The following is a 72,089-nucleotide window of genomic DNA, read 5'->3' on the forward strand; positions in this document are numbered from 1 at the left end:
AGAATCTAGAGAACCTTCCTGCCTGGGTGGGCTTTTGTGAACATCTAGTGCGTTGGGGTCCCTGGGTAAGGGTAATGAAATCACCAGGACACTGGGGATGCAGAATGCAAACAGCAATTGCCACTGCATACTGTTCTTTATTGTTAGTGGTATTTAATGACAAGCAAGCATGATCTTTGCCAAGATTTGGTCAGAAGACATTGACACAAAAATTTCAACAGATACATTTTTACTTGACTTATGAGACAATGTCTTGGTATATTACCATCTAAACTATTTTAGTGCAAGCTCAAACCAATCAGGAAAATGCTTGACCAGCTGTTCATCTATGATTAAGCAAGAAGAAGAGCTACTTCCTCAGCTCCCAGTAGTCTGTGACATGTGTTTTGAGATAGGGAGAGAGAACATTTTCCCTCTCTAGTACGGCATGCCAAGAGCTTTCTTAATACTCAAACACAGTCTTCAGATTATCCTGAGGCCGGAGCCTGCATCATTCTGCCCTTCAACATAGACCCTGAGTCTTCACAATTTCCTTCTTTTCTTTTGTTTTAAAAGTAAAGCTTTCCACCGAGTTATCATAGATGCTTGCATTGGTTTCATAAAAATCAAATATAACAGTACAAGTGCAAACAAAATAATAACAATCATAATTTCCATACCACTAGCAGTATGTGAAATGCTTTGTAGTATTTCTTTCAGATCCAACCCTTCCAATTGTTTAATAAATGCATCAGCAATATTAGAAGCACCATCATTTGTGAATTGTTTACCAAAAATCTCATGTACATTAAATTGTAACAGAGCAATCAATTGAGCAGCAGTAGAATTTCCAGATAAATATTGCTGTATTACATTCTAATCATGTATAGATTTATTATATTTTACATTAGTAATGCAAAAGTTAATAAAATTCCAATTACATTTTAACAATAACTATTTATCCACAACCAATCACTTGTTTCCTAACCATCCCACTGTCTGTTTAAGAATATTAATCTGTGTTTGTAATAGAGCATCAATTTCTACCTGTGAGACCCACAATTCATGTGAATCCCGGTGCCATTCTTCCACAAAGTGCTAATTTGTAAGGAAGTGTGTAGGGGAATTCCAGACACCAAAGCGACAATGGGAATAGCAATTAAGCTTAAGATCACAGCTACAATGGCTCCAATTATATGCTTTGTACATTTTAATAGTTTGGTAAAAATTTCAATAACAACACTATCCAAAGGATTTTGGGACCATTCTCTTCCTAATTTAACAGGTAGCCAAATATGAGTTCTTTGTTGTAATATCATAGTACTACACTGTCATTAAAATTAAGAGAAGAATTAATGCAAGAACACAGGCGACAATTAAAACAAGAAATAGTAGGAGAAAATGTAAAATTTCCCACTAAAAATGCATAAGGCAGAGGTACACAAGCAGTTGCATCATAAGATTTGTACAAAGGAAAATTATAAGTGGATGCAGAGTTCGCCGTCCCTGAAAACGATCCATTTGATAGCATCACGGGTTTCAGCGCCGCTGCGACCTTCCAAAGATGAGTCTGAACAGCAGTGGGTGCAGCCATGAAAGCCTATAGAGCATCTGCAATGCCTCCATCTCCCCAGGCCATCAATCGAGCTCCAGTAAGGGATCCATTAATGGCTTCCGGCATCCTAGTAACATTTGATAAATCACACCTGGTAATATTCCATTCTGAACATGTGTTAATAAACTGTCCAAAGAGTCTTCAATTAATAAAATTATTGAACATTTTTCCAAATGTTTCTCTACACTCTTTCCACACAAAAGCCTGATATTTTAAATCAATATAGGTAAAATCAGGGCACACAGGTAAGGATAACTCGACATCAGTGACACTTTCCCAGCTACTATTAATGGCCAAGTAGTTAATCGCTGCAGCTGTGTTTTAGAATTGGAAGTGCGTTTCCCAGGTAAAACCCAATGTTGCCAATTCATTACTAAACATGGAGGAGGCCCCAGACAAACAGGCAAGGAAGGAGTATAGTAAGTAAAATTCAAAAAGCTACCATCATCCTTATTGAAAAATGTGAAATTATTCCAAGGAGGAGATAAAACAGCAGGAACAGTATAGACGGTTATATCCCCAAACAACAGGTTGCAATAAAGGAGGGTTAGGAACAAAGGCCCAATAACTTACATTAGCATTAGCATGGACAGAGTTTACAGTAAGCAGGGCACACATGGCCAGGAACAAGTTCTCAGCCGTGACAGGTTTACCATTGCATTGTAACATCTTTTGTCCTTCTCCAGTCAACTTTTTAACCTGCCCCCAGGTGGGCAATGGGGATTTCTTTTTCCTCAACTGGTGGCCGATTCCTTGAAGGATACAGGCCTTTCCTCACTGGGCCGCATCTGTATCCATCAGGCAGGAAGCTAGTATTGTTTGCCATCCTGTGTAGACACAAAACCCTATCCTTGCCCCTTATGTAATAATGATCCTAGTAGCCATTCTGCATCCAATGCAATCTTAATCCATACGGAAGCATTTAAATAAGGTTAGTCTGATATTTGTTCAAAATGGAGCTCAGCTCTAGTTAAAATATCTCCTTTTGGTAAGTTTAAAAAATTAAGAACATAAAGAGCTTGATGTAAAATTATTTTAGTATTTTGCATGGAAAACCACAAAATATCCATACCCTCATCCAACCTTTTCCTCCTTTTTAATTTTTTATTTATTGTTTTAGTATGCCATGAACTCATTCAATAATGGCTTGTCCTTGGGGGTTATATTCTATTCCTGTAATATGTACCACATCATAAAGTTCACAAAATCTTTTAAATCTGATACTATTATAGGCTGGTCCATTATCAGTCTTTATTTTGGCAGGCACTCCCATAATGGCAAAAGTTTCCAATAAGTGTTCTATTACATGGTTAATACTTTCTCCCATAAGGGCAGAAGCCCAAACAAATTTGGAATACGTATCTATTGTAACATGTACAAAGGAAAAATGGCCAAAGGCTTATACATGGATTATATCCATTTGCCAGAGCTCCTTAGGTTGTAATTCGCAAGGATTTACTCCAGCAGGTACAACTCTCAAATGCATTGGTCTGCAGATAGGACACCTTTTTATAATTTGTTTAGCTTGAGAATAAGGGATTTTATAATGTATATGTTATTGGCTAGCATTTGTATGTAAATGAGCATGATCCTGTTTAGCAGAAGCAAAACTAACTAATTTATCAACCTGATTATTGCCATATACAAGGTACCCAGGTAACGAAGAGTGAGCTCTAATGTGAGTTACAAACACTTTGGCATTACGTTGTTGCAGTAATGCTTGTAATTGTTTAAATAGTTGGTTTAGCTGGGGTTCAGATGAATGTGTAACTGCAGTGACTATATTAGTCACAACTCCTACAGCATAGGCAGAATCAGTAACAATATTAACATCTCCCACAAAATCTTGTAACATCTTAATAATAGCAAAAAGTTCATTTTGTTGAACTGATGCTTAAGTAGTTGTTTGTACACAATATTTATTTGTTGTCCAATAGCACTTTTTGTTTTGGAGCCATCTGTAAAACCGGTAAGAGCAGTGGAAATACGGGCCTTGGTAATTATACTATTAATGACAAGTTGTTATTTATGCAAGCAATCCCACAATATACCTTAGGGAAAATGATAGGAAAATTGCCCAGTAAAATTTACTAATGCTATTTCTAGCGTTTCAGACAGGTTTAACAAATATTTTATTTGGTCTTTTGGCAAAGGAAAGATAATTTCAAATAAATCATACCGTAATAGGGTAAATACCCGTTGCCTGGCCTGTTGAATAATAATTGCCAAGTGTTGTTCATAAGGCATAATATTTTTTTGTAAATCTATGCTGTGTATAAATCCATTCTAATGGTAGCTCATTTTGTCGTATAATTCCTGTTGGTATATCCTTGTATCTAAAATATATACATTTATGCTTTGATGTAGTGTTACTCGATGTAAAAAATATTTTTTTTAATTCTCTGTTCTACAAATTGTACTTCTATTTCAGCTTCCTTAGTTAAATTTCTTTTGCTATGTAAATCAGGCTCCCCTTGTAATAATGAAAACCAATTATTTAATTGATAAGAAGGAATTCCTAAGGCTGGTCACATGCAAATAATATCTCCTAGTAATTTTTGAAAATCATTTACTATATGTAATTGATCACGTCGTAAAGATATTTTTTGAGGTGACACTGTTTGTCTACAAACAACATATCCTGATGGAGGCATAGAACTCCATTGTGTATATATACCACATTTTCTTGATCCATTCATCTACTGAGGGGCATCTGGGTTGGTGCCAGATCTTAACTATGGTAAATAATGCTTCAATAAACATAGTTGTGCTGGTAGCTTTAGTGTGGTCTTTTTGTAAACATTTGGATAAATGCCCAAAAGTGGGATTGCTGGGTCATAAGGGAGCTCTATGTGGAGTCTTTTGAGGAACCTCCATATTACTTTCCAAAGTGGTTGAACAAGTTTACACTCCCACCAACAATGAAGTAATGTTCCCTTCTGTCCACATCCCCTCCAGCATCTGTTGTTATTAGAGTTCTTGATTTTAGCCATTCTAACTGGGGTGAGGTGGTATCTCAATGTTGTTTGGATTTGCATTTCTTTTATGGCTAGGGATGTTGAGCATTTCTTCATGTGTCTATTGGCCATCCTTCTTTCTTCTTCAGAGAAGTTTCTCTTTAAGTCATTAGCCCACTTATTTATTGGGCAGTTGTTTCTCTGAGGATTTGTTGTTGGGGGATTTAATTTTTTGAGTTCCAAGTATATTTTAGATATGAGACCCTTTTCCTTTGTATGGCTAGTGAAGATCTTCTCCCAATCCGTGGGCTTTCTATTGATCTTGCTAGCTATATCCGTTGCAATGCAGAAGCTCTGCAACTTCATGCAATCCCATTTGTCCAACCTTTCTTTGATTATTTTTGTGTTTCTGGGTCTCTATTAAGAAAATTTCGGCCTGCGCCAAGGAGACCTAGGTTTCTCCTATTCTATTCTGTAATGTATTCAGAGTGTCTGCTTTGACTCCGAGGTCTTTGATCCATTTGGAGTTGATTCTAGTGGAGGGTGGTATATAAGGATCTAGCTTTAGTTTTCGACAAGTAGTTAACCAATTTTGCCAGCACCATTTACTGAAGAGGCTGTCTTTCTTCCATTCTATTTTTTTAGCTCCCTTATCAAAGATTAGATGGCTGTAGGTCTGTAGGTTCATTTCTGGGTTTTCAATTCTATTCCATTGGTCCTGCGATCTGTTCTTGTGCCAGTACCAAGCTGTTTTGATTACTATCGCTTTATAGTAGAGTTTGAAATTTGGTATTGATATTCCTCCAGCAGTGTTCTTTCCATTGAAGAGCGTTTTTGCTATTCGGGGTCTTTTATTGTTCCATATGAATTTTTGGATTGCCTCTACTATTTCCTTGAAGAATGATGTTGGAATTTTGATAGGTATCGCATTGAATTTGTAGATAACCTTGGGAAGTATTGCCATTTTCACGATGTTAATCTTTCTAATCCAGGAGCACGGAGGATGACATTGCCCCATTTGTTAGGAAATGGAAAGACTTGGAAAAAAATTATATTAAGTGAAGTAAGCCAAGCCCAAAGAAACATAGGTCCCATGATTTCCCTTATTTGCAATATCTAGTATATGTATGAGTCAAGCAGAAAAGATCAGATAATGTGATGTTAGAAAAATGAACCCTAAGATATGTATTTAAATGTATTTTTTTCTTTCATGCATTTGTTTCTAACGCATTTATAAGATTATTTCTTTGTTGCTTTGTATGTCCCTCTCCAACAGTATAACCCCTGCTTTCACTGTATTTGATGTCCGTATATGCCACGCGTACTCCGGTGGAGTCTGCTTAGCATGGGAAACCTGCTTTCAGATCTGAGAATGGGGCTCAAAGAGGGCTACCCCCTGGAAAAGGCTGGCAAGTCCCAGGGAAAGATGTGGTGCTGTTTTTCTTTTCTTCGCTGTAGAAGAGAGCCTATTAATCTTTTACTATTCCTGCTGCTCATTGTACTTACTCATGCTCAATGTTCCCTTATTCAAGGCTCTTTCTTAAAAGTTTTGATGACTCCAACATCTGATGAGTGTCTTGAGAATATGACTAACTCACCAGAGTTAAGTGCTACCCTGAAAGCCCCTCTTATGGAGGCTAGTAAACAAGTCATAAGTAAATATAAAAGTATTGGGGGTTTCATGATGTCATTTCAGCAGAAAGAATTGTTTGTAAGAGATTTACAAGAAGCTGTAGGCACGGCTAGAGCAAAAAGAGTGTATGGCTATTGGAGACTTCCCTTTGATCCTAAAGCATATACAATAGATTCATACAGATATCTTGTAGATAAGAAAGATGTAGAGGGATATTTAGACCAAAAGCTAAATAAGATTCCTAAAAGGTTGGTAGATGAAAAGGTGGCAATGGCTTATCATAGGAAAACGGTGGGATCCTCCATTATCTAGAGGACCCCAAAGACTTCCCCCAGATCCATAGCCTTTAACAGGTGTGTATGATAAGGATGGCAATTGTTGGGAAAACTACTTGGGAGAAAGAACTTCCTATTACTCTCTTTCATTTCCTGAGAGACTTGCTAGATCTAGGTCTCTTTGGTGCTTACTATTAAAGAAGGAATAAGAAAGATTTTATGAGACACTTAAGGCCTCTATAGAAAAGAGTAAACGATTATGTGAAAAGGTTACAGAAAAGACACTATGAGCTTAAATATGACCAGATTTAACTAAGTATACTGAATATCATGATTTTTGGCCACAAATTGGGAACCCTCTAAGCACAATTGCTTAGAAAAGATTTAAAACGTATAAAGTACAAAACTAAACAAAAGTAACTATGAAGTACTAGAGTTCATGCCTTTCTGTTCAGCACCTTGCCCATATGCTCTGGTTAATGGTTAATTGGTGATAAACATCGAAACCCATTGTATTTCTTAAAAATAGAGGTAAAGCCGAAAACAAGTGTCTATCGTCATAGCTCGTCATCCAAAAAACAAGATCAGGCGACCAGCTGGTGACCACCCAAGAACAAAGCCTTACAACAAGATTGTGTAACCTTTTGCCCTTTCTCATGGAGACTTTTGCTATAAAAGCTTGTTGTCCTCTGCATTAAATCGCACTCAGCATCCACTCCTCTTGTGTGTGAGTTGTCTGTTTGCCATCTGCCCACCTATTCCAGTTCCTCCACTAGGTGTCCTCTGTTGTCCCGACAGAGCTGGTCCGTGCCAGGTATAATTTGTGGAGGGGAAGGGGAAAAATAAGTCATTTAAATAAGGATACATGTGGACCTGTTGCAACAATGAGAAGTACAAGTTGTCATGTCAAAAACGAACTTTACAACTTGGGGGGGGGGAATTTGGTGGGGGGGGAGGGAAGATAGGAAGGGATGGGAAGGATAAACAAAGGAGGAAGCTACAATGCTTGATAAGAAATGTACTAACTATCTTGCCCATGTAACTGTAACCCCTCTGTACAGTATTTTCACAATAAAAGAAAACAAAAAACAAAAAAAAATATCCTAAATATTTTACCACCATATCTTTTTGTATTTTTTCAAGTGCTATTATTATTCTAAAATTTTTAAATATAGAGGTTAAACACTGTAACACCATTTCTAATTCTGTCACATTTGGTTCTGCAAATAAAATATCATCCATATAATAAAAAATATAAATGTGAGGCCATTTTTGTCTAACAGGTTTTAAGGCCTTATCAACATATATCTGACACATGGAGAATGCATCATTCCTTGGGGCAACACCTTCCATTGGAAGTGCTGATGAGGGGTGTGATGATTTATTTGTGGTAAAGAAAAGGCAAATCTTTTATAATCTTTTACATGTACAGGGATGGTAAAAAATCAATCTTGAAAATCTACTACTACTATTGGCCAATTTTTAGGAAGCATGGCAGGCGACAGTATACCAGATTGAAAAGCCTCCATAGGGTACATGGATGCCTTACCTCCTTGTAAATCAGTCTGCAATCTTCATTTCCCTGACTTCTTTTTAATAACAAATATTGTAAATTTCCATGGTGACATAAACGGCTCAATATGTCCTTTGGTTAACTGTTCTTCAACTAATTGATGAGCTGCTTCTAATTTTTCTTTAGATAAAGGACTTTGTTGAATCCAAAGAAGTTCCTCAGATTTCCATAATATCTTTATGCGTTCCATCTAAAAATATTAAAATTGAATATGAGCTCCCCATTGTTCCAGTACATCTCTACCAATTATGTTAACTGGAACTTCCATAATATAAGGTTTAAAGACAGCTGTCTGTCTGTCTTCTGATGTTACGACACTGAGAGCTAGAAAAGAGCAGCGAGAGAGCGCCTCTGGGCCTGGGCTAGGCCTTATCTAGGGAATGGGCAGAGAAAGGTGTGGCCACATCAAATACAGATGTGACCTCAGGGGATGCAGATGTGACCTCTTCCAGGTGTCCCAGTTGCCTAGGTAACGCAGGTACTGGGTGGAGACTTTGTTGAGAGGAGGTTGGAGTCTGCTCACCATCCTGGAGCGGACCTTACATTCCAGCCTTTTAATAATCATAAAATAGGGTGTGGATTCTCTATGGCTACTTCCTGCTGACAAGGGGGTGTCGGCAATAGAGGTAAAAGGCTGGAATTTGGTCCCCTCCCAGAGAAGGCAGTGAGCAGCAGTGGTCCCTTGGTGGTGTGAGTCCTTAGATGAAGTCTGGAGAAGTCTCATGAGCATTGAGGGGCTGAAAAAAAAATACTAGAGAGCAAATAAATGGCAAGAGGAAGGACTTGGGGTTGAAAATGTTGTAGAAATGTCCCTAGCTACTTCTGATATCTGGTGACTAGGTAGAGAAGTCAGGTGACAAAGGCAAGAATATAAATTCCTGTTCAGTTAATAGGTAGACAGGTATAGACATTGGATGGGCAGGCTCCTTACTTCCCCTGACCTCCCGGCTCTGGTTAATTTTGAAAGGGCAGGCACAAAGTAGCTGATGTGTCAGCTCCTCTTACTCCTCTCCATGTTCCCTTGTTCCCCAGACTGGCTATGTCTAGGTGCTCATTGCTGGGATGGCTTGTCCCAGTTGGTATTCAAAGAGGTTTGAACTCAAGGCCTGGGCATGTTCCCTGAGCACTTCTGCTCAAGGCTAGTGCTCTACCATGTTGAGTTACAATAGCACTTCCAGTGTTTGGCTGCTTAGAGATAAGAGTCTTGAGCGATGCTTGCAGCTGGGCTCTTTGCAGGTTAGTTGGGAGATGGAGTCTTAGGGATTTTTCAGCCCGGGCTGGCTTTGAACTGCAATCATTGCCACCAAAGCCCTTTATTATTTCCAAATTAAAGCAACAAGGAGATCAAGTAGAATAAGTAGAGCTTACCTGGTTCTTATCAAGAATTGACTCACAACTATTCTGAAATGACAAAACTCATTAGATGTGATGAGAATTTCAGCACAGATATGCCCAGTATTTTAGAACCATGTAGTCAGTAGAATACACAACACAAAACAAAAAGGCTTATCAAGAATTGCCAACAAATATTCTGAAATGGCAAAACTCATTAGATGTGATTAGATGTGATGAGAATTTTAACATAGATATGCCCAGTATTTTAAAACCATGTAGTCAGTAGAATACACAACACAAAACCAAAAAGGCAAAACTCAAAACCTAAAATTTTGACAACAATGTTTAGACATCTTTGCTAACAAAACACATCACATGGTTGGGCCTCAGTTACCAGGGCCTGTGAAAAAAGCAAATTGTTAGCAAGGCACCTTAGAATAGCCGAATGGAGTAGTAAGTTTGGTGGAAGGTTAAGGGTCAGATGGGGCCAAATCCTTAAGCTACAATGTGGCCAAGATGGCGAACAAGATGGCGAATTTCTGAAAAAAACATGCAAAGACACCCTGAACAAATAGACCAAGACTACAATTGGCTAGCCTTTGAGAGAGAACCTAGAGGGGGTCCCTGGGACGCAGCTTGTGTTGCACTCTTAAGGGCACAAGCCAAAATGTAGAACAAAGAAAGGGAGAGATAGGGAAACTTGGACATGAATGGCAGAGAGAGAGCAAAGAGAGCCCAAAAATAAACAGAATTCTGACCATTTACCATTGCAGTAGCAAAAACTGTCTACATCTGAGAATGGCATAAAAATGAGGCACTCTGGCTTTCCAGGGAGCGCAGGAGACATTTCAAAGGGGTTTCACGGCTCAGGTGTGATTTGCAGCACCCCATTAAATGAGTAGGAGAGTCAGTCGGGTGAGTGAAGGAGAGACGACCAGGCATAAGCGGCGTCCCGACTTCCCCCACAGCCCTCTAGAGAGAGCAACAGAGAACCATAGAGTAGCTTCACTCACCAGAGTAGAGAAGTGGTGTGGATGTGGATGTGAAGGCCAGCAATGGTATCAATGCGCTGTGTCCGCAGCAGACAGATGGGTTCGCAAAAGGCCATCAGAACTGTGGGTATTCCTCAGAGCGAAAAGAGAAAAACAAACAGAAAAAGAAAAAAGAGGGGAAAAAAAACCAGAGAAATCCCAGCTATCCTGACTTTAAGCCCTTTATACTAGTCATGCCATCATTTATGTTAGGTTTTTTAAAAAAAGGTAGCCGAGTAAGAACAGCACCATGCACATGGTATTCAGGTAAGGGATAGGCTTATTCAGTAGACCTGCTGGGTCCAGGCAAGGTTGGCACTCCACGTGGCTGGGAAAGGCCTAGGAAAGAGAGAGCTGGGAAAGAGAGAGGAAAGAAAGAGAGGAAAGAGAGAGAAGAGAGAGCTAGAAAAGAGCAGTGAGAGAGCAGAGAGCTAGAAAAAAGCTGTGAGATAACAGAGAGCTAGAAAAGAGCAGCAAGAGAGCAGAGAGAGAGCAGAGAGAGCAAGAAAAGAACAGTGAGAGAGCTAGAAAAGAGCAGAGAGAGCTAGAAAAGAGCAGCGAGAGAGTGCCTCTGGGCATGGGCTAGGCCTTATCTAGGGTATGGGCAGAGAAAGGTGTGGCCACATCAAATTCAGATGTGACCTCAGGAGATGCAGATGTGACCTCTTCCATTTGTCCCAGTTACCTAGCTAATGCAGGTACTGGGTGTAGACTTTGCTGCAAGGAGGGTTGAGTCTGCTCGTCATCCTGGAGCGGACCTTACAAGGACCATACACCATCACTGCCTTCTTAAGTTTACCAATATCATCAACAGCAGCACCTTCATATCTGGCTGATTGAGATATACCATTCTTAGGGGGTGGTCGAATTACAGGATAAGAAAAAAATAGGCATTTCTTCATCAAACTCACGGTCTGAGCCCTCTGTTTTGTGAGGGAGTGATGCTGTAAATATTGCATCTGCCATTCATCTGCTGAGGGGCATCTGGGTTGGTTCCATATCTTAGCTATGGTAAATAAGGTTGCAATAAACATAGTTGTGCTGGTAGCTTACACAATGGAATTCTATGCCTCCATCAGAAAGAATGACATTGCCCCATTTGTTAGGAAATGGAAAAACTTGGAAAAAATTATATTAAGTGAAGTAAGCCAGGCCCAAAGGAACATAGGTCCCATGGTTTCCCTTATTTGCAATATCTAGTATATGTGTGAGTCAAGCAGAAAAGGTCAGATAATGTGATGTTAAGAGAATGAACCCTTAGATATGTATTTTAATGTTTTTTTTTCTTTCATGCGTGTGTTTCTAACGCATTTATAAGATTACTTCCTTGTTGCTTTGTATGTCCCTCCCCCACAGTATAACCCCTGCTTTCACTATATTTGATGTCAGTATAACTTGTGGAGGAGATGGGGAAAAACAAATCGTTTAAGGATACAGGTGGACCTCTAGCAACAATGAGAAGTACAAGTTGTCATGTCCAAAACGAGCTTTACAACGTCGGTGCGGGGGGATGGGGGGGAGGAGGGGGAGGGGAAGGATTGGGATTGGGATTGGGATTGGGAGGGGGGAAGCTGGGAAGGGATGTGAAGGGTAAACAAAAGAGGCTGCAATGCTTGGTAAGAAATGTATGCATTATCCTGCCCATGTAATTGTAATCCCTCTGTACAGTATGTTCACAAATAAAATTAAATTAAATTAAAAAAAAATTGCATCCGCCAGTGAAGGAGCTGAAGGCTGCTTTACTTTCACTTTCTCTGGTTCTCCTTTCACTCTGCTAATTTCCAACTCCATATGTTGTAATTTTGATAAAATCAATTCCATTTGATCAGAAATTTTATTTACACTTTCAGTTTGTTCCTTTTCAGTCTTTTTTACCTCTTGGTTTTTCTCTATTAATTGCAATGCATCCTTATCTATTGCGTCCTTAACCTCAGAGTCCAATTGTAAATCTACAATAGAAGGGGTGGCCTCTTTCTTTAAGTCTGCTATTAATCTTTCCTCATTCAAAGCTTTAAAAAGGGTATGTAAAATAGCCCAAATGGACCAAAATCTAATAGGAATCTTTTCCCCTTCTCGAACAGCTCTTTCTACGTTATTCTTTACTCGTTTCCAATTATAAACATCTAATGTTCCTTCATCAGGGAACCAAGGATTCCATTCCCTAACTACATTAATACACATTTCTATGTCAGAAGAAGAAATATTTAGACCATAAGCAATGTTTAAGCATATGTAAGTACGGAGTAGATTTAACTTGTCCCATCACCCTGTAATTAAAAGTACTTACCTGAATATCCTTTCCTGAATTCAACAATGAAGGGTCCCTGTTTGGGTGCCAGTTGTATCATCTAGTGCCTTGGTGTCCCTGGGTAACGGTAAAGAAATCACCAGGACACTGGGGATGCAGAGTGCATACAGCAATTGCCACTGCATACTATGATTTATTGTTAGTGGGTATTTAAAGACAAGCAAGCATGATCTTTGCCAAGATTTGGTCAGAAGACATTGACACAAAAATTTCAACAGATACATTTTTACTTGACCTATGAGACAATGCCTTGGTATATTATTATTTTTTGGGGGGTCGGATCGTGGGGCCTTAACTCTGGGCCTGGGCGCTGTCCCTCAGCTCTTCAGCTCAAGGCTAGAGCTCTACCACTTGAGGGACATTACCACTTCCGGCTTTTTTTCTTTTTGCTTATGTGGTGCTGAGGAATCGAACCCAGGGCCTCATGCATGCAAGGCAAGCGCTCTACCACTGAGCCACCTTCCCAGCCCTGTCTTGGTATATTATTATCTAAACTATTTTAGAGCAAGCTCACATCACTTCTCCAATCTCAGGAAAATGCTTGACCAGCTGTTCATCTATGATTAAGCAAGCAGAAGAGCTACTTCCTCAGCTCCCAGGAGTCTGTGACATGTGTTTTGAGATAGGGAGAGAGAACATTTTCCCTCTCTGGCCCGGCATACCAAGAGCTTTCCTAATACTCAAACACAGTCCTCAGATAATCCTGAGGCCAGAGCCTGCATAATTCTGCCCCTTCAACATAGACCCTGAGTCTTCCCAGGCTTTGAACTGTAATCTTACAATCTTATCATCCTGATTATCTATGATAGCTAAAAAAGTATAAATATAAATAATATTTCCAAGAATACCAGAGGAAGAAAAATGATGCAACCCAGTTTATAGTGGCATTCTTTTCAGATCATGGAGGGTTTCACATTAGCAGAGGTGCAGTGTATTTTCACAATGGAGATAAGCTATTTTGATGTGAATTAAGGGAATTTTGAGGTGCATCCTACAAGTTGGAAACTGGTGGGCGAGGATGACTTTATGGCATAAATCTTGTGATTGATGGTCATGAAACAATAGCTTAATCTGACAAACAACTGCTTACTCTTAAAGAATTAATTATAACATGCTTCATAGTTTTATCCTAGATCAGAATGTGGCTCTTTTTCTGTTCACTTATCAGTCTGTAACACCCCATTTGAAAATGCATCTATTGCAGAATTACCTAACATGCAAACAGGTATATTTTGAATCTCTCAGGTATGGAATGTTCAGAATTTGAAAATGAGTAGTTATTAGTCATAGGAATTTTGAAGAACACATACATTCTGTCCTTTTAATAACTTATTTACTTTTAAAAGTTATGGGTTTCCAAAGAAATAAACTGTTTTCTGTTTTAGTATAAGAAAATACTAAATTTATTCTATTTTCAAAATATTGGCAAGTATATTGTGAAAAAAATGTCTATTTGGATATCATTCAAGTTGATGACCCTCTGATAAAGAAGAGGTAATTAATTCAAATTAGATGCCAAATAATACTGATTTTTAAAAAGTTACTACATAAAGAATAATAGTTACTATACCAAAACAGTGAAATTTCATTTCATCAGCTTACTTTTTAAATTTAATTTTAATGTGAAAGTGATGTGCACTGGGGTTACAGCCATTGTAAGGTACTGAATACATAACTTTTCAAACTTGTTTTCCCCTCTCTCATTTTTCTCACAGTTTTCCCTTCACCCCAATACCCCTCAGACATTGTAATGTGTATTTCCAACTTACTGTCTTGTGAGAATTGCTATTGCATTGGTTTGCTCTTTTTCCTTTGCCACACCATTTTTTGTTCCTGTTCCCTTCCCTAATTAAGGTAAATGTATACAAAATACACAGGGTACCAAAATCAAACACAGCAGAGGATAAACCATAGGGGAAATTCCTAAAGAAAATAGAAATCACATATTACATCAAAAACAACACCGCAAATAAATATTTCTCTTTCCATATCTTGGAGTTCCTTTTGCTCAGCATCAGCATATATGGTCATATATACGCAAAACAAAGGCACTGGAAAATAGTAGTTTCATGGATACTATATCATGAAAACAACATGTTAACTCTTTTTGATGGTAAAGGCGGGATTATGATTGGTGAATTCACGATTCTGATAAAGGAATTTCAAAAGAGCTTTAAAATTTGTGACAGGTAAATTTTAATTGTTCAAACTTTTTAACAACATAGCCTATTAAGAAAATTTAAAATTGTCTGGGAAAATATGCTTTCATGCAAAGAAATCCGTGGAGACTTAGCTGAGAGGGAGCAATGTGGGTGAATATGGCTCATTTTCACAGTAAACAAACAATCCTCACAAACCTTGCCGTAAATCCTGGGTTGGCTTTAAACTGAGATAGTAAGAAAGCTAAGAGACATCAACTTTATTGACTTCTCTTTTGAACCAAGAAATATTAGATGAAGGTTATTATAATGGTAATATTTGACAATTTTTAAAAGAAGCGAATACATCCAGCAAAGAAGCCATAACTTAAATAATTCAGCAAAAGTAGGTGCACTGAATCATATTGGAAAAATTTTTCTGCTTGGGAAGATTACTATTCACTTCGTAGTTCCTTTTGGGGAAACTTAAAGTACATTTGACTTTTTTTGTTGGTCGTGGGTCTTGAACTCTGATCCTGGGCACTGTTCCTCATCTCTTGAGCTCAAATTGAGTGCTCTACCAGTTTAGATACAGCACCACTTCCTGGTTTCTGATGGCTAATTGAAGATAAGTGTCTCATGTACTTTCCTGACCAGGCTAGCTTTGAACCACAACCCTCTGGTCTCAACATCTTGAGTAGCTAAGATGACAGGTGTGAGCCACCAGCACCCGGCTCATATTTGTATTTATGTGCACTTAATGACATTTAGACAAATAATGGAAATTTGAATCAAATGATGACATTTCAGCTTTTCAGAAAATTTGCGGTAGCAATAAATATGTCCTCCTTTTCCATGTTGTTACATTAATGACTCATGAGCTATTGGACTCTTACTTTAGCATCTTCTGATGTCTGCGACGGTGGACTTAGTATAAATAATTGTCAGTAGAGAAATATAGAAAGACAGATTTTTAAAAAGCAATGGAGATCAGATAGGAAAGAACAACATAGAATGGCATTCAATTTATCACACAGAGATTAAGAATTAGCCTAAGTGATATAGAATGCTAAAGATAATGAGGAATAAGCTTGGTTCATAACTAGTTCTTCAATAATCAAATATGGTTCATTAGAAGAGTTTCTGATATAATTTAGTTATTATTATTGTAAGATCCGCTCCTGGATGGCTAGCAGACTCCACCCTCCTCTCAGCAATGTCTCCACCCAGTACCTGTGTTACCTAGGCAACTAGGACACCTGGAAGAGGTCACATCAGCATCCGCTGAGGTCAATCTGAATTTGATGTGGCCACATCTTTCTGCGCCCATACCCTAGATAAGGCCTAGCACAGCCACAGACACCCTGTCTCTTGCTCTTTTCTAGCTCTTTCTCAGCTCTTTCCTTCTCTTCTCTTTCCCAGCTCTCTTCTCTTTCCTAGCTCTCCCTTTCCCACCTCTTTCCCAGATGCTCTCTTTTCTAGCTCTTTTCTCTTTCCCAGCTCTCTCTTTCCCAGCTCTTTCTCTTTCCCAGATCTCCCAGCAATCTTTCCCAGGCCTTTCCCCACCACGTGGAGGACCAAGATGGCCTGGTGCCAGCCGGAACGAAGAATAAACCTACTCCTTACCTGAATACCACGTGCATGGTGCTGTTCTTACTCGGCTACCTCTTTTTTTAAAAAATAAAAAATAAAAAAACTAACAATTCTCATTTATTTCTTCCATCTGGATATATTCCTTCACTTCTATCACAACGATTAATTAGCAGGTGCCTTTTTGGTGCCATACTGACCAAAAAGATTTCCAATTCTCACTTAGACGACCCCTCTCATTGTGATTAGCAGTGACCAGTCAAAAGCCTGGCATGTTTGAATTTCCAGGATGAATCTTCACCTGATATCTAAACATATTCCTGACATTAATTGTCGTTACTTACTAACAAAATGTTTTTGTTTTCTCAACACAGCCTTCTAATATATGTAAAATACATGAATTAAGAACTATTGTTAAGTCATTATTGGAAGGACCAATTATATATTCAAATATAGGTTCTTTATTTGGCATTTACTAGCTAAAGAAGTTTTTGCCAGTCCTGGGGCTTGAACTCAGGGCTAGGGAACTCTTCCTGAGATTTTTTTTTTTTTAGCTTAAGGCTTGCACTCTACCACTTGAGGCACAGCACCACTTTCTTTTCTGTTTATGTGGTACTGAAAAATTGAACCAGGATTTCTTGCATTCTAAGCAATCACTGTACCATAAAGCCACATTCCCAGACCCCTAAATGACTTTCTAAATATGGCATTACTTTTTCATTCCATTACTATGTATTATAATTTAGGCTAGGTCGTAGAAAAGGAAGTGGAAAACAATACTAAGTCCAGTAAGGCTAACATTCCTATCACATCCCTAAAGAAGTACAGTGTTAAGACCTGCAGGACTTAAAGGGATGTTGCTTGTTACATTATTATATAAAAACATATAAAAAGTAATCCCCGGCATCCATAACATTCTATTTCCACTTTCAAGTTCAAGAGCCAAAAATCTAAGCTTTTTTATTGATTGGGTGTATTTCCTAGGAAGGAAGAAGGAGAATGTAAAAGGTGATGTTGGAAAAATATGTATATTGGCTCCCAGTCCACATTTTTTGCACTTTTAAAAAGTGCTACTGATGAACTCCACATCTACTTTAATATGCTGTCTGCACAAAATGCAGATAAACGAAGACATTTATTCTGGCGGATAGTCACATATATTAACAAAATCCAGTTCTGGAAAAAAAGTTACCAGTATAAATTATTGTCTATAAAATGGTTTCATGTCCAAGCAGAAGAAAATGTAGTATTGAAATGATTAGTCCAGCTTTCTTTGAGATTTTATGCTGTCTCAGTATTCAGATGTTCTCTAATTCCAGTAACATGGAAGCATAAAAGACATGATTTGAACATCTCAGCGTATAACCCAGCAACAAATAATGCTTCTAAATGTAAACAAGCATGATACTAAGTGTAACCAAGACTACTTGCATTGCTATAGCTGATAAAGTAGAATGATCTTGGGGAATAGTCAAACAATCTTGAACTTTTTCATACCTTTCCTCTTCTCCAACACAAGAAGTCCTAGTCTAGATATGTAAAATTTCAATAAAGGATTTTTATATATTTTTTATCGTTCACACTAAAGCAAATACACTTTTCCTCTTTGCAAGCCTGACTTTGAACGAGTCAGACCCTCACCATTATTTTATAGACAAACGTTTACTGCTTTGGCTTAGGTGTTTTCTTGCCTTTGGGTGTTGCTCTCTATTATTTTGGCAACTACATAGAAAAAAAGATAAATCCATTTTATTTATGTTGGATTGTTCAAAGTCAAGCTGTCTTCAGTTTTCTGTTCCCTTCTTCACTGTTAATTGAAGTTTAATTATTGCTCTTTAAATGATAACAAAAATGTGATACTTTAACGTATATTCTCATTGAAACCAGTGAATACAGGAGTGTCGGCGATTGTTTTATAATTGTTTCAAATATTTTCCTTGGCTATTTTGATTATTGCCTTTGTTCCTGTCTTCTAATCAGGAACACAATGTTACACAAAAGATCTTCCTAAGGAATAGGATGTTAGGCAGAAAAATAATAGATATATAATTAAAGATTTTCATCTCTTAAGAGACGGAAAAGCTCAGAAGACATTTTGTTATTACTTGTACAGTTAAGATGACTTGAATGTTTTGGTTCTTAAACTAAGTGAAATGCATGTAAAATGTTACAGTTTTTCCAAAAAATGATTATGGTTTATATTTTTCTGCTGCAATGAGATGAAACCTCTTCCAAGGTTGGAGAGACTATTTATTTTAGGGTAGAAGGATTAACGTTAGAAAGCCAAGGGAGATTCCTAAAACAACACTGGCTATCATATATCAGTTAATTATACTTATAGCATATAAGTATATATACATATAAGTATATAAACATACAAATATGAATTGAGTGAGAAATGTGTGATTTACACAATTGATTCAATGACATTTAAAACCAGAGTTCACTTCTCTACGTTTATATAAACTAGTATATCTAGTGAGGATTTAAAGGTTTTTATAATACATATTTTAACATTTATACCAAAATATTAGTTTATTTGTAACTGTTTATTTTTAATTTTTGTCGGTCATGGAGTTTGAAATCTTGACCTGGACGATGTCAGTCAGGTCTTCAGCTCAAGACTAGTGATCTACCACTTGAGCCACAGCCAGTTTTCTGGTGGGTCATTGGAAATAAGAGTCTCATGGTCTTCCCTGCCTAGGCTGGCTTTGAACCATGATTCTCATCTCTCAGTCTCCTTAGTAAATAGAGTTACAATTATGAGCCATTGGCGCCTAGCAACATAATTATTTTTTACACATTTATGAAGTATGGAGTGATACTCCCATTCATTTATATGTGGTTTAATGATCAAGCCACATCATATCCATTAATTTCTGCATGTAACATTTCTTTATGGGGAGAATGCTCAAAAACTTATCTTCTGGCTGTGATGAAATATCTATTCTTAAGTATAATCACTTTGCTTCTTATAGTATAAAATTAATATATTTACTTTTAGTCATGGAAGTTTGCTAATTAAATTTATATAAAACATGAATTGTAAAGTGAAAGAAATTCATAGTTCCTTTACTTGTTTAAAGAAAATAATTATGCATTTTTTTTCAATTATATTTCTTTGGGAATGTGTAGCATTCATAGATTTAACTGTTAAAATTGATAACAGTTACATTATATCAAGTAGATTCCAACTTGTATTTGAAAATTGCACACTTAACACAAATATACTTCACTTTCTTCCAAGATATAATTAAAATAATAGTATAGCAAAGCTTGGTGTTAGTTGTTCATGTGTAGAATCATAGAAACTCAGGAAGCTAACACCTGAATATTTTAGCTCAATATCAGTCCAAACAGAAAAAATGTGGAAACTTAACTTGAGGATGTGGCTCAAGGAATAGCGTGCATCAGCCATGAGCAAAAAATAAAAGGGAGACCATTAAACACTGAGTTCAAACACTAAAAATGGCATATACACAAAAGACAACAACAAAAAAGTAGTATGAGCATCAATAATGAAGACAAAATAGTAGAAAAGATCATGAGAAATGTTGTGAAAACATCTGGAAGACAGAAATTATTAGACAGAATTTTGATTCATGAGAGGTAAAAGTCACAGTATAATTGGACAATCTCATTGTAGTCATACGTGTTGAAACCTGGCTATTGGGTAACATGTGAAAGAGCAGACTGGATTACCTGACATATCAGACTTCGTCTGTAACTATGCATCATCTCACTCTGCAAAAATCTAAAATCGTGCTTGTTAATTTAAAAAGTACCTCATGTTAGATACTGTTTAGTCCACACAGAATGGGGTCCTTATTTTGAGGCTTTAGACCAGTGCTTTTTTTATATCCACTCCTGTTTTACCCCTCTTCCCCGGTGCAGCTATACATTACTAAGCTGGCACCAAGGCAAGGCTTTGAACTAGACCCCCATGCCTTTTTACATTTAGAAGCATTATTTGTTGCTGGGTTATAAGCTGCAAACCCTTGAGTATTAATAAAGTCATTTCCTAAGAGATGACAGTAGCTAGGTAAACAAAGCTAAAATGTCAAAGACTTAGCATAGTGAAAACTAATTTCTAGCTATATCACAATCTGTAGGTGTAGATTTTGTTTCCCATTGTTCCATGGGACACATTTTTGTTAACAGAGCGTATTCTGCTGTCTTTTCATAAGAAATCATAGAGGTGATTTTTTGCCTCTTATTCAATTATATCTAATATTTTAAAGTAGATTTGTCCTAATACAATATTAATTTAATCAATTATTTCATTAGGGCGATGTTGGTCTGATTTTTTTTTCCAGTAAATCTTATCGCTTACAATAAATGAGAACATGCTGTTTCAGTCTCCTATTAATATGACAAAATACATTATAAAATTAACTTAAAAGGAGGAAAGATAAATCTTGACTTCTGATTTTATACATTTCATTTTATGTTTCTTATCCTCACTGCTTTGGATTGCTGGTGGCACAGTACCCCATGTCAGGAACATGTGATGGATTATTTGTATTCATGGAAGCGAGGAAGTAAAGAAGAGGTGGAATAGGAGTGGGGGAAGGGAGAAAGAGGAGCAGGGGAAGAAGGAGAGGGAGAAGGAAAAGGAGAAAGAGAATTAAAAGAAGGAAGAGGAAGAAAGGACTTTGATGTTAACATCCTCTTTGATCACAAGTTCTCAGTGACCAAATCTTTATGACTATGCCCACTTGAAAGGGTTCACCTCTTTATGGCAACACAGTGAAAGCTAATTATTAATCCCAATCCTTTTTGATTTTAGATTTAATTTATTGCGTGGTGGATAGATACTTCTATATAATTGTGATAACTTTTGTTCCTAAATATTTACTTGACTTAATCAGAGAAGCTATTTGGCACAAAGGTGGTTTGGTTATACCAATGCTGGAAAAATGAACGAAATATTTAGAGGGCAAATGCTTTTTATTTAACAGATAAGGAAGCTTCAAGAGATTTCATTTTTGACCTTCAAAAATGACTATTTCATCTAACTCATAATGAATTGAATTTTTCATAATTTTATGGCATTTCCATTCAAGTATGTGTCATCTATAGTAAGGTTCTTTCTTTCTAGTTGAAGGAACAATAAATACTATCATGATCATCTATTTCTTAGTTACTCTATAGAGAGTAGCTATTCAAAAATAAGTTCTATTAAAGTCTGTTGGAATAATTGGATAACTGATGGAATATCGTGCTTTAGTTATCTCATATTGAGATTGATTCATTTCTAAAATCACTATTGATATAAAATAAATGAAATTCAGTGTTTCTCTGAAATGACTTGTTATTCAAACCTTAGAAATACATGACCAATAACTGAGATTTTTATATACCCCAAAATTTATGAATCTACTTTTTCTGTCAAATATAGTTTATGTTTAAAGGAAGAGAAAATTATGTGACCAAAGTATATAATATTTAATGTAATGTAAAATGGCTTCATTCAGCCTGACAGAGCCTGTTGCTTTTAGTTTACATGAGAAATTTGATTAATGATTCTTTTTCACTTTTGAATAATAGAATATTTCAATTTGTCCAAAGATTCTGTCATCTAAACCTTTGAGTGTATATTTTTTTCATAAAAATGAAAACTATTTTTCACACTGCACGTTCAAGTTTAATAACTAAATAAATATCTAAACGTTAATTTGTTAAATTGAGCCTCTAAAATTCAAATAATAGGAAATTTAATTTATTCTTAAACATATTAAATCTGTGCTAAGTATAGGTATCTCAAGCTTGTAATCCTCGCTACTCAGGAAGCTGCCGTTCAAAGCCCACACACATCACAACACACACACATATCACACACAAATCATAACACACAAACACACACACACACACACACACACACACACACACACACACAAAGCCATAAACGGAATTCTGGCTCAAATGATAGAGAAATATCTTTGAGGGAAAAAAGAAACTAAGTTTTAGGTCTTGAGTTAAAATCACAAGAACAACACACACATACACAATATTATGTCTAAATTCTTATTTTAGTTTGAAAAAATAAACTATATCATGAAAAGTAATATTTTTTACATATCTTGCAATGGTTGTGAAATTGTTTTTAGTATAATTTGTCAAAATATAACAGGATATTAAAATTAATATTAATCTAGTTATATTTATAATTACTCATAATACCTTGGAGTACAACAGTTGGTATATTTTCTATAGCCATAAGAAATATGGGGCTGGGAAGGTGGCTCAATGGTAGAGCGCTTGCCTTGCCTGCCTGAGGCCCTGGGTTTGATTCCTCAGCACCACATAAGAAAAAAGCCAGGAGTGGCTCTGTGGCTCAAGTGGTAGAGCCCTAGCCTTGAGCTGAAGAGCTGAGGGACAGTGCCCAGGCCCAGAGTTCAGGTCCCACAACCGGACCCAAAATAAAAAAAGAAAGAAATATTCTCAGTAAAAAAAAGAAAGAAAGAAAAAAAGAAAAAAGAAAGAAAGAAAGAAGGAAAGAAAGGGAGAAAGGCAGGACGGAAAGAAAGAAAAAGAGAGGGTAGGGATGGAGGGAAGGAGGGAGAAAGGAAAGAAGTAAAGAAGGAAGGAAGGAAAAAAGGAAGGAAGGTGGAAATGAAGGAACAAAGGAAGGAAAGGAAGGTGAAAGGAAGAGACAAAACCTATTTCTAAAATCTGCTATTAGTCCATCATAAACTCCATGTAATTAACCCTTTAGTAAATTCAAGTTTGCAATTTTCACTTCTTTGCATGTTCTCCATGCATGAATGAAACCAACGAATAGAGGATCATGAATAACCAGGTGAATCTGTTTGCATCTGTAGTAATATGCATGCAAATCTTTTTCTCATTTTCTATACATTGCAAACAATTTACACTTATAAATATTCTAAAAATTATAAATAATCTAAAAATTGATGTAACCAACGGATGTCAATGTATTATATAATATGAATATTAGTATTTTAGTGCTATTAACGTTACAGTCTTCATGTTATATTAATTACAAAAATTTATTATGCATTTTATCAGAGAAATTAATATCCTCTGATTTTGATGTCTGTGAAAGTCCTAATAGCAGAAAGTAATTAAAATCAAACGATATCTGTATTTGATGGCTCAAACGAATATTTCTCAAAGCAATTAACTCATCAGAGATTGTTCAAATACATCAGAAGGGCCTTAGAAAGGCTTGTACAATGTTTACATGGTTACCTATGATGTGATTCAAGAGCCATTAAACTATCATACTTCACTTTGCCATCACTATAATTATTCCCATTTTAAGAAGAATCATCCACATAAGTCAAATGATATAAGCTTGTCCTTAAGTTATTATCTTCTATGAAATAATATCCAAATGATATACTACCCTAAGTTAAAGCAAAATTTGCAAAGTGTATTGGACGATGTAAGTCCTTTCAGATACACATGTTGAAATTCTATTCCCCTGTCTGGTGACATACGAATCAACCTTTCAGAGATGACCCTGCAATAATGATCCTAATAAAGGAAGCCCAATATAATTACTCTGCCTTATGAATGTCCAGCAAATAATTATAATGAACCAGAAAGTGGACCTCCATGAGAAAAGGAATTGCTTGGAACAACCATTTTTATAATCAATGTTCAAGCTTCTAGAGTATGGGTAATATACTTCTTTTGATTTTATGCCACTTACTTTGAAGGATTCTCTTATAAAAGCCCAATGGCTAACAAAAAGCAAAGTAGTTTGGAGTTAAATATCACAAATTTTGATAAAAATATTTATTATATTTTATTATTTGAATTTTATTCTCCAAGTCTCCAGGTTAAAAGTATTTTTAAATTGGAATTGAATTGAGGTTCAAATCTATTCAACTATCAAAATTAAGTTTCAAAAAATTTTTATCTTTAAGTAGTTGTACAAAGGAGTTGCCATTCACTTAAACAGTATATGGGATACAGTGCATCTTGATCAATATCACCCCTTTCAACATTCTCATCCACCCCTCCCAATCAAGCCCAATCCTTACATATCTCAATATTATGTTATGGAATTACTTGCCATTTAACAAAGCAGTTTATGTGTACAATGCACCTGGAATTGTTTTACCACTTCAACATCTCTACCCCCATTTCACACTACCCCTTCCTTTGTATATTTCAATTCTGGGAATTATACAATGGATTGTTGTCTGTATTCTATCCTTTTCCCCTTAAATTTCCTACCCCTCTCACATTGCCCCCTACTGTCCTCTCTTGCAGTACACATTTACTATTATTTATTTTGCTGGGCTTTGACAGTCTTTTAAGAGAATTATAGTATTTTCACTCTCCATGGACTCTGACATTTCAGATAATTCATTTGTACCTCCTTGCATCCCGTAAATGGAATTGCTGGATAATAGGTAGCTCTCCATTCAGTTTTGTGAGCAACTTCCATAGTTTTTTCCAAAGTGATTGAACAAGATTACAGTCTCACCAACAATGAAATACAGTTTCCTTTGGGCCACAGCCATATCAGTATCTGTGATTGTTCATTTTTTCATAATGAAATTGTAAAAGGGTTGAGATGAGTCTCAGTGTTGTTTGGATTTGCATTTCTTTTATGGAGAGAGATGTGTCGATTTGTTATTCTTACTTCTTCTTAGAAGTAATCTTTAAGTATTTAACCATATATTAATTGGGTTCTTTTTTACTTGAGGGTTTATTGTTGTTGGGTTTAACTTTTTCATTTCTAAATATGGGTTAGTTATGAAAACCCTTGTCTGATGATTAGCTAGTAAAATTCTTCTTCCATTCTGTTCTCTTTCTATATATCCTGCTAACTTTTCCTTTGCCATGAAGAAACTCTTCAGTTTGATGCAATTCTATTGATCCAGATAGAATAATATTACGCCATTCATAAGGAAATGGAAAGACTTAGAACAAACATATTAAGTGAAGAAAGCCACACTCAAAGAAATATAGGTTGCCTGATTTCCCTCATTTGTTTTATTAGAATGTGCCTCTAATTCTACAAGTAAACACACTTGGATGGTAAAAGAGAAAACATTACATTTGGACATGATAAATTATATGGGATTTTTTAACATTTATACAGTGAGATCAAAGCAGAATGCCCTTTGGAGAGGATCACAAAAGCTCAATAGTTATATGAATATTATGATATAAAATAATGTTCTTCAAAATAATCTCCAATAAATGATAATGAAAGATTTTTTATTGGTTTGCTTTTTCCTTCTTTCTTCTGATGCTGTTTTTTTTTTCTGCACCTTTGGTCTTATATGTAAGTTTTCAAAGGGCAAGGGGGAGCAGAAATGGTGGGACAAAGAGTGAACAAATGCAGCAGTGCTACTCAATAGACACTGCATTAAAAATGAACTACACAACTTATGGGGGAAGGAGGTTGAAAGAAAAAACTGGGAGAACATTAAGGAAGAGGTGACACTTCAAAAAGAAATATGCTCATAATCTGACATGTAATTGTAACCCTTCGTTACATCATCTTTAAAAATTAAAAATGGACCTCATGAGCAGGTGAGAGTAGCTATACTAATATTATATAAAATAGGCTTTAAATTAAAAGTGGTATGAAGATAAAAAGTGACAAAGAAAGACATTACATATTGGTAAAGAAAACTATCCATTAGGAGGATATAACAATTCTAAATATCAATGCCCTGAATCCTAGAGCTCCCAAATTTATCAGACAAATACTACTTACCCTAAAAACATGTATACAACCAAACACATTGTTGGTTGCTTGAACACAACGTTCTTACCTCTGGACAGGCCAGCCAGGTAAAAACTTAGCAAAAAACTTCAATGCTAAATAACTGTATTGACAAACTATACCTAACAGATATCTACAGAATATTTCATCTAGCAGTGTCACAATATATATTCCTCTCAGCAGCCCACAGAACGTTCTCCAAAATAGATCATATCTCAGATCACAAGGACAATCTCTGAAAATTCAAAAATAAAAATGAAATTACTCCTTGTAATCTGTCAGCCCATGATGGGACCAAATTAGATCTCGACATCAAAAGGCATCACAGAAAATTCTGAAACACAGAGACTGAATAACACATTGCTAAATCATCAGTGAGTTACTGATGAGATATGGAGGGAAATTCCAACGTTTATAGAATTCAGTGGAAGTGAAACAGACAAAATGCTACCTCCTCTGGGATATAACAGCACAAGCAATACTCAAGGAAAATTTATATCTTTGAGTGTGTACATCAACAAATTAGAACAATCTTGAATCAGCACTAGGTACTTGAAAAACAGGAACAAGCCAAACCAAAAACCAGTAGACAGAAATAATACAAATTAGAATAAAAAAATAAATAAATGAATCAGAGTCTCAAAAAACCATACAGACAATCACAATTGACTTATCTACTAGTAGCTGACAACTTCTCCCAATGAGCTTACAACTTCTCCCAATGAATGTGAATGTATCTATTTTCAGAGATAGACTCAACCAGCCCAAACCAGTGAACAAAACAAACTATTAGGATTCTAAGAAACAACATTTTGTTTGCCTTTAAATAAATTTAGTCTGTTATTATTAAGGTGATTTATAGTGGGATTACAATTACATGAGTCAGGTAATGAGTACATTTCCTTTTATAAAATGTCTTCAGTTCCCTCACTTGTTCCCAGTCCTACCCTTCTGTCCCTACCCGTGTGTTAAATAGTTCACTTTTATCAATGTTCAATGAACTCCACTGCTGCAATTTTTCACTAAAGCTCAGTGCCCACCCCTCACCTTCCTGAAGACATACAATGAATATACCAGGCATGAGGTAAAGACTACAGGTTCATCACAAACTATAAACAACAACAACGAACCAAAACAAAAAAGGAGTCTTTTGTTTCCATATCATATACTTTGTTTCAGTATATATATTATATAAATATAATTATTTTTTATCATAAAGTCAATTCAGGGATTGAGGAGTGATAACATAATTTTCCTTTCTATTTAATAATGCTTTTTATTCTAACATTAAAGATGCAAGTAACACAATTCAAGTCCTATGAAATTTGAAGGTTATGATTTGAAGTTATATTTTCAAAAATTCTAATAGTTCCATTTTGGCAACCAAAATGAAAAACAGGAACGTTTTATCCTCAAGAATGTCATTATTTCATGTGCAAAATCTAAAATAAGTGTAATATTAATGTAGTGGAAATAAGAAATCAAAGACTTATGCAATGCATCAATTCCATCGATTATGAGATGTATTGATAAAATTAATAAAAGTTGTTTTAAGTAGATTACTTAAGACGTGAAGCAAGTGATAATTTTCTTTTCTAGGTGAAGTTGATATAGAAATCAAAGCCCAAAGATTCCAGAGTCCTGTGTGCTTGATACGTGGCAATTTACACATATGCTTGTCTCATCTCAAAGTTATTTTAAAATAACTGTGAACAGGAGTAGAATGAAAAAAATCACTCAAATGTTTACTTTTATTTTGTGACTAAATATGCCTTTTTATACCTATTTTATTTCAAAAATCTGGTAAATTTATTTATGTCACACCAACAATAATGAAAAATAAACAGCCCCATGCTCCTTAAAAGACAATCAATATAAAAGGAAACAATAAAGAAAAAAAGGAACCTCATTTTGCACGTGGTCTTTTATATTGTGGTGCTTTGTAATTGTGGATTATGTGACTATCTCATGAGTCTGGGCTTGAATAACGAGGGAGGGTTACTGGAAGAAAATTTCAAAATCTAGAGCAGCTAACAGCTCTGCAGTTGTTTGTGGGTTTCGCTACAGTAGCAGCAGGGCATATGATGTACAAAGGAAATGATTCCAGTGCTTTACAGGCGAGAATGTGATGAAAAGCATACTTTTATCTTCTTAGATGAAATAAGAAGACCACACTTTAAAAGATTACTATATGATCAGCCCTTTAAATAGCATTGCCATCTTTTAGGCACTCCAGATAATTCAAGTCCTTTATCAACCCACAAACATTGCTGCCATTCACAATCATTGCTAAGGTGAACATCCAGTTCTTTTTGACATTTCAAATGGTTTAGGAGCAATATAAACAATAATACAAGTTGTTGAGAAAAGTTAATTTAGAATCAGTAATCAAATCAGATTCAACTCTATAGCATAACCTTTAGGAAAAATTAATTAAGGAATATGGCATGTCCTTTGTCATTTAATATTAGACATTAGGGCAAAATGCCAGAAACAGACTCTGCAAGAAGGAAAGAGAAGTCTTTGATATGATATATTAAAGGTTAACTAGGGAAAAGTAATTTTACCTACAGTTTCTATTATATGATAACATACTTTTGTCTACTAATCAGAGAGACTCAAAAAGATTTTTAATTATGATATGAAAAATGCATCATCATGAATGAATGAAATCACCGAGTAGATGGCTCATTATTCTCATTATTTTGAATGATCTGGTGTTTTTGTTTGTGTGGAAGTATGAATGTATTTTATGTCTGGGGAGGAAAGTTTGATTATTAGATTATTGTGTGATATCCAATGTCAGGAACCTAACATGAGTCAAAGTGGTAAATATGTGTGTGTGTGTGTGTGTGTGTGTGTGTGTGTGTGAGAGAGAGAGAGAGAGAGAGAGAGAGAGAGAGAGAGAGAGAAAGAGAGAGAGAGAGAGAGAGAGAGAGAGAGACTGTCGTGGGGCTTGAACTCTGGGCCTGGGCGCTGTCCCTCAGCTCCACAGCTCAAGGCTAGGGCTCTACCACTTGAGCCACCATACCACTTCCAGAAGCCATTATTCTTATCACAAAAGGACTTCACATTGACAGGTATAATTACAAGAAGTAAAACGATAAATATTCACAGTGGCAGCAAAAATCCCTTAGGTGCCTAGCAAGACAGCATGTTTTTCCAGACACTGCATGTGGTGTGAGCGATTTTCAAACAAAGCGACCATAGAAGATGTTGAACCCTAAACAAAACTGACAATTGCATAAACCCAGTCCTCTATGACAGATTTACCAAGGCCTATCTTGGAGATTCTTGTTAGGGACTTGAAAAATTTATAGTTTAGTTGTTATTACAGAACTCTTTTACACCTGTTCCTCAGCCATTAACTATATTTAACATAGTTTCTTCTGCTCTAACATATATTTTTGGCTCAGGAAATTCTTTTTTGTTTGTGAAAACTTGGTTGTTCACAACATAGACAGGGGTTTTTTAAACCTTTTGAAATTGCTGTTCCCATAGAATTCTATGAGATGAGCTACTCTTTGTCATTTCATAGGAATAAACTTACTTTGATTCAAACCTGGACAGCATCTAGCTTGTTCTCCCTCCTAGAAATCCATCTGTATGGACTTCTTTACATGTAAACAGACCCTCATTTACTTGCAAAAGTCTGTCAGTTAGTCAAAGCTAATAAACCCAATGAGGTGAATTCCTTTCCCATGCTTCCTTTACATTAAAAATATAAACAATTCTTACATTTTGTTGAACATTAAAAATGTTCAACAATGTGCATACTTTTTAATGTGAAGTGTGATTCCTATTTTCCATAATGTGACTCAAACAGAGAAATCAGTTTAAGATGTGAAAGAGCCTTTCAAACTGTCTTTGACCTTGAAAATTTTCCTGGGTATGAATTTTTGGAGAAATATCCCTTTTTTTTTTTTTTGGTCCGGTTGTGGGGCCTGAACTCTGGGCCTAGGCGCTGTCCTTCAGCTCTTCAGCTCAAGGCTAGCGCTCTACCACTTGAGCCACAGCATCACTTCCAGCTTTTTTCTTTTTGTTTATGTGGTGTGGAGGAATAGAACCCAGGGCCTCTGGTATACAAGGCGAGCGCTCTACCACGGAACCACCTTCCCAGCCCCAGAAATATCCCTTTTCAAAGATAAAGTACTCATTTTTTTTACATTGTGCTGGTACTGGGGTTTGAACTCCTTGCCTTGCGCTCTACCTGTGTAAGGTCTGCTCCTGGATGGAGAGCAGATTCTATCCTCCTTGCAGTAAAGTCTCCGCCAAATAACTGTGTTACTTAGGCAACTGGCACACCTGGAAGATGTCACATCTGCATCTGCTGAGGTCACATCTGAATTTGATGTGGCCACACCTATCTTCACCCATTCCCTAGAGAAGGCTAGCTCATGCCCAGACGTGCTCTTTTTCCAGGTCTTTCCCAAGGCTTTCCCAGGCCTTTCCCAGCCGCGTGGAGGACCAACATGGCCTGGTGCCAGCGGGATGATGAATAAACCTACTCCTTACATTAATACCACATGTGTGGTGTGGTTCTTACTCAGCAACCTCTTTTTAAAAACCTAACATAAATGGTGCCATTTGAACCCGGGAAAGGCTTAAAGTCAGGATAGAAGGTGGGATTCCTCTCCTTTTTTTTCTTTCTTTTGTTTGTTTTTCCCTTTTTTGCTCTGAGGAATACCACAGTTCTGAATGCCTTTTGGGAATCGGTCTGTCTGCTGTGGACAAAGTGAATCAATTCCTTGCTGGCCTTTGCATCCACCTCCATGCTTGTACATTTTGGTGAGTGAAATACTCTCTAAGGGTTCTCTGTCGCTCAGTCTCTCTCCAGATGTGGTTCCATGCCGAAGAACCTGCTAGGCCTTTAACTGAAAGTCCAGTCATGTCTGGAGCCCAGGGCACTTGACTCTGGTTGCTTGGCCACTCCCCAATAGAGGGCTCAGTGGTAAGTTGTGGGTCCACTTCCATCCGATAAGCCCACCTTCACTCATTGATTATTTTTCTCTCCTACACCCTTAATGGGGAGCTGTGTGTAACTCCAGTGCCATGAAACCCCTCTGAAATGCCTCCTGCATTCCCTGGATAGCCAGAGCACCTAATTTTTTAGTCTCTTCTCAGATTTAGTCAATTTTTGCCTCTGCAATGGTAAACGGTCAGAAGTATGTTCACTTTCAGGATCTCTTTGCTCTCTGCTAATTATGTCCAACTTCGTGTATCTCTCCCTTTCTTTTCTACACCATTTTGGATTGTGCCCTGAAGAGTGTAATGAGAGTTGGGTCCAGGGGACCTCCTCTAGCTTCCCTATCAAAGACTAGCCAATCTAGGCTTCATCTATTTGTTCAGGCTTTCTTTGCATTTTTTCAGAAATTCACCATCGTGAGTTTGCCATCTTGGCCACATGGTAGTTTCAGGATTTGGTCCTATCTGACCCATACTTTTCCACCAAGTTTACTACTCCTCCATCCATCTATTCTATTGTACCTTGCTAACAAGTTGCTCTTTTCTCAGACCCTGGTAACTGAGGTCCAAGTATCTGATGTGCTTTGTTAGCAAAGATGTCTAAATATTAATGTAAAAAAATTTAGATTTTGAGTTTTGCCTTTTTGGTTTTGTGTTATGCATTCTAGTACTGACTACGTGATTCTAAAATATTGGGCATATCTGTGTTAAGATTCTCACATCTAACGAGTTTTGTCATGGCAGGATATTATTTGGTCAATTCTTGGTAAGGACCAGGTAAACTCTACTTACACTATTTGATAGCCATGTTGATTAATTGGAAATAATAAAGAGTTTTCATGACAAAGATTGCAATTCAAAGCCAACCGGGGCTGAAAAAATCCCTAAGACTCCATCTCCCAACTAACCTGCAAAGGGCCAGGCTGGAAGTATGGCTGAAGATTCTTAATTCTAACCAGCCAAACACTGGAAGCGGTACTGTAACTCAAAATGGTAGAGCACTAGCCTTGAGCAGAAGTGCTCAGGCACAGTGCCCAGGCCTTGAGTTCAAATCTCCATGAATACTCACTGAGACAACTCATCCCAGAGACAATCACCTAGACTCAGCCATTCTGGGGAACAAGGGACCATGGAGAGGAGTAAGAGGAGATGATGTCATATCAGCCATTTTGTGCCTGCCCTTTCAAAATTAACCAGAGCCAGGAGGTCAATATAAGTAAGAAGCCTGCCATCTAATGTTCATACCTGTCTACCTTTTAACTGGATGGGAATTCACATTCTTGCCTCTGTTACCTGAATTCTCCTCTACCTAGTCACCAGATAGGGACATTTCTACCAACATTTTTAAGCCCCAAGTCCTTCCACTTGCCATTTATTTGCTCTCTAATAATTTTTTCCAGCCCCTCAATGCCTCATGAAACTTTCTCTAGACTTCATTCAAGAGACTTGCCTATTCCAGACTTTATTAAAGGACTCACACTCACCAAGGGACAGCTGCAGCTCACTGCCTTCTCTGGGATGGGACCAAAGTTCAGCCTTTTACCCCTAATTTCGACACACCTTGTCAGCAGGAAGTAGCCAGAGAGGATCCTCACCCTATTTCATGATTATTAAAAGGCTGGAATATAAGGTCTGCTTCTGGATAGCAAGCAGATTCCACCCTCCTCCAAGCAAAGTCTCCTCCCAGTACCTGCGTTACCTAGGCAACTAGCACTCCTGGAAGATAGCACATCTGCATCTGCTGAGTTCATATCTGAATTTGATGTGGCCAAACCTTTCTCCATCCATACCCTAGATAAGGCCTAACCCAGCCATAGATGCTCTCTTTCTCAGGTCTTTTCCAGGTCTTTCCCAGGACTTTCCCTGCCGCATGGAGGGCCAACATGGCCTGGTGCCAGAGGGAATGATGAATAAACTTACCCCTTTCCTGAATACCTCGTGTTTGTGTGGTTCTTACTCGACTACTCTTTAAAAACCTAACAATCTGGGCTTTAATTCCCAATGCTTATTCTATACCTCCTGAACCACACTTTCACTTCTTCCTTTTATCACAAGTGGAGAAAAGAATCTCTTAGGTTTATCTACTTGGAATAGCTTTGAATTACAATTGTCAAATTTGAACCCACCTAGTATGGAGCTGTAAGCCACTGGTGCTCTGCTAGAACTCACTTTTTAATAATAAATATTCACAAAAAGAGGAGAAAACATATTTGTTCAATTATGTATGTGTTGCCAGATAAACCAAATCACTTGCTACTGGAAGAGAAAAAGAGAGAAGATAGAAATGAATATGGAGGAGAGAGACATAAAGAAAGAAGAAGGTAAGGGAGGGTAAGTGATGGGAGGGGAAGGGAAGGAAGAATAGAAGAGGAGGGGGGAGCTGAGTAGAATTGCTATTCCTCACTAAGGTATTGTTGAACAATCAGTGCCTTTGCATTTATTTAACCAAAGCTTTCTATTTTTGGTGGTAGTAAGCTGAGATATAAAATACAAATTTACATGTAAAACCTGTTAGTGTGCTTACTCCTGCATGAAGGAAGCCACAGTTAGGTTACTGTTAGAGACAAGGCAAGAGTAAGCAGTTTAAGTGATTATGAAAAACAATAATTGATATGCCAGGAATGCTACCTTGCCCAAATATTACTCTTGTTCCCTGTTCCAGTCTTCCTTTCTACAAGGATAGCAGAAACAGGGAGGCTGAGAAGGCATGGGAAGGGGAAACAAATAAGGAGGCTACAATGCTTGATAAGAAATGTACTCATTATCTTGCCCATGTAATTGTAACCCCTCTGTACAATATTTTCACAATAAAAAATAAATAAAAATTGAAAAAAGAATAGCAGAAACAGAAGAGGAAGGAGATATCTGAGCAATGATCATCTTTCTGTTTACCTTCATCTGTTTACCCTCATCCCCTCAAACAATAAAGCCAAAGGAGACTTAACCTGAACTAGTAGGGGAAATGGGGGGAGGGGTTCATTCTAACTTAATGTGAAAGATTTAAAATAATTGGGACAGCATTTCAAATATTGAAATAAAACTTTTTCAGTTATTAATAAAAAGTAACTCGAAATTTATTGAAAATTTAGAAGACTACAGCACTCACTACATAGTGGATTCTGCATAATTAAAACTGACTCCTGTTTCTATCATCAGAAATTGAAAATCGTCCCTGAACTTCCAATAGTAGGTAAATTGTCCTCGATATTCACTTAAAATGTGTGAATATAATGCAGAAAACATAACTTTAAATTTAGACTGTTGAAGTGATAAGTGATGGACATTCATGATGGATAGCATAATATTGAGAGCATGGAAATTATTTTCCTTCGATCTTCAGTGTGTAGAAAATAAAAAAGCTCTATTTGATGGCCCTGAAGGTCCAATTCTAAATTTAGGACAGAAGGTGAATAGTAAAGAGACCTATCTCAGCCATTCACAGATTGGAAATGTGGAGAAATAGCCTCATTTATGTAGGTCAAACATGGAAGTGAGGATGTGGCAAGCCCAAAGCCAAATGCCAAAGGAAGAAATATTTTACAAAATACCATGAAGTTGAAATAAGTCTTAAATAAGGAACTGGGCTTAAAGGGAGTAGGACAGAAGAATGGAGAGGGAAATGTTGGACTAATATAATCAGATCACTCAACGTACATATGTGAGAATATAAGTAGGAAACTTGAAGGGATAGGTGGGGTTGGGGAAAGGGAAGGAAAAAAAGTGGAAAGATTAACAATGATCCAATGTGTTGTACAATGAAATGTACATACACTCTATTCCACACTGACATGATGGAGTGAAACCCCTTTGCACAACTAGCTAAAGATTTAAAAAATTGGTTTTAATATTAAGAGACCAGAAGCATAAACATTTAGAGATAAATAACAGGATAGCATTGACATATTGTTGAGGCTTATGCTCTTTTCAATATACAAAATTTAATAAGTGCCAAGTCTGCTGCAAATGTAAATTTTACTTTGCCAATTCTTTTTGCAAATTGCTTAAACTATAGAGAACCAAATTCCAATATCCCTTCACTTCAAATTAAAAAAATCTTATAGACCTTTAGTTGTTTCTAAATATCTTAAGGTAATGCATTGGAACTAATTTCATTCCACATTTAAATTTAAATTTTAAAACACTAAAGTCATTTAAAATCCTCTCACTCGGGCACAGGTATGGATAGATAACTGATATGGGCAGAATCAGAATTATTCAGAAGGTTGTAAATGTATGCTTACCTAGTTTTCTCTCTGCTGGATCATAGAATACAGACTATCCTAATTGGAAAAATTTAGCCTTCCGAGGTTGTCTGCATATAAACACTCCATCAACATTTTCTCATTAAAGGATTATTCAAGATTAGCTATGTGTTGATTGATAATGACTGAGCATGACAGAAAGGTGATGGAAAACCATTTACTCTTCAGTGAGGTTCTGGCTTGTGTTTCACAAAGTGTTATGAAAGCTCTCCATAAGAAATCTAGCAGATGTATTTCTAAAAAGTACTTGCATGCTAACACTTTCTTATAATGTCTCAATCCAAGTACTTCTCCTTGGAGTTCAGTACTATTCAATGATGCTGTGTTAGCTTTTTGTTACATTTTGCAGACCAGTCTTGGTGATGAAATTTGTGCTCCCAATTCCATCCACAAAATGCAGACAAAAATTATCTGAAAAAATTTGTATCTGTTGACAGTGCATATACTTGGATTTTTTATTACAAACATAGAATGTTGTACAAATTTTCATAGCAATTACACTGCACTAGGTTGTGGACAGATTCTAATGTAAATAATATACTGTGTTCATGTAGAGTAGTTGAGTATCTGATGTTTTAATATGCCTGTGGTCCTAAAACCAATACCTTACTGATATTGAGTGACAAATACAACTTCCTATAAGTACAAAAGTTTTCCTTGTATCTTTTTAATATATATATATATTTAAATTTATATTGTAAAGATACTGTACAGAGGGTTTACAGTTACATAAGTAAGGTAATGAGTACAATTTTTTTCTTTATTATTGGTCATGGGCTTGATCTCTAGGCCTGAGCACTGTCCCTCAGCTATTCAGCTCAAGGCTATCGCTCTACCACTTGAGCTACAACGCCACTTCCGGTTTTCTGGAAAAAGAGTTTCACGGACTTTCTTTCCCTGGCTGGTTTTGAACCAAAATCCTCAGACCTCAGCCTCCTGAGTAGCTAAGGTTACAGGCATGAGCCACCAGCATCTGGCATGAGTCCATTTCTTATTGAGCATTTTTACGCCATCCTTTCTTTCCCCCTACCATCCCTTCTCTTCACACCTCCTCAACTCATCCCTACACCCACTCTCTCATAAAGTGTCTTATTATTAAATTATTACATTATTATTTTCTCATTATTACAATGGGTCAACCTTAATCCTATCTTTGTATATTAAATAAAAATATGCTGGCTTGAATTATGCTGATTCTCCTTGTGTAGACACAAGTAAAATCACTCACCAAGTCCAAGAGCATATAAATGAAATGGACACCTTTTTTGTCAGTTGGTTTAGTTGTGTTCTACACATTTATTGACAGGTTACAAATTATTCTCAAACTTTAATATATTAAAAATAATCTCTTCTTTTCTTATTTTCTTGGCCAGAAAATCAGCGAGACCTCAGTCAGCATTTGTCTCATAGGACTTTTCACATAAGTTGATTACCTGTTGACCTGAAGTCCAGTTTTATGAGGACTCACTAATCTGCTTAGGAATTTATGCTGGCTGTTGGAAAAGAGCTCAAAGAAGGATGCCATTTAAAGGCTTATAATTTTATTCTTTGCCATGATATTCTCCTGTTACTTTGGTTGTTGAGAGTGTGTATAAGAGCAAGCATTCCGTGGGGATCAGGGAGACCACATATGATCTTTACATACTGACATTTCCGAGTAACTTGCTATCATGTGTACTGCATTTTGCAAGTCCAATCTGTCAAAACCTACCAGTTTTAAGAGATAAGAGGAGTGGTAAAAGAACTCTTAGAGACAAATACATCTTGAACATATTTTGTTCCAAGCATTCCATCTAACGCATTTTCAGCAACTAATGAAACTTGTGTTGGCTGTAATTATGTGTCTTTCTCCATGTGTGCATGTATACATGTGTATATGTATATGTGAATTTGTGTGTATAGTAACATATATGTGTACAATATAAGAGCATATACACACATATATGCATATATAAATAAATATACATATACATATATATGCATATATATCTTTGTTCAGTGACTTAATCTGTAGTTCCCAGAACATTGTCATTCTCACAAGGTGTTCATGATAAACTGCTCTGAGGACCTTGCTCTATTGTACTCACTTCCGTCATTACCTTCTTTTTCATCCCTGTGAACAACTTCAGTCTATTTTACATAGGAGAGCTTTATTTTCATTACATGTAGTTACAAACTGATAATCAAAGACAAAGGTTGTTTGTGAAAGAAAAAGAACTTTTAGGTCACAGGTTAAAATATCTTTTTTTTGGGGGGGGGTCCAGTCTTGGTGCCTGAACTCTGGGCCTGGGAACTGTCCCTCAGCTCTTCAGCTCAAGGCTAGCGCTCTACCACTTGAGCCACAGCGCCACTTCTGGCTTTTTTTCTTTTTGCTTATGTGCTGCTGAGGAATCGAACCCAGGGCCTCATGCATGCAAGGCAAGCGCTCTACCACTGAGCCACCTTCCCAGCCCAAGTTAAAATATCATATCCATCCAAATGATTCCTATGAGATAAAATTTGTAATAGTAGTAAACGTGAAAAGTAATTCCTAGACCTGTTGTTTTGCCATTTACAATGTCAAAGAATAATATCACGTCACTCATAATTCTTAAAGAATGCAAGGGAAAATGTTAGTCCCCATCATGTTCCCAAAAAAGCCAGTGGATCCTCAAGGATAACAGTAGACCAGCAGAAATTCTATGTAGCAGACATGGAGCTTGAAAGAGAAAGAGAGGACATGAGAGAGCGTGAAAGAGGGAGAAATATCATAATACTGAAAGTGCATAACAGATTAAAAAAAGAGCTGTATGAGAATACACATACTGTTATCTTTAGACTCTACATGTACATTTGAAGGTATTTGATGTATGATAATCCATCAACCCAAAATATAAAATGATTTTAATAAAAAATAAAAATGACTCAGAAGTAATTAAAAATGCTAAAACAATTTTCACATTAGCAAACTCTCAGAGATATTTCATGACTTTGAAAAGAATAAAGTGGCTGGGGTTAGTATAAATTTAGAAGTATAACAATACACAAAATTTATGAAAAGATATTCATATATTTCATTATATAACCCAAAGCAGAAAGCAAATGTTGTTTAGATGAATTTTTAAAACCCAGTCTATCAGAAGCTGGGATGGTGGCTGTTGTAGAGTGCCTGCCTTGCATGCATGAGGCCTTGGGTTTGATTCCTCAGCATCACATAAGTAGAAAAGAACGGAAGTGGTTCTGTGGCTCAAGTGGTAGCACTAGCCTTGAGCTGAGGTACAGCAACCAGGCCCCAGAGTTCAACCCCATGGCCAACAAAATCAAAGTAAAAAACAAAACAAAACAGTCTCCCACTTTTGTGACCTCAACTCTGTAATATCACTGCTTCAGCCTAGGGCTAAGATTTTAAGTGTGGACATTTATCATCCCTCCTGATTCTGACTGTACTTGATAATTTTTTAATCAATATTTTGTTCTTAATTTTGCTTTTTGTAAATTCACATGCAACTATAAAAAATGGTTTGGCCATCCCAGTAACCTTCTCAAAGTACCTCCTCATGATGAATAACAAAAAGTTTTATTATATTATAAGGGAAACAATACTACAAATAAAGAAACACAATAACTAAATCTTAATGATTAATAAAATAAAATATCAAAGAATTACCAGTGTTTTCAGTATTTGAAGTATACTTACATATTTGATTTTACTATTCTTACATTCCTGTACATTTAACACTGAATAAGATTATGATGTTCAACAAGAGTTTTATAGGCTATGTGTAGTCTTTAAAGTTACCCACTAAGATTGCTTTTTATGACTCATCTCATCATTTGTATATGGCTTATATCATCATTTGTTCCTCAATAACATATAAAGTAAGGAAGCCCTAAAGTTTTAAGAGAAACTGTGCAGTTAACAAAGTCTTAACTCTTCACTCTGCTTCTTTACACTAAGACTTTGCAACATCTCATTAGTAATGTTTCTATAAACTCTGAAATGTACTTTTTAGTAGCATATGTCTGCTACCATAAATCTTAAATATTTATAGAAAAGTTGTATGACCTGACAAACAGTCATAATTTTGACCTATATAAGCAAATTCCCAAAATTAAATATATTTAAAACATTAAAACTTTTAACAAACCTTAATACTTGCCTCAGTGTTCATTATGACAGGTGCCTTATACAGAATAATTGAATTCGTCCTCCTACACATCTCTTTTTTTATTTTTATTTTTTGTGAACATACTGTATATAGGGGTTACAATTACATGGGCAAGATAATGAGTACATTTCTTATCAAGCATTGCAGCCTCCTCCTTTGTTTACCCTTCACATCCCTTCCCAACCTTCCTCTGCCCCCCAACCCAATTCCCCCCACCCCCCGATCCTACACATCACTTGAACAACAATATCTGGGATTATTTTGTTTTGACATGTCAATCTTGACTATTCTTAAATGTGTGCTTATGTAAGAGGTACATGGTTCTAAAATTTCACGAGAATTCTTCAAAACTTACTTTTCTTTGAATTGTCTAGTTTAAGAAAATCAATTACACTTTATATATAAAAAATGCTCTGTGCTCAGTTCAGCAGCACATACACTAAAATTGGAACAATACAGAGAAGATTGACATGGCCCCTGTGCAAGGTTGACATGCAAATTCTTGAATCATTCCATATTTTTACAACTAAAGATGCTGGAGAGGATGTGGCCACAAGGGAACCTTACTTGATTCTTGGTGGGAGTGTTAACTTGTTCAACCACTTTGGAAAGCAGTATGGAGGCTCATCAAAAGATTCCATATAAAGCTCCCCTATGACCCAGCAATCACACGTTTGGGGATTTACCCAAATGATCACAAAGAAGACCATACTAAAACTACCAGCACAAATATGTTTACTGCAGCATTATTTACAATAGCTAAGATATGGAGCCCACCCCGATGGCCCACAGAAGATGAATGGATCATGAAAATGTGGTATATATACACAATGAAATTCTACGCCTCCATCAGAAAGAATGACATTGCCCAATTTGTTAAGAATTGGAAAGACTTCGAAAAAAATTTATTAAGTGAAGTAAGCCAAGTCCAAAGAAACATAGGTCCCATGGTTTCCCTTATTTTCAACAGCTAATATATGTCTGGGATAAGCAGAATAGATCATAAGCTATGTGCATATCAGATAAGATGATATTATAGGAAATGAACCAGACAAGTCGTTTTTTTGTTTCTTGCTATTGTTTCTAAGATACTTATAATGTGTGATGTGATTTTTTTTTTGTTCCTTTATATGTTCCTCCCCTACGCTCTAACCCCTGTTTTCACTGTATTTGAAGTTGGTGTGCCTACATCCTGTGTATATGTTTCTCTAATTTGGGGAGGGGAAAGGGAAATACAAAATTTTTAAATAGGGATACAGGTTGAGATGCACAAGACACTATGTTGAAAAATGAACTTTACAATTTAGACAGGGGAAGGGGGAGGGGAGTGTATTTGTGGAGGTGGGAGGGAAGGGATGGTGGAAGAAAAAGAAAGGAAGAGGTAACAAAAAATGCTTGTTAGGAAATGTACTCATTATTTGCTCATATAAATATGACACCTCTATGCAGTTATTTTTACAGGTGGACCCATTGCAACAATGAGAAGTACAAGTCATTATGTCGAAAACGAACTTTACAACTTTGGTGGCGGGGGCAGGGAGGATTGGGTGGGAGGGCTGGGGGAGGATGGGAAGGGATGGGAAGGAGAAACAAAGGAGGAGGCTACAATTCTTGATAAAAAATGTACTCATTATCTTGCCCATGTAATTGTAACCCCTCTGTACAGTATTTTCACAGTAAAAAAAAAAAAACGTATAAAAATGTTCTGATATAGAAGAGTTTATTTCCTCTATTTTACCCAGATAATAACGTTAACAAAGAAATTAATGCAGAACGCTGATATGCTGATATGAAGTTATTTTGAATAAATGTGTGTGGGGGGTGTGTACACACACACATGCACACATGCACACATGCACATGCTTGTGTATGGGCATGCTCAGAGTTTGAAATCAGGGCTTCAAGGTCTTGCTAGGCCTTTCCTCTCTAGATTGATGAGCTAATATATGAGCTACATCTCCATTCCTGGCTCTTTGCTAGTTCATTATAATTTCTGAAAAATAATCTCATGAATTTATTCTGCCCTGAGTGGCTTCCAACAGTTATCCATAGATCTCAGGCTCCTGAGTAGATATCCCGTGTAGATAGTATTACAGGTGTGACCAGCCAGGGCAAGGCTTTCAGAATAATTTTAAAAGTAGAAGAAAGTTTACTTGATGGGGGCCTGTTTTATAATCTCCTACCTTTAAAGCATTTTGGAGTGATTATATGTGAATTTACTTCGTTTTCAGATTCTTAAAAGATAGTAAGTGTTGGTATATAAAAGTTTTAGTACTTTTTAAAAAAGGATACTGGAGCTGTGGGACAAAAGAAATTTGACTCTCTTTGGACCTCAATTTATAAGCTCAGCTCTGTGCATGGTAACCCAATGTCACCAACACAGTCTGTGTTGGAGACAAAATGTAACAGAAAACAATCATCATGGGCAATATTTGGTATGCTATTATTTATAGGACAATATGAATATTGAATTGAGAGTGTAGGAGAATGGAGAGATTTTACCTACAATTTTTGTATTGCTAAAAGGCTTTTGGAGACTGTGACTCATTTCCTTCCTCACTGTGTGTCTTTGGGCCATACACTTCGTGCCTTTAATTACAAATTTTCCCAACACTAAAATGATAATACATTAGCATTATAGCAAATGTTATCTTAAGAATTGGGACAAATAAAACTTGCAAAATACTTAACATAAACTTCTATGAATGAGCTTTGAGTTTAGCCATAATTTTTAATACTAAATAAAATGCAATAATATTACAGAAAACATTACAGGTAGTGAGCAACCAGAAGGAATATGATCTATTGACCATGCTCTGCTTCCAAGGAAGCCAGGTGTACAACGTAAAATGCTTTAAATCAAACTGGTTATGTTATACCTTGGTAGTGTAAAAGTATCAAGGACAGAATAATGAAGGAATGTTGTAGACTGAGGTAATGTCCATATGATAATGTGCAAAACAGATAAAACGTAAAAGTACCTGAGCAGTATATTGTGTTTTATATCATTTAAGTTGCATTGCAAAGATAGGGAATACCTAGAACAATGAATTCTCTTTTTGATATCCTATCATAGGTCCTTAGCAGGATGAACTTTTTCTTCATTCTTGTAGAGGCATTATCAGATGAGAGGAACTGTATTTTTTGTTTGCTTCCTTCAATTTAAAATCTGAACTACTTGAGACTGAAAGAAACAAAGGGAAATTAGACACGCAGGCTTTGGAAAGAACAATCAACATAAAATAAATAAAATACACATAGCCTTATGAAAGGTCTAACTAAATTGAATTATATAGTCTAAAGCATAAACAGAAAATGATATAAGCAATATCATGTTATTGAAAATTGAAAAATGTAAGGATTCGCTTAAATTTTTCCTTTCTCCTCCCTTGAATTAATTATTGATTTTGTATAAAGAGATTAAAGATGAGATTAACAAGAAATGATTAAAATTCAAAAGAGTTCTCGGAAGATGGTAGGGGAGAAGCTGGAGGGTACATAGGCTCTCTCATAGAAAGCAGTTTAAGTGTTCCAGTGAACAGTCCTAAGCAAGAGAATCATACCAAGGGTGCCATCACAGTACAGAGAGTTTGGCCAGAGAGGGAAAATCCAGGCAAGGGGACAGGTCCGTGCACTTGCCAGCAGGCTCACCTGCGGTTGTGGCGGTGGCTGTGGCAGCCGTAGCCACCAAACCTGAAACACAGAGAGTCCGGGACAAAGGCCCCAGATCAGCGGGCTAGAAGATTCTACACAACACCAGCAAGAACTGACAAGGAACAGACATCTTCATCCTGCAGATCGAAGACCACAGACGACCCAGGAACCAAGACTCTGGCGTGAGTAGAAGCCTGACATCCTCACTCCTTCTAAGGGAGCAGAGGAGGAAAGGCAACCCCTCCCCTCCCCACTACTGGAGATCTCCATCTTTGATACTTATAAAGGCCTAGCTGAGCAGCTAGCTCAAACTCAGGCCTTGGAAGAAAACAAGAGTCATTTAGCAGGTCACAGGAACCTGACCTCACCTGCCAGGCTCAGCTCCACCCAGGGAAAAGTCATCCAGCCCAGGCAGAGAAAGCTCTGCCCTCCTCAAGTGTTGATTTCTTCACTGGCTAAACAGAGCCAGAGGCTGCCCCTCTCTACAGCAGTCTTGAGAATCAACTGAAATTCAGTAAACATAAACCCTGAGAATGTCTCCAGGCTAGGCTCTGCAAGTGTCTCAGAAGCTAGCCCCTCAGGGAAACTCTACTGCTTGTTGAAAGGCCTCCACTCTACCCAGAACCAAGCCTCATCAAAGCATCTCCAAAGTAGAGGAAACAGCCATCTCTCTCTTTTGTGATACTCAAAGCAGATCTCCCTCCCATTGAACTAGCCTAGGAGGAGGATCACAAAATTCTGGGTAAAGCAGAACATTTTTCTGCCTGCTCAAACAAACTGACTTAAGAAACCAATGAACCCCCAGGAAAATCAAACACCACAAGCAGACCAGAGACTCCAACAAGAGACTGGTTACAGACACAAGGGAGATACAGGATCTTTCCACCCCCTCCAAAAAATCAAAGAACTCATTTTTTGTTCTTTTTAAAATTTGTTTAAATTTTTTTTTTCATTTTTCATTTTAAAAAATTGTTTGCTGTTAACCTTTTTTTCTTCCTCTTATAATTTTTATTTTGGGGGAATGTTTGTTCGTGTGTGTGTGTGTGCGTGTGTGTGTGTGTGTGTGTGTGTGTGTGTGTGTGTGTGTGTTAGCTCTAATGAACTTTTGATCCTTTTTTTCTTTCTCATTCTTTTCACTTTTTTTCCTCTTTCATTCATTTTTGCGTGACTTAATTGCTGTTCTGCTCATCCTCAGATATACGAATAGTTGATTATTAGACCTTATCCTCCATTGTGTACACAATTCAGAAATTTATTACTCAATTCAAAACCTCTTTGACTTAAGTTTCTTAATAGCAATACTACCTCTTTATACCTATATAATATTTTCAGCATTTTTTTAACTTTTTCGCTTCTCCTTTCTATCCCTCCCCTTCTCTCATCCTATCCTTGTTCTTCTGTGAATATTACGTTGTGAAATTTGCATAAATTTTAAGTGTTTCAATTAGTAATTTTTAATATTTGTTTTTCTATTCTTTCTTGTGTCTTTTTTCTTTTTCTTATTTTTTCTTCTTTTTTTCTCTTTCTACTATCATTCTGTCTAAACTATTTTCCTTATTGAGATTAGGACTTAGTTAATTTAACTCTCCTTTTACCTTTCCACATCCCTCTATTCCTATTTTTAGCCACATCTCTCCCTAAACCTTATAATTTCTGGTATGCCAAATTATTCTTTGTTGTTTATACCCCATTAGTACATAGTTGTTTGATATTGAATAAATATATCTGTTGAACTAGATTGTATCTGTGGACTTTTGACTTTGCAACTACAGACTTTGGATGATGCTTGCCTTAAGATAGTGTTCTAGCACAAAACTGGTGTTACTTTCATCCCAAATCGGCAGAACAAGCAGAAAAACACAAGAAAAATGGCAAGTCTGGGTATCTAAACTCCCACTCATGTAATCAAGGGACAGAACAGATAATGAATAATCCAGGGGAGAGCTCCCCAAAAGCTATACAAACACTGCTGGTAAACATGGTAAATGAAAAAATTGAAAACCTGCAAAGGACTAAGTGTGAGCATGATAGGGAGAGAGAGGAGGCAAACCAGAGGTCAATACAGGAATATCATGAGCTTGAGGAACTTACTCAAAGATTGACACAGGAATTGCATGAGCAGATTGAAAACACTCAAAGAGAAATACAGGGATGGCATGAGCAGGCTGAGTCCAGTCAAAGAGATAGACACAAATTGCATGAGCTGGCTGAGAATAGACAAAGAGAAAGTCAGGAGTTGCATAAACGTGAGGAAGCTAATCAAAGAGTAATACAGGAATTGAGAGAGCGAGATGAGATAGACAAAGATCTTTAGAGGCATTTATGGAATCCATAAATAGAGAGCTGAAAGAAGTCAGGGAGACCACAAAGGGAATGCTGAATGGAGCCCAACAGAAGGAATGGCAGTCCAAGGAAAGCATAACCAATCAACTAAGTGATTTGAGAATAAACACTGAACACCAAATTAAGGAAGCAAAGAAGTTCATAGAAGATCTAAAACAAGCTCCAACAAGGAATTTGAAGCGAACAAAACCAACCAATTAGAAAGAAAAGAAATAAAAAACAAAGTAGAAAGTCTTGACAGTAGGTTATACCATGTATAAGATCGAATCTCGGGGATTGAAGACAGCCTAGATATTATAGAGAAAGAACGTACAAACATCAAGACAAATCCAAGAAATATGACAGATCTATTCAGCATTTAGAAGACACCATCAGAAGGCCTAATCTGAGGATAATGGGTGTACTGGAGCACTTAGAGAGAGAAGTTAATGGTCTAGGAAATTTTTTTAACAGAGAACTTCCCAAACATGCAAAAGGATAGGCCTATTCAGATACAAGAAGCTTTTGGAACTCCAACTAGACCAGACCGGAAGAGGACATCCCACCTTCACATTATAATCCACAAATCGTTTAAATAGGAATACAGGTGGACCCATTGAAACAATGAGAGGTACAAGTTATTATATTGAAAAACTAACTTTAAACTTTTATGAGGGGAGAAGAGGGAGAGGAAGATTGGCTGGGGGTGGGGGGCGCGTGGAGGATGGAAAGGGATGGGAATGGGAAACAAAGGAGGAGGCTACAATGCTTGATAAGGAATGTACTTATCTTTCGAATATAATTGTAACCCCTCTGTACATTATTTTCACATTAAAAAAACGAAATGATTAAAATTGGACAAAAGTTCAGAATAGACCTGTTTTCCAAATAGCCATGAAAGTATCCAGTGGGTTTACAAAGTCGTGCTTAATGCAACTTCTATGTTGGCTTAATGCTTTTGGAACAGAAGTCTTTATGTAAATGCAATTCAAAATTACTATGATACTACTTCATAACTATTATAACACTTACTGAGAAAATCAAAGGAACCTAGTGTGGTGGTAAAGGCTTGTAATTCCAAGCATTTACCAGATTGGGGTGCCACGGACCGGCTCTGTCAGGACGACGGAGGACACCTAGTGGAGGAACTGGAATAGGTGGGGAGATGGCAAACAGACAACTCACACACAAGAGGAGTGGATGCTGAGTGCGATTTAATGCAGAGGATAACAAACTTTTATAGCAAAAAGTCTCCATGAGAAAGGGCAAAAGGTTACACAATCTTGCTGCAGGGCTTCATTCTTGGGTGGTCACCAGCTGGTTGCCTGTTAGGCACTTGTTTCCGGCTTATCTCTAAGAAATATAATGGGTTTCGATTTTTGTCACCAACTAACCATTACCTTATTTCTATAGAGACCTTAACTGTCCCATAAGATCTTTCCTGTTCCTTCTTTAATAGTAAGGTCATGGAGCCCTAGATCTAGCAAGTCTCTTAGTAAATGAAAGAGAGTAACAGGAAGTTCTTTCTCCTAAGTAGTTATCTCAGCAATTGCCATACATTCTTTCTGTTCTAGCCGTGCCTACAGCTTCTTGTAAATCTCTTACAGACAATTCCTTCTGCTGAAGTCACATCGTGAAACCCCCAATACTTTTATATTTACCTATGACTTGTCTACTAGCCTCCATAAGAGGGGCTTCCAGGGTAGCACTTAACTCTGGTGAGTTAGTCATATTTTTAAGACACTCATCAGATATTGGAGTCGTCAACACTCTTAAGAAAGAGCTTTGAATAAAGGAACGTTGAGCATGAGTAAGTACAATGAGCAGCAGGAACAGTAAAAGATTAATAGGCACTCTTATACAGTGAGGAAAAGAAAAGCAAGAACAGAAACACATCTTTCCCAGGGGTTTGCCAGCCTTTCCAGCAGTAGGCCTCTTTGAAGCCCCATTCTCTGAGGTAAACTTCAGTGAAGTCCCAATACTCAGAGATAGGTCTCTTTGAAGCCTCATTCTCAGGTCTGAAAGCTGGTTTCCCATGCTAAGCAGACTCCACCAGAGTATGCGTGGCATTGGAGTAATAGGATTTTATTCTAAGGCCAGTCTGGGGTACTGCACATAGTAAAAACCTGCCCTTAAAAAAAAAAGGTAATAATGTTGGTGAGAATGTGGATAAAAGAAATTTTCTAGGGCTGGGAAGGTGGCTCAGTGGTAGAGCGCTTGCCTTTCATGCCTGAGGCCCTGGGTTTGATTCCTCAGCACAACATAAGCAAAAAGAAGAAATTTTCTACACTCTTAGTCAAAATACAGGTTAATATTCTCATTGTAGAAAGTAGTATGCAGTTTTCTAGAGAAATGTAAAGTTGAAATATCTGACCCACCGATCATGTGTTTATTTCTCTTTGGGTAACTGATAAATATATCTGTAGTTCATTGTTATTCACATTATTCACAACAATGGCCAAAATATAAATTGAAGTTAAGGGTTCAACTACAGACTAATAAAGCACTGTGTTGCATGCACAATATATTTTTGTTTCTTCCTTAATATATCAGGAGTCTTCTCCCAGTAGCCACAATTTACAATAACCTGAAAGATGTATTCTAAATGAAGAAAAATGTCTTCTGATCTTTGTAAAACCACACTCACACACACACACACACATACACACACACACACATACACACACACACACATCAACCTCAAAGATTTAGAGAGAAATGATTTTTTTTTTGTTCCCAAGAATTTTATTTTTTATTGTGAAAACACTGTAGAGGGGTTACAATTACATGGGCAACATAATGAGTACATTCCTTGTAGTGCCCATGTTGCTGGACCCCCACCAAGAAGACCAACAAGAGTCAGACGTTCTGAAATGCAAAAGGAAGGTTTTATTTAAACGGGCTGCAGCTTGGGCCTCGTCCTACACTCCCACACAGTGGAGCTTAGGAGGAGAGCCCTTAAATAAAGATTTGCAGGGCTTATAAAGGCAAACAACCAGGTGTTTGGATTACCACCACGTCTTGCTCTGCTAGCTGAGATAAACAAGCAACAAATGGTCACTGCCTCAAAAATGGAGTTACTTTAACCCTTCCTCCCCCCTTGACTTATGGTCCTGAGACACAATATTTTAGCTCCAGCCAAAAACTACACTCCAACAGCTCTCGATCTTGACTAGTCCCTCTATGACCATAGCCATGTTGTCTTTTGCTATTCCTGAATGGTCAACATGAAAACAACACTCTTCTCCTAGGGCAGCACAAAGTTCCACTTGTTGTACTGAGCGGCTCCCAGGAGTTCTGCAAATGATAATTGAAACAATTCCAATAACAATCAGTCCATTTTTCTTTTCTTGAGTTATATATGGAGTGGTTGGGTAGGATACTTAGAGACTTCCCATGTTTCCCCATGGTCATCCAGGGCAATGGGGACAGCTGGTCTTTCATGGGTGCAGTGGATCCAAGCAGCAATGCTGCCCACCTTAAGGGCAGTGGGTGTAGCCAGAGGTACCATGTAAGGTCCCTTCCCCCGTTGTTCCAAAAATCTCAAGTTATACCTTCGAACAAACACACAGTCCCCTGGTTTAAACAAATGGGGGGTAGGAATAGAAGCAGAATCATATAATGCTCTAAGCTGGGGCCAGCCACTTTTGTGGACAAGCTATAGGTAGTCAAGTTTACATAGAAATTCAGTGTCACTCAAATGAGCAAGCAATCCAGTCTGAAGGCTAGGGATAATGGGTGGAGGATGTCCATACATTATTTCAAAAGGAGTACAGCCAAGGTGATAGGGTGAATTTCTTACTCTAATCAGGTCAAAAAGAAGGAGTGATACCCAGTCTGTGCCAGTCTCCAAAGCCAATTTATTTAAGGTCTCTTTTAGAGTCTGATTCATTCTTTCTACCTCCCCTGAACTCTGGAGTCTATAAGCACGGTGTAATTTCCAATCCGTCCCCAGTGCCACAGCTATTCCCTGACTTAATTTTGAGACCAAGGCCGATCCATTTTCCGACCTGATGGTGGTGGATGGGAAGCCATAGATGGGTAGTATTTCTTCCAGGATGTTCTTAGCCACGAAGTTCACGGTCTCATGCTTTGTTGGGTAGGCTTCAACCCATCCTGAAAAGGTGTCTACAAAAACTAGCAAATATTTATATCCAACTTTTCCACTTTAAATTTCTGTGAAGTCTAATTCCCAATACACATCTGGCCTATCTCCACGGAGGCGAGCTCCTTTTGTAACTGGTAGATTGGGGCATTGGTGAGCTGACAGGCTTTACAATTTTTAACAATGTTCTCAATGAGTTGATTTCCTTGCTTAATTTTTATTTCTGAGTGTTGGAGCAAGTCCTGCATTCTTCGGGTTCCCATGTGAGAGGCCTGATGGATTCTCTTAAGAATCCCCTTGCCCAATCTTTGTGACAAGGTAAGTTTCCCCTCACCAGTTTTCCACCAGTCTTTATTTTCTTCTCTGCCTGGGGGCTTATAGGGCATGGGAATTTTCTTTATCCACTCCAAGTCTTCTTAGGCGTACTGAGGCTCAGGAGGCAAAACTCGAGGCCCTGCGTCTACTAGAGTAAGTACTTCCCCTCTGGGATGGAGGGCCACCTCCTTAGCTGCCTGATCGTGCAAGTTATTTCCTTTGGTTGTTGAATCAGTTCCCTTTTGATGGCCAAGGCAGTGAATAATGGCAATATTTGCTGGTTCCCATAAGGCCTGGACAAGGCTTAAAATTTCTTGTTTGTTTTTAATAGCCTTTCCCTCAGCTGTCAGCAGCCCCCTCTCTTGGTAAATGGCTCCGTGGACATGCATGATAGCAAAAGCGTACCGATTGTCCGTGTAAATGTTTAATCCCTTCCCTTTTCCCATCCATAGGGCTTTTGTTATTGCCACTAGTTCTGCTCTTTGTGCACATGGTCCCTGGGGGAGTGCTTCAGCCTACACTATCTTAGTGTCCATAGTGACTGCTGTGCCCGTGTACCTTTTTCCATCTCATATGAAACTGCTGCCATCTGTGAACCAGGTATGCACGGCATGTGATAGTGACAAGTCCAACAAATCTGGCCTCTTTTCCTTGGCCTGGTCTCTCTTTTCATGCTCAATTTCACATTCTTTGCCCTTCCTTTCCTTTCTTTGCTCCTCTGTCTCTCTCTTACTGTAAACCTTTTCCACCACGGCTATTAGATCCCTAATAGACTTTTCACCAAGTCTTTCTAGAGCCTGCAACTTTTGCTTTATGTCTGGTGCAGATTGATTTATATAGGAAAACATAATCATCTGAGCTGACTCCTGGGTCTCAAGATCATACCGGGTATATTGACTAAAAGCTTCCATGAGCTGCTCAAGATACGCTGCCGGACTTTCACTTCCTCCCTATCTAACATCACAGACTCTGGCTGTATTAGTAGGTCGGTGAGCCGCCACCTTGAGACTTACCAACAGAGCCTGGTGATAGATGAGAAGTTGCTCCCTACCTTCAACCATATTGTAGCCCCATGTTGGTCAGATCTCAGGAAAATAGGCAGCGATCATGGCAGGATCTGTGATGGCCAAGGATATGTTTCCGGGCCGCCTCTCAGATATGGTCTCTCTCTTTGGTGGTAAAAAGGACCTGTAAAAGCTGAATACAATCATCTCAAATGGGCTGATGAGTAAAGAGAATGGTTTCAAGCAAACGAATTAAATCCTGGGGTTTCTCAGAAAAGGGGGCATTTTGGGTACACCAATTGTATAGATCACTGGTAGAAAATGGCCAATATTAGAATTGCTGTTGACCATTGGCATCCACAGGACCTACTGTGCTTAAGGGAAAAACAGCTGGATTAGAAGGGGGAGAGGAGCTGATCCCATGGCTTCCTCTAGTGACTGGCCCCTCAGAAACGTTAAGGGCAGGTGCTGAGGGTTCGGCTGCTGGTTCTATAGCTACCTCCTCTTCTTGATCATTCTCAGGCTCTGCAAAAGGAACTTGGGAAGCTGAGTATGGGGTAGGAAATATTTTTTTTCCACGTTATCTCCATGAAAAACCGGGGGGTACAATATCTTTTCCTCTTTCTTAGTTTTTTCTTTTTGTAAGTCTAGGGGGTTAGATGGAATGTTGCCCATGATTTCCAGTCCCATTAGTCGTACAGTCCAAAAAAACAATAAACAGTACAAAAAAAACACACACAGGCCTGACAGTTAAAAAAAAAAAAAAAGGTTACGAAGTGGAGATCTCCTGAATTGGTCCGCCGACCCCTGTAATAGGGAAGCAGAAGGAGCAGACCCACAGTGAGTGAGTTGGGCCTCGGTTAGGAGGCACTCTTGGTCAGTTCTGGCCCAACAGGAAACCAACCCATGCACCACAATTCTCACGGCAGGGTTTCAAGGACCATCCCCCTCACAAGAGGATCTGGGATGTCTCCCAGGTCCTCCAGGGTTGTCATGCAAGCGCGTCCGCTATGAAAACCCTTTACACAATACGAATTGGAGCAGCCGTCCTCACAAACAAAAATGAAAGTAAAACAAAGAGAGGAACGACAGGACAAGACAAATTTGACAGCACTGTTTTACCTTCGGAATCTGAGGTCTCGTGGGTCTCTTGAGGTATCCTGGGTGAGCCCTCACTAACTTGTAGTGACCATTTTGCAGGACGCCCACAAAGAAGACCAACTAGGGTCAGACGTTCTGAAATGCAAAAGCAAGATTTTATTTAGACGGGCTGTGGCTCAGGCCTCATCCTACACTCCCACACAGTGGAGCCTAGGAGGAGACCCCTGAGCTAAAGATTTGCAGGGCTTATAAAGGCAAACAACCAGATATTTGGATTACCACCATGTGTTGCTCTGCTAGCGGACATAAACAAGCAACAAATGGTCACTGGCTCAAAAATGGAGTTACTTTAACCCTTCATTCTTATCAAGCATTGTAGACTCCACCTTTGTTTCCCATTCCCATTCCTTCCCATCCTTCCCCCCCCCACCCAATCCTCCTCCTCCCCCAAAGTTGTAAAGTTCATTTTCAACATAACGACTTGTACATCTCATTGTTGCAATGGGTCCACCTGTAACCCTATTTAAACGATTTGTTTTTTCCCTTCCCCTCCACAAATTATACCAACATCAAATACCATGAAAGCGGGGATTATACCATGGGGAAGGGACATACAAAGCAACAAAAAAATCTTATAAATACTTTAGATACAATTGCAAGAAAGAAATAAAACATTTGAATACATTTCCCTAACATCAACTTATCTGACCTTTTCTGCTTGACTCAGACATATACTAGTTATTGCAAATAAAGGAAACCATGGGACCTATGTTTCTTTGGGCCTGGCTTAATTCACTTAATATAATTTTTTTCAACTCTTTCCACTTCCTAACAAATGGGGCAATGTCATTCTTTCTGATGGAGGCATAGAATTCTATTGTGTATATTTACCACATTTACTTGATCCATTCATCACTTGCGGGGCATCTGGGTTGGTTCCATATCTTAGCTATGGTAAATAATGCTGCAATAAACATAGTCGTGCTGGTAGCTTTAGTGTGGTCTTGTTTGTGATCATTTGGGTAGATACCCAAAAATGAGATTGCTGAGTGATAGGGGAGCTCTTTGTTGAGTCTTTGGAGGAACCTCCACACTGCTTTCCAAAGTGGTTGAACAAGTTTACACTCCCCATGAAGTAAGGTTGCCTTCTGTCCACATCCCTTCCAACCTCTGTTGTTATTAGAGTTCTTCATTATAGCCATTCTAACTGGGGTGAGGTGGTATCTCATTGTTGTTTTGATTTGCATTTCTTTTATGGCTAGGGAGGTTGAGCATTTCTTTCTGTGTCTGCCCTGCTTCTTTCCTCTTCAGAGAAGTTTCTCTTTTTCTTTAGCCCACTTACTTATTGGGCAGTTGTTTTTTTGAAGATTTGTTTTTGAGTGATTTAATTTTTTGAGTTCCAGGTATATTTTAGATGTGAGACACTTCTCCATTGTATGTGTAGTCATCAATAAAGGAGCTAAAAAACATAGAATGGAAGAAAGACAGCCTCTTCAGAAAATGGTGCTGGCAAAATTGGTTAACTACTTGTAGAAAACTAAAGCTAGATCCTTAGATATCACTCTACACCAGAATCAACTCCAAATGCTTCAAAGACCTCTGAGTCAAAGCAGACACTCTAAAAACATTACAAGATGGAATAGGAGAAACCCTGGGTCTCCTTGGAATAGGCCAGATTTTCTTAATAGAGACCCAGAAACACAACAAATCAAAGAAAGGTTGGACAAATGGGATTGCATGTAATTGCAGAGCTTCTGAATGGCAAAGGACATAGCTAGCAAGATCAATAGAAAGCCCACAGATTGGGAGAACATCTTCACTAGAGAGAATTTTTTTAAAAAAGTAAAGCGACAGGGAATTCCTGGGGCATTTAGGTCACAATTTTGAAGATAGTAGATATACTGGATGATCAAGTATAAAGTTGTAATGTACAACATGAGGATACAGGGGGCAACACTGGCCTTACAGAGGAAAGAAGATAAGTAAATAGGAGTTCTTCTTCCTAATAGGGATTGCTCTTTTAGTTGTTCTTCCTTCAGTAATGGATAAGCTGAACATAATTCTTTAAGTATATCTGCCTTTTGCCCCATTTGTCCAGAAATGGAAAGACTTGGAAAAAATTATATTAAGTGAAGTAAGCCAGGCGCAAAGAAACATACGTCCCATGGCTTCCCTTATGTACAATAACTAGTACATGTCTGAGACAAGAAATAATGGTCAGATAAGTTGATGTTAGGTGAAATGAATCTCAAGATAAGGACTCTATTTTTTTCTTTCTTGCTATCATTTCTAACATATTTATAAGTTATTTCTTTGTTGCTTTGTGTGTCCCTCCCCCACGGTATAACCCCTGTTTCCCCTGTATTTGATGTAGGTATAATTTGTGGAATTGAAGCAAAAAAAAACAAATTGTTTAAATAGGTGGACTCATTGCAACAATGAGATGTACAGGACTTTAAGTCGAAAATCGAACTTTACAACTTTTGCACGAGAGTTGGGGGGAGGGATAGGAATTTATGGTTAGAGGAAACAAAGGTGGAGGCAACAACGTTTGATGAGAAATGTACTCATTACCTTGCCATGTAATTGTAACTCCTCCATACGGTATTTTCACAATAAAAATTGTTAAGAAGATACATTATATTAAACCTTATACAGTGGCTACAAACTTCATTTTAATGGTTAAATAAATGCTAGCCCTCCTCAAAAAAAGAAAGAATAACAAACAATATAGTAATAATGTTGTATGTTCAACATAGAACAAAATTTCAAATTAAAATACATGAGATTTTCCTTGATGTCACCTAATTATTACAAATAAGGAAAACCTGGGGACTTATGTTCCTTTAAGTCTGGCTTACATTACTTAGTATGATGTGTTTTAAAGATCTTTCATTTCCGTATGGATGAGGTGGTATCATTGCTTCTGATGGAAGCATAGTATTCCATGTATGTGCATGTGTGTATGTCTGTGTGTGTGTGTCACATTTTCTATATCTATTCATCTACTGAGGGGAATCTGGCTTAATTCCATACCTTAGCTATGGTAAATAATACTGTAAAAAACATAATTGTGCTGGTAGCTTCAGTGTGGCCAAAACTGCAGAATACTATATTTTGATCTATTGTAAGACAAGGAAGGAAGGCCAACCTTCCATAGAAAAGTCTGTTCCCAGTAATGTGATCTGTTTTATGGTGGTCACTTGGAAATGAACATTTTTCACAGTCAACCTTGAAAAGCCATCTTGATAGACCATTTCTATAAGTGGTTACAGAGGCTCATTGATGGCTTTGCAAGGATCCAGATTGCCTCATTTTGAGACAACTAAAACAGAAATTTAGTCAGTTGTTTCTGTATCCTTAGGAAAAAAGTCATTGACTCTAGGCCAGGGGATCACTGGGGCCCAAAGAATCTACTACCTTGAATAGTAATCCTAGATCTCTAAAAAACACACAAACAAACAGAAAACTCCTGTAAGTACAGCCAGTCAGGGCTGCTATCACAGCCTACATGAAGTCAGGCAAAAAACAGAAGCTGATAGTCATTTAGTTAATAACTGATATATTTTTTATGAGGCAGACTGAAATGAGATTCCCCAGAGAGGGTCAGAAAGACTGATCAGAGAGACTAAAATTGATCACAGAAAGATTGGATAATAAAATTCCTTGTAGAACAAATAAATCATAGAACACTTGTGCATGTAAGAACATGACAGAAGACCAATTCCAGAAATACACATTTTCTTAGAGATCAGCTTAATGAATTATCAATGGAAATCTTTGAATTCTTAAATATTTGACCACATGTGGGAGAAGGCCAATTGCTGAAGAGAAAGAAAATGTCATCACTCTGTTAGGAGGTCCAATATCACATTAGGAAGCAATCAAACACAGATTTGTAATAAAAAGAGAAAACAATTATTCCAACTGAGGGTTTTATTTGTTTTGATGTAACAGTTCTTGATTTACATGCTAGCAATTAACATACAATTGATCCAGTCCCACAGCTGAATTGATATTGACTGCAGTGTTCCCACATGAAGGAAAAGAGAAAATTTACAAATGTCTGAGAGTTGATGGTGCCGTGTTCTAATAGTGATATCTGATATTTAGACACAGGTGAAGAGGTGGATTTTCTTTTATAAAAATCCCCCATTTTTAGCCTGGTACCAGAGGCTCATAGTTGTAATCCTAGCTACTCAGGAAGCTGAGATCTTAGGACTGCCGTTCAAAGCCAGCCTAGGCAGGAAAACCCCTGAGCCTCCTATCTCCAATAAACCACCAGAAAACCACAACAGGCCCTGTGGCTCAAGAGATAGAGCCCTTACCTTGAGTTGAAGAGCTCAGGGCCAGTGCCCAAGCCCAGACATCAAGTCCCTCAACCAACAACAACAACAAAATAATCTCCCTTTTCTTAGACTGCTTACAGCTTTTCCTAACATTCAATAAAGAAGCCATTTTATCACCGACTACATTTAAGTCCTATCGTAGCTGTTGCAAATAGAATGATTTGGAATCTTATGTCAAAAGATTCATATTTGGGGAAACAAATACCAGCAATGTAACTTTTTTCCAATCTTGAACTCTGGGCCTGGGCCTTGAACATGGTTATGCTGGTAGTTTTAATGTGAACTTCTTTGTTATTTTTTGGAATACTGACCCTGATTGGAATTACTGGGTAATAGGGAGATCTATGTTTAGTCTTTTTAGGAAAGTTCATACTGCATTCCAGCGTGGTTGAACAAGTTCAATTTCCTACAACAGTGTAATAGAGTTCCCATTTGGATACATCCACCTCAGCATTTGCTATTGTCAATTTTCTTGATAATGGCCCTCCTAACTGGGACGAGGTAGAATCTGTCTTGTTATTATAGATTTCTAGGCACCTTCTAGCTACCATAAATGAATGAATACATGAAACCTATATTGCTCTGAGTGTGCATTCCTTTATTTTAGTATAATTTCCCCAAGCCTTTCATTTTCCTTAAGACTAGTGAAAAGTCATCCCTTCTGATGGGTAAATAGAATTCCATTGTGTGTGCGTGTGTGTGTGTGTGTGTGTGTGTATGTGTCTCTGTGTGTGTGTAAAATGACTATAGGCCCATGAGTTCATTTCTAAGCCTTCTGTTTCATCTGTAATTATTTAATTTCATATTAAATTTGGATTGCTTTCCCTACTGCATTGAAGAATATTGTTGGGATTTTGCTGGGTATTGCATTGTCAATTGATTGGCGGTAATATTGCAGTTTTCACAATGTTAATTCTTCCAACCAGGAGCACTGAAAGACTTTCCATTTCCTTGAATATCCTTCAATTACCCATTTTAGTTAACGTTATTACAGTAGAAGTCCTTCACATTTTTAGTTAAATTAATTAATTCCTAGTTTCGTTGTTGTTTTCTTCTGTTTAGTTTTGATTTGATTTTGAGCTAATATATATGAGGTTGTTTTTTGGATACCAGCCTGGATCTTCCCATTGTTGGTAACACAGAACAACTACTGATTCTTGTGGGTTTTATATCATGCTACGTTGCTGAAGGTTAGCATCACCTTTACTAACTTGAGGGAGGAAGTTCTAGGGTCCTTTAAATACAGGATCATTTCATCTGTAAAAAGGGATACTCTTCCTTCTTCCCTATTTGGATCCCCATTATGTTTTTCTCTCGCCTATTGCTCTTGCTAGGAACTCCACTACTATATTGAACATTAGTAGAGAGAGTGGACATCCTTTTATCATTCCTGATTTTAATGTCTTCAAGCTTCCACCATTAAGTACATGTTTATTATCTCGTTGTCATATACATGCTCTGTATTATATGGAGGAATGTTCCATGCATTCCTAGCTTCTCAGACCTCTAATCATAAAGGGGTATTGGAGTTTGTTAAAAGCTATTTTTACATCTATGTATATATGATAATTTGGTTCTTGTTCCTGCTTCTGCTGATGGTTTATGTTGTTTATTGACAAGTATATTGGATCCAATTGGATCCTAGAATGAATACTGTTTGATTATAGTATACGATTTTTTTGTTAGTTGCTGAAATTGGTTGGTGAGAATTTTATTGAGAAGTTCTGTATCAATGCATATCAAGAGTTCAGTTCATAGTTCTCTTTCTTTGATGAGTCCCTATCTGATTTGGGGAAGAGTCTAATTCTAGCTTCATAGAATGTGTTTGATAATTTCATTTCCCTTTCTATTCCATTGAAGAGTTAGATCTGAGTATTGCAAGCTCTTTGCAGGCCTTAATTTCATGGTAAATCCATTGAGTCCTAGATTTGTCTGGTATGGGAAATTGTTTATTGACATTTCATTTTCATTACTTCTTATGTATCACTTCCTGGTTCAGTTTGAGTATAGGAAAGCATAAATTTCTCTAGAATTCTCCAAGTGACTGGCATACGGTTTTCAAAGTACTTTCTTATAGCATTCTCAATTTTGCTTATTTATGTTGTGATGTCTAATTTTTTCTCTAATTTCTCTATTTGGGTGAGTTCTCTTATTGTATTTTCAGGGTTTTTTTTTATTATGAAGGTGTTATACAGGGGGGGTTACATTAAAATAAGTAATGAGTACATTACCCCCAACTTTGATATCCCATTCCCACAAAGTTATAAAGTTCATTTCTAACATAGTGTCTAGTATTTATCACTGTTGCTTTGGTTAATCTTTGTCTCACTATTTCTGTGATGTCCCTTCGTTCACCAAATCAAATTAACTTAGGTATAAGACAAAGGGTACGGAAATCAAAAACAGTGACTACAAGGAATAAACCAAAGGGGAAAAAGTAAATAGAAATAACTAAAAACAGTTCACCATACAATTATCTTGTATCCATTTCTTGGAGCTCATTTCAATAAACATCATTTTCTATGGTGATAGGCATATAGCTATTGAGTTATTGTGCTCTTTTCTAAAAATATCCTAGATATATTCTAGTTTTTCCAAATGAGTGAAAACATGTAGCCTGTGATTTTTTGGGTCTGGATTTTGGACTTATGTTTTCCAAGTCTTTCCTTTTCCTTACAAATGGGGCAATGTCATTCTTTCTAACGGAACCATAGAATTTTGTTGTGAATGTATATGATACTTTTTTGACCGATTCATCTACTGAGGGGCATCTGTTTTCGTTTCATATCTTAGCTATGGTTAGTAATATTATATTGGACATAGTTCTGATAGTAGCATTAGTGTGGCTTTGTTTGTGGTCATTTGGGTAAATGCCCAGGAGTGGGATTACTGGGTCATAGGGGAGCTCTTCTGAGAAACCTGTACACTTCTTTATGGAATATTTGAGCAAGTTTACATTTCCACCAATAGTGTAGTAATGTTCCTTTTTGGCCATATCCCCACCAGCCCAGCATCTGTTATTATTAATTTTCTTCATAATGGTCATTCTAACTGGAGTGAGGTGGAATCTCAATGTTGCTTTGATTTGCATTTCTATGGCCAGAAATGTTGCATATTTCTTCATATGTCTATTGGCCATTCATATTTCTTCTTCAGAGAGGTCTCTCTTTAAATCTTTAGCCCACTTAATAAGAGGGTTGATGGTTTTGGATTATTTGTTTTTTTGGGGGGTTAACCTTTGGGGCTCTAAATATATTTGAGATATGAGGCCATTGTCTGTTGCAGAGCAAGTAACGATCTTCTCCCAATCTGTGGGCTTTTTATTTATCTTTCTATCTATATAAATTCTCTTCTTAGTCGGATTTGGTAAGGATCGGTCAATTCTGTTAATTTATTGAAAGAACCAACTCTGTTTTGTTGATCTTTTTATGTTTTATTTTGTCTTTATTTAGGTATTTCTGATTTAATTATTTTTGGTAGGTCGTAGGGCTTGAACTCTGGTCTTGGGCACTGTCCCTGTGCTCTTCACCTCAAGGTGAGAGCATTACCGTTTGAGCCACAGTGCCACTTCCGGGTTTCTATTGGTTTATTGGAGATAAGAGTCTCAAGGACTTTCCTGCCAGGGCTGGATTTGACCCTCGATCCTCAGATCTCAGCCTCCTGAGTAGTTAGGATTACAGGCGTGAGCCACAACCTGTGCGCGTCTCTGATTTAGTTCTTTTTTTTTTGTTTCTGTCTACTGCTTTGGGTTTGGACTTGTTCCTGTTTTCAAGAAGTTTGAAGTACATAATTAAAATACAGACTTGAGATTTCCCCAATTGCTTGATGTAGGAACTCAGAGGTATACATTTTCCTCTATGTACTGCATTTACTGTGTCCCAGAGGAGTTGGTATTTTGTGTGTTGAATTTGTTAATTTTCCCAAACTTTCAGATTTTCATTATAATGTATTCAGTGTCCCACTGGTCATTCAGTAATGTGTTGTTCAGTCTTCATGTATTTGAGAATTTTTTTTTTTTGCTTTAACTGTTTAATTCTAAATTAATTCTGTTGCGGTCTGACATGATTTGGCAAGTCAATTTATTTTTCTTTCATTTTGGATAGAATTTCTATGTAACATAGGATATGTTCTATTTTGAAGACTCTTCCAAGAGCTGCTGAGAAGAATGTTTCTATTGATGCTGAATGTATATTCTGTAGATGTCTGTTAGGGCTAGGCAGTCAATGTAGTAATTTAGGCCTGCAGTTTCTTGGTTGAGTTTTTCCTGGATGACCTATCCAAGGATAACAATGATGTGTTGAGATGTGTTTTCAGGTTAAGTAGTATTTGGTTGATGAAGTGGGGGTGCTCCAGGATTCAGGGCATTGATGTTTAGACTTTTTATATCCTCCTAATGGAGAGTTGCTTTTATCAATATATAATGTCTCTTCCTCCTAATTTTAGTTTGAATTCTATTTTATCTTATGTTAGTAATTCTACTGTGGCCTGTTTATGGTGACCATTTGCTTGAAATTTTTCCTTCCAGCCTTTCAGTTTGATTATATGCTTGTTTTTGTCAATAAAATGAGTCTCTTGTAGATACTAGATGGATGCATCTTGTTTTTTGATACCAGTATCTAATATATGTCTTCTATTTGGAAATTTAAGTCCAATGATATTGAGAGTTAAGACTTTTGAAATATTTGATAAGTCCTGCTGTGTTATATACCTGTTATTGGAGCTGTGCCTCATCTACTCTTAATATATTTACCTTGTTCTCTGGTAGGGAGCATTCTATGTAACCAGTTCCTGTTCTTCTTGATCTTCTCTATGTAGGATATATTTGATTAACTTCTATCCTGCTGATTTGGTGGAGATACATTGTTTCTTTGTCATGAAATATTTTTATATACCCTTTTAATATAAAGGATAGTTTGGCTTGGGACTGTATTCACGGTTGGTAGTTGTTTGCCTTTAATATTTGTCATACATCATGCCAGGCTCTCCTTTTTACCATATCAGCTAAGAAATCTGTATTTATTCTGACTCTATATCTTTTATAAATAATCTGTCTTTTGCCAGGTGTTGATTTGATCTTCTGTTGTGATTTCTTTTTCTGGATTTAGGTTTTTGTCTAGACCACTAAGTGTAGGAGAAGAGATCATTTGTGGTGAGATGATGTCATGTTAATACTTGTGGTTACAATGACAGTTCGGACTATCAAGTGGTAAAGTGAATTGAGTCTGTGTTTAGATGTGACTGTCTCTGTTCATGATTTATTTCCCATGTGGCCCTTTGTTTCCACACTGCAGTTGTGCTTTTGAATATGTTGGCCAACATAGTCACAGCAGTCACCTGCCTGGCTGGGTAACGTTTCATAGATTTCTGTTTTCTTGTGAAGACAGTATAAAATCTTCCTCTGAATTTTATATCTATATATAATTATAGCTGACTTGGTGTGAACCTCTAGAATTAGCTCATCTTCTAGGACTCTCAATATCTTTTTCATTAGAGAGAGCTAGGGTAATTTTCTGCCATGGTTTTTCCTCTTCCTCAGGTTTATTTATTTATATTGTGGATTTTTTCACATAATTTATGATTTGTGATGGTTGTATCAGATTATTTTTTTATATTTGTGTTACTTTGAAATAGTGATTTCAGGCTTGTATGAAGAGACAGTAATAATACGAAATGTGAAGAGCCTAAGGCTTAAAGAGGTACAATGAAGGCCTAAGTAACTCCATTACAGGCTAGCAACCATCTTGTGAGGTATGAATTATTAAAATAACCATGGTTTTGACCAAGAAATGACACAAAAAGAAAAGCAATTCCTGGACAACTGAGACATAAATGATCCTTGCGAAAGCCACAGGAATTTTCTCCAGATGCATTGACCAAACACTGGGTGGTCATGCAGGACACAGTGACCCAGTGGCCAGACAATTCCCATTAATATCACATCCATAATAATATTAGCCAATCACATATGTATAGCGTAGATTGCTTAAAATGTTAACCAATCATGTAATTTCTCATGTAAAACTTCCTTAAAATTGTTTGTTCAATACTATAAAAAAAAAAAAAACAGTGCTCATTCTATGCTCGGGGCTTCTAGCATCACCGGTTACTGAGTACGTGGAAGATCAACCTCGAGCTTGCAAATAAACGTCTCCTTTGTTATTTGCATTGGTCGTGGTCTCTGGTGGTCTTTGGGGGGTCTCATGTCCAGGTACAACATATAGGGGCTCATCTGGGATTTCCCTCATAAGCTCACCCAAACACCTGATCAGGAAGTAATAAAGAACAGCCGGTAAGTTTTGTAACTGTGATATTTGTGTAGTTTTCAGGTTGGGTCTTGGAGTTGGCAAGAAATCCTGGCGGACGTGCTATAAAGCAGCCAATGGGACCAGTGGGAGATGTCCCCCAGATGCCCGGGGAAGGTAAACTATTCACTAGTGCGGACATTTGGGCCCATCTGTAGTCCTGAACTGTCTGCTTGATAGTTTACAGAGTAGACTGTTCACTAGTGTGGACATTTGGGATGTTTCCTGTCTTTAGTCCGGCACTTTCTGTCTGACAGTCTACCACCCAGTCTATCACCCACATGCTGTTAATGTGTCTTCTCTTAAAATCTGTGTGTCTGTCTGTATTGTGGCTTTCGTGGAACATTTCCTCTTTCATATTCATCCTGACACAGATGACTGGAAACCCTGTTTGCCTCCATGAAAAATTGTTATTCTTTGTTCAGTTTCTTGTCCAACAATAATTACTTTCTCTTTCAGACTCTCTTGTCTTCTGCCTCGAAGGGTGAAATTTGGCTTAGAAAGTTGGCCCACTTGAAGCAAAGGTAGAGTCGGGTAGTCTTTTACCCAATGACACTGCTGAAACATCACCAAGTGTCTCCGTCTACCTGTTTGGGATCCTAAACAGGCCAGCGAATCCACACTTTTCTCCTTGGGACACTCTGAGTTGTGGTTTTATCCTAAATCCCCGAAAGCACCAGTTGTTTAATTTTGTGACATTTGTAATTGCCTTCCTCCTTTTTTCTTGTCTTGTGTGTGGATTGATATATGCTGGAATGAGTCAGAACCAAAGTACACCTCTTACCTTTCTGACAGATACTTTTAAAGATGTTAAGGAAAGAGCTAAGAATTTAGGTGTTGAAGTTAAAAAAGAAAAATTACTTACTTTGTGCAAGTCAGAGTGGCCTACTTTTGAGGTTGGATGCCCGCCCCCAAAGAACTTTTAATCTAAACACCATTTGGGAGGTTAACTGTAGGGCTTTTCTCCCAGGAAGTGCAGGGCACCCCAATCAGATTCCTTAAATTTTAGTATGGCAGAATTTGGTGCAGGAACCTCCAAAGTGTCTGTTACCCTTTCTACCCCTTTCTGTCGATAGAAACAAGATTTTAGCATTAGAAAAGGTTGTGTCAACTATCCCATCAGCCTCCTTATATACCATTTTACAGGAAGGGAGTGAAGATCTTCTCTCATTAGACTCTGATCTCCTCCCATAACCTTCACTGCTGCCTCCTCCACCCTTGATGGAGGAAGGGGAGGCAGCAAGAGATGAGGAGCAAGGAGCCAGAAACAACTTGGAAGGGCCAGCAGGAAGAACTCGTGGTAACATTCAGAGAGCTTCCAATCTGAGACTCCCTGACACCACCATGATGCTGTTGTGCAGAGAAATTTGGTCACCGGACAAAACCAGAGACCCCTGACTTCAGTGTTGGCCCTTTCCACGAGTGACTTATATAATTGGAAAACACAAAATGCAAAATTTTCATATAATCCCAAGGATTTGATTTATCTCCTAGATAATGTAATGTTCATGTGCCAGCTGACCAGGGATGATTGCCAGCAGTTACTTCGGGTCTTGTTCCACATGGAAGAAAGAGAAAGGATTCAAACTGAGACTGGGAAACTGGTTCTGGGGGATGACGGGTAGCCTACTGCTAACTCTCATTTCACCAATGCATCTTTTCCATTAACCAGGCCTCCAAATGATGGTTAGGACTACAACATGGCAGAACGTAGGGGGAGATTAAGTGTCTATCGCCAGACTCTAATGGCAGATCTCAGGGCAGTAGCCTGCAAACATACCAATTTGGCTAAAGTATACATGGTCTGACAGGGAAGGAAACCCTGTGATGCCCAAATAGTCGAGGTCTACACAGACATTAGTGTACTTACTGCCAAGAAATATTGCATTAGGTCAAAGAATGTGCTAAGGAAGGGAAACTGAACAAAGCAGTGGCAGCCCCATAGAACCTTGACACTAATGGCTAACAGTACTGCTAATAATGAATAGGGATGTCAGGGTTCAATTACCCTCCCTGAACCCAGGGTGGCACTGAGAGTGGATGGGACTCCAGTAAAATTTCTAGTGGATACCGGGATCCAATACTCTGCTTTAATAAAGCCCCAAGGAAAAGTCTCAAATAAAATCTCTTGGGTGTTGTGCTAGGATGCAGCTCAGTGGCAAAGCGCTTGCCTAGCAAGTACAACGTCCTGGGTTCGATCCCCAGTACCAAAAAGGAAAGACAAAAAAATACATTTTAAAAAACCCAAACAACAACAAAAAACCTCTTGGGTGCAAGAAGTAATGGGAATTAAACAATACTCATGGACCACCGAAAGAACAGTGGAACTGGGGATGGGATGAGTGTCCGACTCATTCTTTGTTATTCCAGAAAGCCCTTATCCCTTATTGGGAAGAGACTTGTTAACCAAGGTCAGGGCACAGATTCACTTATATGCAGAAGGCCCCCAGAAGGAGGATGCTCAAGGAAGACCAATACAAGTATTGACTCAGGGCCTGAAAGATGAGGACTGGTTGCTCCAACCACCCTAGACTCTTGACCAAGAAATCACCTATTGGCTGGAAAGGTATCCAGAAGCTTGGGCAGAGACTGGCGGAGTGGGACTAGGGAAACATAGACCAGCTCTCTTCATCAAAGTAAAATCAGGGGTGGACCCAGTTAGAGTTTGACAGTACGCTATGTCCATGGAGGCACAGGGGGAATTACACCCCACATTAGGCGTCTGCTAGATCTGGGTGTATTGTGGCCCTGCCAGTCAGAATGGATCACTCCCCTGCTACCAGTCTGCAAGCCCAAATCTAATGAATACAAGCCAGTACAGGACTTCAGGGAAGTCCATAAAAGGGTAATGGACAATCACCCTACCATACCTAACACCTATACTCTCCTAAGCACCCTGCCTCAATATAGGCAGTGGTACATTGTATTATATTTAAAAGATGCCCTTTTCAGCCTACCCTTGGTGCCCAAAAGTCAAGATCCCTTTGCCTTTGAGTGGACAGATGTCAAAGGAGGTGTCAATGGATCTGGACAAGACTCATTCAAGGATTCAAAAACTCACCAACACTCTTTGATGAAGCTCTGCATGAGGACTTGGGTGAGTTTAGGGGAAGCCACCCTGGTCTGATTTTGTTGCAATATGTGGGTGACTTATTAACTGCTGGTGAAACTGAAAGAGAATGCATCCACAGAACAGAATATTTACCCCAGATATTGGGAAACCTTGGTTAATGAGCATGGGCCAAGAAAGCATAAACCTGCAAATCAGAGGTAACTTATCTGGGCTATTTATTGAAATGGGAGCAGTGATGTCTCACCAAAGACAGAAAAGAAACTGTCCTTCAAAATTCCAACACCACGGTGACAGCACCAAGTAAGGGAGTTTTTGGGTTCTGCTACCTTTTGCCATCTGTGGATCCAAGGGTTTGCAGAGCTGGCTAAACTTCTTTACAAGGAGAAGCAACAGTTTCAATGGACAGAGGAAGCTGAATGAGCCTTTGAACAGATAAAAACTGCCTTATTATAAGCCCCAGTATTGGGACTCCCTGATGCCAGTAAACCCTTTTACTTATATGTGGATGAACATAATGGAATAACAAAAGGAGTCATAACCCAATATTTGGGCCCGTGGAGAAAACCAGTAGCCTACTTGTTAAAGAAATTAGACTCAGTAACAGTAGGATGGCCACCATGTGTGAGAATGATAGTGGCTACTGCTCTGATGGTAAAATACACAGATAAACTAACCATGGGACAAGAACTGTATGTGACCACCCCCCACACTATTGAGGGTGTGTTAAAGCAACCACCAGATCGGTGGCTCAGCAACACCCAACTAACCCATTACCAAGGAATGCTACTCAACCCTCTCAGAATCAATTTCCAGGCTCCCTCGCCTCTCCACCCAGAAACGTTTCTACCAGATCAGTATCTAAACATGCCACTACATAACTGCTCAGAGATCCTGGCACAGGTCCATAACATCCAAGAGGACTTAAGTGTCCAGCCATTGCTGGACGCTGAACTCCTGTGGTTTACAGATGAAAGCAGCTTTATTCATCAGGGAGAGTTATGCGGGAGTGGCAGTAGTGACTGAGACTGATGTGGTCTGGGCTGAACCTCTACCAGTAGCCATATCAACCCAGAGAGCCAAGTTAATAGCCCTGACCCAAGCTCTAATGCTGGGAAAGGACAAAAGGCTAACTGTGTACACTGACAGTCCGTATGCATTTGCAACGGCTCATGTACACAGAGCTATTTACAAAGAAAGATGATTACTGACATCTGAAGGAAAAACCGTCAAAAATAAAGATGAAATCTTGGCTTTAATTACTGCTCTTTGGCTACCTAAGTTAGCCATTGTTCATTGCCCTAGACATCAAAACCTAAAGATGCTGTGAGTAAAGGCAGTACCCTGGCCTACAAAATAGCCCAGGAGGTGGCATTACAAAGCCACTCTATAATGATGATTAAAACCCAGACCCTATTACAAGAATTCTTCAGGATACTCCAATATACACCACAGAGGACTTGAAATGTATTGATCAACTGCCTATGGCACAATGCATAAATGGTAGGTGGAGAGATTTTAGGAGCAACATTATCTTACCAGAGCAGTTAGGGAGTAAAATACTGCTTAAGTTGCATTGAAGCACCCACATGAGTGCAAGGAAGATGCAAAGTCTGGTGAGAAATACTGGACTTTGGATCAAAAATAACCATGTTAAAATAGAACAGATTGTTAGGGACTGTAAGGCATGTCAACTGAGAAATGCAAGGAAGAACTAAACAGAAACAGGCAGTCAAATCAGAGGAGATAGACCAGGAGCTTACTGGGAGGTGGACTTCCAACTTGGCAAGTATGGATATAAATATCTGTTAGTTTTCATAGATGGGTAGAATCCTTTACTACAAAGTGTGAAACTGCACAGGTAGTGGCTAAGAAGTTACTAGAAGAGATCTTTTCCAGGTTTGGCTTCCTTATTATGATAGGATCAGATAATGGACCAGCTTTCATGTCCAAGGTAAGTCAGAGAATTGCAAGTGCTCTTGGGACAGATTGGAAATTGCATTGCGCTTATAGACCCCAAAGTTCAGGAAAGATGGAAATGTTGCATAGAACTCTAAACGAGTCCCTGACCAAATTGACCATGGAGACTGGCGGTGACTGAGTAACTCTCCTTCCCTTTGCCTTATACAGGGTATGCAACTCCCTTTTTAAAATTGGTCTTTCCCCTTATGAAATTGTATTTGGAGTGCCCCTTCCACAATTCCTAACTTGTCACAACAGTTGCTTAGAAAATATGATGACTCTGAACTTTTGTGCTCCCTCAGGGCCCTACAGAGGGCCCACCTTGATGTCTGGCCCAGACTGAGGGCGCTATACAAGTCGGGCCCTCCACCAATCCCATATCACCTCCGCCCTGGTGACTGGGTCCTGGTGAAAAGACACTGAGAGGAAACCTGGAGCCGAGGTAGAAAGGACCTTATGTGGCCATCTTCACGACACCGACAGCCCTCAAAGTCAACGGCATTGCTACCTGGATCCACCATTTACATGCGAAGCCTGAAGATCCCATAGCGGATCTCGTTGAGGACACAGATTGGCAAGTCTCACGCTCCAAAGACAATCCTTTAAAGCTCAAATTCAGTTGTAAGAAGACTTAGTCACGAATTGGTTATTGATGTATAACTTACTTGGAAATTGTATTAGCATAGTAGTAAGTGCAGGCAATCCCCCCACCCATAAATTGGACTTGGATTGTTAGTAATCAGGTAATGGGTAAATGTGTCCCTTTGGCCATGAAAGAGTGATCATCCCTATGGTTCCCAGACAAGCTCACATTTAACTTGTGTCAGTTTGCTGATGGAGTATGGGAAGGACCTAGGCTTATGAAATGTAGATGGAGACACTGGTATATATGCCCAGGGAAAAGAAGGACTAGTAATTTGGGAGGAAAAGTGGACTTTTACTATAAGAGATGGGACTGCAAAACAAGTACCTCAGGAAAATGGAAAGGAATGGGAGGAGACCTTATTACATTTACCAAAACAGAACGTGCAGCCATACAGTTTAATGGACTGCCTGTGCAAAACAAATTAAGGTCTTCCAGGATTCTGATGCCAGATTGGAATTTCGGTTCACAGACAAGGGCAAACAAGCCCTAGGATGGGAATTAGGAAAGAATTGGGGACAAAGATTGTACAGGGGAGAGACACATGATGGCATTCTCATAAACCTACAAGCATTTGCCACAGCCAGTTATTCCCCTTCAGCGATGGTACCAACACATTTTTAAAACCAGTCTCTGCTGTAAAATCCAAAGTAGACAACAAGAAAGAACCCTGGGTTGTAGTGACCCCATCTCCTCTGAAAAAGGGAGACCCCCTTAGCGAGAGCATCCCCTTGCCAGAGGATTCCCTATGGCAGCTGTTGGTTCAAACTTACATTGTGATTAATCAGATGCGTCCTGATATTACAAGTACTTCTTGGATGTGTTATGATATGAGACCTCCATTTTATGTGGGTATTGCAGAGGTACAGAATGTAACAAATGCTAAAAAAAACTAAATCATGTACGTGAGACAAAAGGAAGCAAAACTTACTCTACAGGCAATTATAGGACAAGGGATATGTGTGGGACAAGTACCAACTAACTTTACTCACTTATGTAATCAGACCCAAGAATGGATTCCAGAGCTAGGATATCTATTACCTCCCCAAGATGCGTGGTGGGCATGTTCAACTGGCCTAACTTCCTGTGTCCACTTAGAAATATTTTAGCACTAACAGTGTTTTTTGTGTCATGGTACAACATACCCCTCGACTGCTCTACCATTCTCATGTAGACATGATGATAAAGATGTCTACAGCAAGTTATTGGCCCAGAAAACCTAAAAGAGAAATAATAACAGCAGTAACAACGGGGCCCTAGTAGGTCTGGGGTGGCATCCCTAATTACTCAGAGAACATCTTACACTAGCCTTCGTGCTGCTGTAGATGAGGATAACAAAAACCTGGAAAGCTCTATAGGCTACCTTCAAAAATCACATGACTCCTTAGCCGAGGTAGTGTTGCAAAACAGATAGGGGCTGGACTTAATTTTCTTACAACAAGGAGTTCTATGTCTTGCCCTCGGGGAAGAATGCTGCTTCTACCCTAATAATTCCGGAGTTGTAAAATAATCTTTAGCTAAAGTAAGAGAGGCAGTAGCAAAACGAAAAAGAGAAAGAGAATAACAAGAAGGATGGTTTGAATCATGGTTAATTATTCCCCTTGGATAACCACCTTAATATCCACTCTGTTGGGCCCCATTATCATTGTGGTACTTGTGTTCACAGTAGGGCCTTGCGTTGTAAATCGACTAGTGATGTTTGTTAAGGAACCTGTAACACCATGCAGATGATGGTATTGAGAACACAATATCAACTCATTCCTAACCAAAGACATAGTGCAGGCCTGTAAGGACCATGATTGGCCCTTAAGGTGCCTATTAGAAAGGGGGAAATGAAGAGCCTAAAGCTTAAAGAGGCACAAAGAAGGCCTAAGTAACTCCAATACAAGCTAGCAACCATCTTGTGAGGTATGAATTATTAAAATAACCATGGGTTTGACCAAGAAATGACACAAAAAGAAAAACAATTCCCGGACAATTGAGATATAAATAATCCTTGGGAAAGCCACAGAAATTTTCTCCAGATGCATTGACTAAACACTGGGTGGCCATGCAGGACACGGTGACCCAGTGGCCAGACAATTCCCATCAATAAAATGTCAATAATAATATTAACCAATCACATATGTATAGCTTAGTTTGCTTAAAATGTTAAGCAATCATGTAATTTCTCATGTAAAACTTCCTTAAAGTTGTTTATTCAATAGTATAAAACTGTGCTTATTCTATGCTTGGGGCCTTTTAGCATCACCGGTTACTGAGTGTGTGGAGGACCAACATCGAATTTGCAAATAAACGACTTCTTTGTTATTTGCATTGGTCGTGGTCTCTGGTGGTCTTCAGGGGGTCTCGAGTCCAGGTACAACAAATGTATATTAGTACATTGAAAGAAAGAGAGCAGACATTTTAACCTATTTGCTACAAGTAAATATTAATATTAAATTAATATTAAACAAAGCTAATTAAAATAATTACTTACTGTTCAGAGGATGAGTATAGTACTCTTGGATATCTTGGAGGAAAAGACTTTAGACTCATTGCAACTGATGCCTTACATTGAAATTACTGGCTAAACTTTCTTCTTCAGAAAGGCAAAAGCTCCATGTCTTTCATATTAGTATTATAAAATCATAATATCTGCATGTTGAATTCTTTTCCTCTGCTATTTTCAATACCATTCTTCATCCATTAGGTATCCAGGGCTTTGAATGAACAATTCCTTAAAATACCTATATTGCTTATATTGTGATAGAAATCTCCATAATATTAATATGAATTTATCTCTGAGTCTCATCTTGAGCTACATTCATATAAAATTTATGCAGTCTCAAGCAAGAAACCTGACTATTTTACTCTTTTCTATGTTTTAATCAATAAATCTATTCTCTTTAGAAATGTTCTCATCTTTTATATTGCTCCAGCAAACATGTATTTCTATTACTTTTATTGAAATAAATATAACATATGGAACATGAAAACAAAACCCCCCTTATGACTTTAATGCAAATCCTTGGGGATTTGCATTAAAAGCGCAAATTATTGTCTATACATGAATAATCTAATGGTTAAGTCAATTAGACACAAGCACTACCATACCGCATAAAGTCTCAATTTACTTAAAGGCACCAAAATATTGGTGTTCATGAATATCACTCATTTTTAGAAAATGACTAGTCACAACAAAGTTTATATTATATTTCAAATTTAAAAAATGGAAATGATGTGAATATCCTGTTTCCAGGAATAGATTTATTCAGCAAACAGGGAAACAAAAAATAAGGGTTTGTCATACAGAATGAAAGATGTAAAAGCAGACTGTCTTTCCTTCAGATGATAAGTACATGCATATCGTGTGATTTATTCAGATACTATAAAAATTCATGAAAGGATTTGTGATCAGAAGTGATAGGCAAGCAAAGTAAGTAGAAAACTGAATATGTAAATTGTGCTTTCAATATAGGATGACAATTTTCCAATAAATGAGCCTATAGATGATGATTTTGTATCTGTAACACACATCCAGTATTCTACATTTTATGCTTCTACTTTCATGATGTCAATTGCTACTAAAGTATCAAGGTGGGCGCTTTGTTGGTTCCTAGATCCAATAAATTTTAGTATTTTGGAACAGTAGTATAAATTCATGGAGTTTGACTTGAATATCAAGTTTGAGGATACAGTATTTAGGGTATTGTTAATTGGCCTAAAGCAGCCAGGAACATATTATGAATACTC

At 37.9% G+C, this 72,089-nt stretch overlaps 1 non-coding gene across 1 annotated transcript; it reads left to right on the top strand.

Moving 5' to 3' along the window:
- Positions 1–39,942: 39,942 nt before the first annotated feature.
- Positions 39,943–40,049, top strand: LOC122098271. The gene has a single exon (XR_006145709.1). It is a non-coding gene; the product is annotated as a U6 spliceosomal RNA (small nuclear RNA).
- Positions 40,050–72,089: the final 32,040 nt, after the last annotated feature.

This window comes from Dipodomys spectabilis, unplaced genomic scaffold (genome assembly GCF_019054845.1).
Source record: "Dipodomys spectabilis isolate Male_0828 unplaced genomic scaffold, ASM1905484v1 ptg000469l, whole genome shotgun sequence".
Lineage (NCBI taxonomy): Eukaryota > Metazoa > Chordata > Mammalia > Rodentia > Heteromyidae > Dipodomys > Dipodomys spectabilis.